Below are 58,832 nucleotides of genomic sequence, written 5' to 3'. Positions count from 1 at the left end.
AACATTAAATGAATATATTTAGAAATAAAAATATTTTATTATTAAAATAATTAATGATGTTATTAATACCCAAGGACCTTGATCAAAAATTGAAAAGGAATATGATTTTAATCAATAGAGTAGCAAAAAGAAGGATGAGAACCTAATTGAGAATGTGAGAGATTTTAATGGATTTATAAATCCATGAATTTTTATGTAGTTTAATTGATTTGTAGAGATGTTATATAAAATTTTGATTAAATTCCCTTAAAATCTCATGGGAAGAAATGAGATTTGTGGTTGCTTAAAATACACTACAAAATCTCTCCAATTCCCTCTAGTTTCTCAACTTTCTTAAATTCTTTAAAATCAATTTCTAATTGAATACACCTGAAATGTTATAAATTTCTTTAAAATCCTATTTGAATACACCCAGATTTCAAAGGATTTTAATAAATTATCTTAAAATTCTAATTGAATACATTTAGAATTTCAGAGAATCACTTAAAATCCTAATTGAATATCCCTAGATTCATTAAAAAAATTAAAATCCCAATTGAATACACCCCCTTAGTTTTACAGGTGGATATGCATTAGGCTATTAATGTTTATTAAATGAACTGGATGCTGGACAAACTTTAGAGGTGGAATTGCTCTTACATATTTAAAAACAAAAAACGTGGACTATAGAGACTGATAGAAGTCAGTACAGGGCCCCTTTCTCCTTAAACCTCGTCTAAAAGTCCTCCCCCTCCGTCCTTCCTCCCTTCCGCTCTTCAACGCTCCGCCGCTTCCTCCGCCGTCCCTCCTTCTCTCATTCTCTCTTTCTCCTCCGCGTCTAAAACCACTTATCAGGGTTTAGGGTTTTGCCCAAAACCACTGAGGTTTTTTCCATCTGAGGTTGCCTTGGCTGATTAGGCTTTTCATATTTCATATTATGCGAATTGAAATTCACCATAACGAAAGCAATGGTTGAGAAGACCAAGGAACCTAAGAAGGGCTCTATCACCGAAGAAGATACCGCCACTCTCCTGCAAAGGTACCTGTTTCCCCTCCCTCATCGATTTCAATATTTTGTATATTTGTGTGTGTATGTGTGTATTTGAGTATGTGGGTTTTTCGTATTTGGAATTTCTGCGTAATGGGTTTAGTATGAGTTGGTTCTATTGGGAATTTCTGAGTATTGGGTTGATGTGTTTTTTCTTTTGGATGTTGGGATTTTTGTGTTATTTGTTGATTTGGGTTCATTAATGTGGGGGTTTTTTTTTTTGTATTGCTGATGGGCAGGTACGCGCCGACGACTGTACTGGCCCTGCTGCAAGAAGTGGCGAACTCGCCAAAGGGGAAGATTGATTGGAATCGGTTGGTGGCCAAGACTTCAACTGGAATTTCCAATGCCAGAGAGTATCAGATGCTTTGGCGCCATTTAGCGTATCGTGAAGCACTGCTTGACAAATTAGACAATGGGGCTCAACCTTTGGTCTGTTTCCCACCCTTTTCTCTTCATCCATAGAATATGGTGTTTGTTCTACTCTTTTACACAAATGTTGTAGGTTGATAACAATGTAATGTATTAGGTTTTCATTTTTTGGTGAATGATGGGGTTTCTGGGATGGTGAGTATAATGGTATTCTAATGGTTGGGTGTGTGTGAGGAGAGAAAGTTAAAATTTGACCCCATCTCCATAGTTACCATAACCAAATTGTTGTTAGCTTAGATGTACATTACCATAACCAAATTGCTGTTAGCTTAGATGTACATTGTGCTTTCCAGAGCTATTATTTGTGGACATGGTACGAAATGGAGAGGTAAGTTAGTCTCTAGCTCGCTCAATCTAGAGGTGGTTACAAGTAAATGGACTGATAATTTATTAAGAACATTTATTGTGACATCACTACTTTTTCCAGCCTGTTTGTTTGAATATGAATTATGTATGTTGATGCACAAAACCGGATGGTCTTGGTACAACGTAAATCCGACCGTGAATATGCATAAACTGTAAATGACACAAGAGTTATCGTGGTTCACCCCAAGGTTTGGGCTACGTCCACACTGATTGTATTATATTTCTCTGTTGAAGAGGGAGAGAGAGCTTAGGGGATGTGAGGAGCTTTGAGAGGGGGTGAGAGGCTTAGGGTTTGTGAGGGTGAGGAGGCCCTTTTATAGAATAAGGGCTCCTCCCTTAATTACATATTTGCCCCTTCCTTTATTACATAATTACATTTAAGTCCCTCAAGTATTTATACGAGGTCTAAATACGAGGCCCTAAATATGGTATAAACAGTAGTCCCCCAAGTCTTCAGTCAAGAGAGTCTTTTGGCTGGAGACTTGAAATTCAGTCCATGTGTGGGCCGAAGTAACCAGATGCTGTTCTTGAACTGATGTTCGATATAAGGCAGTGCTCAAAGTGAAATGATGCTCAACTATAAGTAGCACATGTTGCGAGGCTGCTCGGCTTGTGGCTTATGTTGCCTTGGTTGGCTCGGCTTGTGGCGCTTGAAGGTGAGGGGGTCCCTTTTATAGAATAAGGGTTCGCTCCTCAATACATAAATGATGGGTTAGGAGTGATGCTTGTGGCAAGGCGGTTGCTCAGTTGGTGGCGTTGCTCTCTAATGATGGTGAGGGAGTCCCTTTTATAAAATAAGGGCTCGCTCCTCAGTACATAAATGATGGGTTAGGAGTGATGCTCGCGGCGAGACGGTTGCTCAGCTGGCGGCGTTGCTCTCTAATGATGGTGAGGGAGTCTCTTTTATAAAATAAGGGCTCGCTCCTCAGTACATAAATGATGGGTTAGGAGTGATGCTCGCGGCGAGACGGTTGCTCAGCTGGCGGCGTTGCTCTCTAATGATGGTGAGGGAGTCCCTTTTATAAAATAAGGGTTCGCTCCTCAGTACATAAATGATGGGCTAGGAGTGATGCTCGCGGCGAGACGGTTGCTCAGCTGGCGGCGTTGCTCTTTAATGATGGTGAGGGAGTCCCTTTTATAGAATAAAGGCTCGCTCCTCAGTACATAAGTAATGGGTTAAGTCCCCCAAGTATTTTTTATGAGGCCCAGTTGAGGCCCAATATATGGTACATAATGTAGTCCCCCAAGTCTTCGGTCAATAGAGTCTGTTGGCTGGAGACTTCAAATTGAATCTATGTATGGGCTGAAGTGGCGGTTGTTCGGATGTGGTATTTGTATACCCTGCACTGAAACTTTGTAAGTGAAGCTTTGCAAGTGAAGCTTTGAAGCTGGAGCTCTATAAATGAAGCTTTTGAAGCTATAGCTTTTGTAAATGACGCTTTTGAAGCTAAGGCTCTGTAAATGAAGTTTTTTGAAGCTAGAGCTTTTGTAAATGACGCTTTTGAAGCGAAGACTCTATAAATGAAACTTTTGAAGCTGATTGTCATGAGTGATGCTCATGAATGTTTAATTGACATGAGTGATGCTCATGAATGTTTAATTGACATGAGTGATGTTTATGGATGTTAACATGAGTGATGCTCATGAATGTTAACATAAGTGATGCTCATGAATGTTTATGTATGATTGATATGAGTGATGCTCATGAATGTCTATGTACGAATGACATGAGTAGTGCTCATGTATAATTTTGAAGTACTGGGTGTACTTTTGATTACCTGGTTGGTGGCATAAATGGCTAGTTGCCAAATTATTTTAGAGTACGGTTTGTACATTTCATCACCTGGTTGGTGGTATGAATGGCTGGTTGCCAAATGATATTGGAGTACGGGTTGTACATTTCATCACCTGGTTGGTGGTAATAGCAGCAGGTTGCCGAATAATTTTGGAGTACTGGGCGTACTTTTGGTCACCTGGTTGGTGATAATAGAGGCAAGTTGCCGAATAATTTTTGGAGTACTGGGCATACTTTTGGTCACCTGATTGGTGCTATTTTGGGCTTATGGGCCTTCGCCCTCCACGACATGCTAGCCCATTTATTTTGGATTTTGCCTTTTTTTTTTTTTTTACCTACCCTCTGATGGGGGTTTATACATATTACCCTCTAATGGAGTTTATACAGATATTTCTGAAAGATAAAATAAACTACATCATTCTGGTGGGGTGTTTATTCCTTGCTTTTGCAATGTCTCCATGTTCCTCTCTTCTTCTTTTCTCTTTTCCTTTTCTGCTTTACTTTTTCTTTTGTTTCTGTCTTCTTTTCTCTTTTGCAGATGGCAGACAAGGAATGATAAGTACATTAATCTTATCTCCCCTTTTGCACGATCCCTCATGATCACAGCCTCCACCACCTCTCCATACTTCCGTTGGTCCAGCCAATAGGGAGGTGCCTGAGTCAGCAATTGCTGAATAGCCATTAGCACAAAATCCAGATGATTCACCATCAATTAAGACATCACCCATATCAAACTGCCAGTAGCCTTTCTGAGTCACGGGAACATATGTATGCTCACCCTTGAAATGACTAGAATCAACCCCACCAAAGACAATCTCACCCCCTTCTTCCCCTTCTGTATTGCGATTTAACCAAAATGAGAAAACTGGTTCTTTAACAAGACCTTGATTGACCATATTATACCAGACAGGAAAAGCATCTCCAACTGAGATATCTTGAAATCCAAGTCCAAGAATACCATCAAACTTAGCTGCCACAAACGTGACTCCAGGCTCTTTGGTTGCCTCAATAAAGTCCTGATCCTTAACAACAAGATCACCGACTTGGACAGGGTCCTGGTGGAAGAAACCTGAAATTGCACCAGTTCCATACTGGATCGCCGCACATTGAATCTCCTTTTTCATGCTGTTTAACTTTGTTCAGTGAAATAAGCCTCTTATTTGACCGTCCCTTTTAAGCCTGCAAGGTATGCATGTGTTACAGCCCAACCTTTTGAAGGCGCGGTGGAGGCTGATTGCGTCGTCTAGTGATTCCATTTGCACGAGCCTGTGCAACTGACTGGCGAAGATTATTAACATCAAGACCCTTGTAGAAGGGAACAATTCCCCTTTGCTGAATAGCCGAGGGTTTTTCAAAACCGTAAGCATAGATTCCCCTCAGACAATTCTCTTGAGAACCCATAGCATCAAAACTATCATAAACTTCATCATACGATGTAAAGAATTCCTGCCCATCAGTTGCAAGTATTTCGCTCATTTTGGTATCATACTAACAAGTGTCAAATTGCGATCCTTCAGGTGCTGCTGCCATGACTACGAGTGATGAGTGAGAGAGTTGAAGGCGAGGAGAGAGCTTGCTCTGATCGTCTAGGGTTCGAGACGAGGCCTCGGCAATGGACTTGGCTTCGACGGTGCCGCATACAACGACGAGCCTGAGAACCGGTAGAGGTGGTCCCATACATTTGTTGCAAAAAGGGGCATGCTTAGTACTGGTAAGCACGACCTCCTTGGGAACAAGTGCAGCCGGAGACGACTCTGCCGCATAAACCTCCGGAGCGAGCGACGTGGTGACAGCGACCGAGGCCAGAGTTCCGGCGAGGTCAATTGCCAGCTTCGGATCCGAACCTCCGGAAAACGAATCGAGCCATCGCAGCGAGCCTGAGAACCGATGGAGGTGGTCCCGTACAGATCAACCTGAAGAATACCGTAGGTGGAGAGGGCTAACGTGGCAGCCGTGCCGCCGTGGGCGGTGGAGAGGGATCGGGAGAGGAAGGGGAGTGAGGCGAGAGTGGAAGCCCTTCTCATGGTGGAACGACTTAAAAGCAGAAAGCCGATAGATTTGCTGTCTGAGAATACTCAGAGAAGAGGAGAAAGAAAGGGTTTAAGCAGGTTCGTGAACTTTGATTGTGATGCTGCCACCCGTTCCTGAGACCCATCCGAGATTGCAGAATTGGCGGCAGAGATCAGATATCAGAACCTTGGTGTCGCTCACTGCTTTGCCTTCTAAGTAGGACTGCGACGTCGTATCGAGTTTCAGTCTGTTCCCTGCCATTGCTGGTCTAGCTAGAGAGAGAAACTGTGATTGGTGATGTTCCGTTTTTCTGGGTGTCTGATCTCATAGAGGCGGCGGGAGCTAGGAGCTGCGAAAAGGATCTCGTCCTCTTCGTTGGGGACGTCGACAGCGATCGGACGATGGAAAGATTGGGGTGCGGCGGAGGATTGGTGGGGCTGCAGAGCAGATGATGATGATGGTTGAGACGATGGAATCTCTTTCTTTTTCTTCTGGATTTTTTTTTTTGTTTTTGCTGAGGGATTAGATTAGAGAGAGAGACAAACAAAGTGTGTCTGTGTATCGAGAAGTGGGGTTTTTTGTTTAGCTTCAATGTGTTTTCCAGAGAGAGAGATGAGTGATTTTGAGATCTGGATCTTTTCTGGGTTTTTGCAAATTTTTGCAGATTCACGATGGAGATGAAAAAATGAAAGAGAACCGACACAACTTTTCGTATCGATTCCCACAGACGGCGCCAAATGTTGATGCACAAAATCAGCGAGGACTTTGGTACAACAGAAAGTGTCAGGTTTTGTGACCTTCGCTTCGTTGCTTCGGTCACTAGTGAGGATAAGTACGTAAATGAATAGAGACAGAGAAGCAAACACAGGATGTACGTGGTTCACCCAGATTGGCTACGTCCACGGAGTAGAGGAGTTCTCATTAATTGTGAAGGGTTTACACAAATACATAGGTTCAAGCTCTGGTTTAGTGAGTTCTAGCGAATAGTTTAGTACAAAATGACATTAGAAATTATTGTGGGAGAATGATCCCTATTTATAGAGGAGATTTTCTAGTTTTGTTCTAACATCGACACGTGTCGTGTTGTGATTGGCTTCTGATGTTGACACGTGTCGAGCTGTGATTGGCTTCTGATGTCGACACGTGTCGCATTGTGATTGGCCTCCTGATTGAAGGGAAGCTCTTCTAGGTCATTGACGGTATAACGTTGACCGGTGCTCAGTAGTTTCGAGATTGGTCAAGTATGGTACAAACAATGTATATTGTAAAAATCTTGTCATTAGTGTACTGGAATGAATTATAAAGAGTTCATTCGACCAAATAAAATAGAAAAAAAGGGAACAAAGAAATCTAAAGTGCTCTTTTAAGTCACCCGTTTCCTGCATGGTAATTGTTTATATTTCCAAAGTGAATTTGAAAATTTGTAATGTGCGTAGATGGGTAACTTTCATGGAAATGTATTCAAATTGTATGAGCTAATTAACAAATTTCTTGCTGAGGTTAGATTGTGCTGCATTTTCTAGCAAGCTACTTGAGTTACGGTGAAGAATATTATCAGTTCCCCACTCATTATAACTGGCAGGAAACAAGTACATTTTCTTTTTCCATATTCTGAGTGATGTTAAATTTCTTTGGCAGGATGATGATAGTGATTTAGAATATGAAGTGGAAGCTTATCCTGCTGTTAGTGCTGAAGCTTCAACAGAAGCTGTGGCATGTGTGAAGGTATATAAATAATTGCGTACTTAATCAATGATTTGCTTCAAGGTTTATTACTTCTGACCTTCCAGGTCAATCCTTGAATGGAGTGTAACTATTTCAAATACATGCAACCTCTTCCTTTTTAGTTTTCATAGCAAATTAGCCATGTTTTCAAATCCAAATTCTTTCTTTCACATTGTCCATCCAAATAGAGCCTTCTAGTTCCCTCTGAAGCCACTTTTCTGATTGTATAGGTATATCTCACCTGAGCTCTTAATATATAGATGAGAAAGCATGTTATCAACATCTAAAGGTTGTCCTGGAACATGGATACTAGGTTAAGGTGGTTTTACACTTGTTTACCGTTTCCTTTTCCTAGTAGGAGTAGGAATGTGTCTTAGATTCCTAAGTTCCAAACAAATTAAATCAATGGTCCACTTAAAATGCCCAGCACTGCAACAAATATTAGGAACTTCAAAACAAGCTTGTTGTTATGGCTCATGTCAAGCAATGGACTTGTTTAAAATATATAATACTGATATTACGACCATTTACTATGGAATTATTTTTGGACCGAGAAGGCTTTTTTTTTTTTTTTTGTGAGATTGTATAACTTTCTTTCCTGTCTGGCTATATTGATAAATTTTGTCCGACCAAGCAACTTCTTTTGCATCATTGGATCAAGGTATGTGTACTCTGCCAATGGGCAAGTAGAATGGTAGAATGAGCACATAGGAACTCCAATGGTAGTTGACCATGCTGTGACCTGGGTATGTCCAGTTTCACACAAGTATATTGCTTTTGCAGTTTCTATGTGAAGCTGGCCTTATATCAGCTGTAAGTAGTTTAGAGTCTGCATAGATTTCAACAGAAATCCGGTGTGTCCCAACTTCTGGTCCATGCCAAGGAGCCAAGGAGGGGGAACATGAAATATTATGTGGACTTTTCAATTGTCTAGGTACCTTATCATGGTTTACAAACTGTTCTTGGTGTGCCTTTATAAGTGTTGGCTTTATTTTGTGAGAGGCATAAGTGTGAAGACGTGTGTGGCGAATCTGGTGATTGCTATTTTTTGTAGAATTTTGGTAGAGATGAAGGTTCATTTTTGGGCATCTCTAGGGGCTTTTATTGCTTCAGAGTTTAGGGTTAATTCTTCGTTTGCAATTTTCTGGCATAATAAATTCTGGCATCTGTTTATTAGGGGTTTTGTTTCTTTGCGAGAACTCTGATGTTTTGAAGGTTGTTGGTGCTGTCTTAATCTCCACAGTTTTTGTACTACTTTGTTTCCCCTCTTTAATGAATTTGTCTCCTATAAAAATTATCACAGTTTACATGTTGTGGGGGCACGTGTTTATAAATTTGAACAATTTCTCGATTATTTTCAACCTTACTGATTTTAAGATCCAGCCAGCTTATCTTGTTGAATTGGTTTATTTTCTTGGACAGGTTCTAATTTCATCTGGCTTATCAAGTGACTCAAGTCATCAAAATGGTTTAACTGTTGAGGGTCTGTTGTCCATGAATTTACCCAATCAGTCATCTAGATCTCAACAAAATTTACAACCAACATGTTCAATGCAAGGGAAGAACATTACAGTTCCGGTTTCTGTTCTGAAAAATTCCCTCCCTGCAGTGACAACAACTACAGTGGAAACTGCTGAAGGAGATGATGCATTAGGAAATGGCATGGCTCCTCGAAAGAGAAGAAAGAACTGGTCTGAGGCTGAGGATTTGGAGCTGATTGCTGCTGTGAAGAAATATGGTGAAGGAAATTGGGCAAATATGTTACGAGGAGATTTCAAAGGGGACAGAACACCTAGTCAGCTAGCTCAGGTTTTTTTTTTTCCTGTCACCACCACTAGTTCTCAAGACTTACGTTTTGTTTTTTACTTTATTGTTATGTCTTTTCATGTTTTGGTTTGTTAGTCTTTCCAATGTCTATTTGTAATTTGATGCATTTAAGGAGGCATCAAGAATTCCTCTCCAAAAAAATACAAATGCACCATGTCATGCAGGATAACATGAGCATGATGCTTATGATTATGGTTTGTTGATGGTAGAAATCACATAAATTTTTAGTAAACCTCCCAAAGTTTAGAGCAATGAACAACATAAACATGGTGCTTATGTTATGGTTTACTGGGCACCAAATGACTTCCAAAAGTACTTGAAACTAACTGAGAAACGACTTTTAAAAATAGACTAAAGCATAAATGACATCTAAGAAAGAAATGAGCTAACATAAAGAGATGTAGAGTTTAATGCCAATTACTCTAATTGACTTAAATTTATATAAAAGAAAAAAAAAATTAGAGTCCCTAAAACTGTTGGCTTTTACCCGTTTATATTATTTTCCCAACTTGTCTTGTAGTCAAAGTGGGAGTGTTATCTGGTTTATGAGCAATTAATCACTCTGTCAATGCCCTTCGTATCAGAGGGGAATTAAGTAATTGGCATTCTTATTTATTTGAGGTTCCTTTTCCTTACTTTTTTTTATGGAAAAAAAAAAAATTCTCCAAAAGATGACCTAGAGTTTGAATTATCCCTTGGCTCTGGTCCTTTTATTTTTTTTTTACTTTGGAAAAGAAAATCCCTTTGCTTTTGTCATTTAAAGTGATGTAAATGGACTTGAGTATATGTAATTGGAAGGTTTTGTTAATATTGTGGAATTCATAGTCTAGTTGTCATATTGTAGTGGAGTTGGAGACTGAAATAAGAACACATATCATCCTTTACTTGCACTTAATAATCTGATTACATTTTCTACATAAATGCATCATCCTTCAATGTGACCATTAAAGGTTTGACATTATGCCACTTCTTTGCTATACTTTGTACTTCATTTGTAGCTCGTGTCGATGTGCTATTGAAAACTCAGGTTGAAGCCATACATTATTTGACAATTTTATGAATTAATTGAGTTAATTCATAAATTACTATCAGTAATTGATTTATGTATATTTTCAAAGTTAAGCTGAAGTGATCAAAACATAAACTAAAGATTCTTCTAAGGTGGAGTTATGTAGGTGCCATATGGATGTAATTGCACATCTAGCAACTCTGTAAATAATACTGATCAGGTTTCTCACTGTTTCAAATTTCTGGTGCATTCAAAGTCGAGACCATATTAGTAAAGCAATCCGTTGTCATCTAGTTCGGTTAGATGTCTGGGTTTTAGCCAGGTTTCCCGGGTTCAAATCCCGGCAACGGATTTTTCGTTTTCCATATATGAATATATTATGTTAAATCTTGTGAATTATGTTTAGGTTGTGGGCAGTTCATTTCAAGTTACGCACGTGGTCCAACTATTTATCTTTTTGGTTTTGATTGGAAGCATGAATGTGCACCAATGTTTTGTGGAGTTTTTCGTAGTTTCTAAGTTTCAGGGCTATGTTGCTATATATCCTGTTTTTGCTTGTGATTTTGCGGACTTCTTGTCTGCTCTTGTATATGTATTGTTTCTTTGCAATAAAATTTGTTTCTTCTTTAAATCTTAAAAAAAAAAAAAAAAAAAAAAAACATGTGCACTAATGCTTTTTTTTCCTACTAATTATTTGGGTTTATATTACAGAGGTGGAAAAAGATTAGGGGGAACAATGACTTGAATGTTGGAGGCAGAAGTAAACTTTCAGAAGCACAGTTGGCAGCTCGTCATTCATTGTCCATAGCCCTGAATATGCCTAACATAACAGCTAATACAATTGGCACGGGTGATTTTCTCTCCCATCTATACTGTTCTTAGATTACAGGAAAGTACATATAAATCTTATGTTGCTTCCAGAAATCCTGCAGACTTTCAATGGACCCTCGAGTTCCATCTGAACTTCTTTTGTTCCCAATAGCAAGTCCTGTTAGAGTCAAGGGAAAAATGTAAACATTTTATTATTACCTCATGGTATACTACAGGCCTTTAGAAAGTCATATAATATTATAGTACTTCCTTGTCTTTCTTAATGCCAACGAAGACTATCTTTTTACTTTTGGATTATGGATGTGCATAATCTGTTGAGCAGTTTCAATATTTTAGCTGCTGCATTATCTATTGATCACTGTCCTATTGTTGGGATTGTCGTCAACCCCCTTTTTCGAAGTCTTGGCTTTTCCGTGGATGCATCATGCATCGCCTCTTTCATTAAGGGGTGACTTTTGGCATCTTATTTACTGAAACAATTGTGAACGTTTTGATTGGTTTCTTATCTCTATGATTTTAATTGACATTTCTGTGTAATTTATTTAGTAGGATGTCAATCTATAACTAACAGTATTCATGTAAACAGCTGGGACAAGTACACACAGCATGCTTGCTGGAACAAATGCAACTAGTAACTCTCTGCATTTTACTACTGCTGAAGCTAAACCGCTGTCCCAAAAAGGCCTTGACCCAGTGAAAGCTGAAGCAAAACCGCAGTCCCAGGAAGGCCTTAACCCAGCAAAAACATATCAAATGGGATTGTCAGGTTCCACGACAAAAGCTCCAGTGATCGCCAAAAAAACTATATCGAAGCTTACTGATAGTAAGGTAAGAGCTACTGCGGTTGCTGCTGGGGCACGCATTGCTTTTCCTTCGGATGCTGCATCACTTCTCAAGGCTGCTCAGGCAAAGAATGCTGTCCATATCATGCCTACAGTTTGTTCTTCTACCCAATCGGTTAAACCTGGTGGCATGTCTACCCACTCAGAACTTCCTCCTAATGTACATATACTGCGTAGCAGCTTGGTTGCTACGCCACTTTCGACCCCTTCATCCACTGCTGCCACACCTAGCACCACACACCCTCGGTCTTCAAAAGTTCTTCCTCAGGCAAGTCAGCACACTCCAACAAAAGACGCAATGTTATCCAGACAGACCAATGGCGTTAGCTGTAACCTGGATGCTGAGCAGGTCCAAGATGGAGCAGTTATCTTTAGGGATGGACCGAATGACCAAGTTCAAAAGGATAAAAGGGATTCACCTGACCGGAAAGCTCAGTCAAAAAATTTATCAACTAATGCTGAAAAACCCGTTGATACTCCGAAGATTGAAAGTGATGAGACCGGTAGTAAAGCTGTCATGGGTGTACAAGCCAAAGAGGGAAAAAGTGCAAAAGATAATGAGATTCCGCGTTCATCTGTTAATGTAGGAGCCAGTGACCCATCTGCAGTTGACGGTTGTGAAAACCGAAGCGCAAGTGAGAAGCAGACAGATCTTGCCATTGAAACAGATGGATGCAAGGGAAAACAGGTCGTACGCAAAGGGGAGGGTGACATTAAGATCTAGGGGGAGAAGAAGATTAGAGTATCTTGTAAAGATTGTGATGTAAATTTCGACCTAATGAATGCTTTGGAACTTAGACTATGGTTGGATGAATGGTTTTTGTCAATGATGTAAATTCGTGTCAATTTTGGATGGTGATGGTGTGTTCCTGCATTGCATTACACTATTCAAGTTGAGCTCCATGTTGAATTTGAGCAGTCACTCATCGTCGTTTTGGTTTTCGGGTAGTTTTAATGCAATCTGTTTTTCTATTAACAGGTTTACATGAAACGACCTGTTAAGCTAGCATTTGGGAAAATCGAAACTGGAACACAACCGCCCAATACCATGATATTGACACGAATCGCCAAGATGCCTCCCGGTCAAATTTTGGGTATTGTTTCCTTTCGCCAGTACAACACTCCGATGGAACCCATTCCTGGCGTGAAGGTATTTTTCAAGAAGCCTAGGAGGCAAAAACAAAAGAGGAATCCTTGAAGAGAGAGGAATGTTGTCCACGAAGAGAAAAATTATACACAAATTTGTAATAATTTAAAACTAATTTAATCGGGAAACCTACATATTACAGGCAACAAGAACCAAGAAAGATTAGGGAAGATTAAGATATATATATATATATATATATATATATATATATTTATGAATTTAGAGAATTGAAAGCGCTACTTTGATCAATTGTAGTGAGACAGCTGAGAGTAATATCTGTTGAAAGAAGATATTAGCTTTGTTCTTCAAGTGATCCAACATGTTTGCTTGTCTACTGTTTACATGTCAAGTAAATCACTTGGATGGTAATTTAGTTGAAGAAATTGAGTCATCCCCTAGACACAAACTTCCCAAGTCCAACGAGTTCGTCGCTACTCCTAATTCCGAAAAGCAAAGAAATCTCTTGAGCGTCATGATGAAGACGACGAAAAAGATGAAGAATGTTGGGTTACTCTCCATATTTCTGCTTGATTTTAAGGTGGAACCTCAAATTTCTCTAAGGAAGACGAAGAAGTTGAGCTTCCGACAATCTTCAAGCCCTCGTCCTGCCCATCCTCCCAAAAACGATGTAAGAACTGACGATGATATTGTTCAAGTTTCAAACGAATTATTCGATCACGACGACAATCTCGCTGCCGAGTCTTTTGCTTTCAACCGTGACATAGACGTTAATCAAGGTCCCAGGCTAGACGTTGATGTTGATGTTGATGAAGATGAATATTTTGAGTTTCCTATACTGATTAACAATCCCACGTCCAATCCAACGGACGAGCCCTTTCAAAAAGACTACTCTTCAGGAGGTGATCAACACTCCACTGATAATCATTCTTTTATACAAACAAAATTGGGACAACATTTGTTGAAGTCGTTGAGTTTCCGACATCGATCAATCCCCCAACGACACACCTTCCCGGAAACAGAGAAGAACTTTGCTCAAAGACGAAAATCATCAAGATGAAGGAGAAGAAATTGATGGATAAACCAGATTGCTTTTTAATTCTTCGTTACTTGTTAGGCACCATCCCCATTGTGGTTTAACTTTGGGTTCTGTATTTCTCTGTGTTTTATGGCATTCAATTACTCAACACGTAAACAATAAAGGATTGCAAAGTATAGTTAGCCCTAAACCAATTCCAAATTCTCTGTTTCAAATCAGCGGTAGCCAGAAATTAATTCCGAATCCAGACTCAACTGCGAGAATAACATCGATCGAAATTTAAATCTATGCATTCACAATGGAAGAGATGAAACAAGTAAACAATAAAGGATAGCGGAATATGAGAGTATAGACAGAAGCAAAAGTGATAAATAACTTCCCAATACAATGTCACAGCAGATTTGAGAGTATAGACAGAACCTGTGTTATTTGAATTTGGTAACAAAACTTTCAACTTCCAAGGTGCAAAACATTGTTACAACCAACCATGTGACAACAAAACGGGTGGAAAAAAGAGAGGAAAATATAGACTAACCAAAATCTTTAGGAGGAACGATCAAAGAAGTAGATCGCTGGAATGTGAATTCAAGGAACTATGAGGAAGCTCCCAAATTACTCCACATGCTAAATATCTAATCCGGCTTAGTACAACTTCGACTAAGCACCGTCACTCCTGTTGTTCCTAAATGCAGAGCACCCGTCACAGGAACCAACGTGGAAATTAACAAGTTCAATGGGCATCTCCTTCTAGTTCCTGCATGACTTGCTTATGGAGACATGCCAAATCACGACGCAAGAACAGCTTCTTTGTTTCCTTTTTTGCTCTGACCACTTTTATCCCCTCCCTTTATCATTCTGGAGAGGATATCTGCTTGTTTCGTGTTACCCTCTTGATTTAGGCTCTTAATCAAATCCTTGGTGCTACTCCAGTCGGAGACCCCTCCTTTCTCCATTATTTTACACAACATTGAGTATGCATTAAGAGTCTTCCCTGCTTCTAAGAGAGCATCCAACACCTTGTCATAGCTTGAGAAATCCACATTGCAATCTCTCTCGAGGCAAAAATCTAACAGCTTGAGGGCTGCAATTGTTTTCCCTTTCTCAGCAAGAACAGATAAAAGGCTATCAAACTGTGGCATACACCCGCTTTGCATAAGTAGATCGATTCGTCCCAGTGCTTCCTCAACATGACCTCTCATAAAGAGGGTTTCCAAAATCTTGGCAACCAAATCCATGTTCTCCTTCACCCCCTTCTCTACCATACTTTTCATTACTCGGCTTGCAGTTTGAACCCTCCCGTCTTCAAATAGACTCTCCATCACTGACCCGAACAGTGATGCCTCTGGAATATGCCCGCCTTCAAGCATACTGTCCAAAGCTGTTTTAGCATCAGCCGGTTCACCTTTACTCAAGTAGCTGTTAATGAGTAACCTGTAAGAATCTGCTTCTCCAGGGACCCCTCTCCTACCCATGATCCTTAAAATCTCAAAAGCAGAATCAGAATTTCCTTCTTTCGCATGTCCGCACATCAAATTATTGAAGGCAACTGAATCTTGAACACCCTTTTTCATCAACTGCCGGAAAAAAACTTCAGCTTTCTCAGTCTGCCCATGGTTACACAAATACTCAATCATTGGGTTATAAGCACTAGCCTCCAACTCGATAGAACTCTGGGGCCTCAAAATAATTTCTTTCTCAATAAGCTTATCCAGCAGCTTGATTGCTCGATCATAAACCCCGGCCTTGCAAAAGTTCTCAATCAGGATACCATAATGACCAGGCTCAGTGGGAATGCTCAGCCGAATCATTGCCTTGAGGACATCAGCAGCTGCATCCAAATCCCCAGACTTGCACATCAAATATAGCAATTTCTCAAAGATTGAATTATCCTTGGGAGCAATATACCTCTGAACCATCTCCTTCAACATGTTCACAGCTTCATTCTTTTTCTCTGCCTCACAAAGCCCCGGCAATAGAGTCGAAAATGTGACAGCATTCGGTTTAATACCAAAAGACTTCATCTCTTGAAACAACCTCAATGCATCATCAACTCTCCCAACATCAACATACCCTTTAATCATGGTAGTATAGCATATCACATTAGGTTCTAAATTCCTCCCCTTCAACTCCACAAACAACTGCTCTGCCTCATCCATCATCTTAAACCGATTGTACCCATGAATCATAGTGTTATAAGTAACGAGATCAGGCAAAATTCCTCTACTTTTCATATCCTCGTAAAACCGCTTGGCGGTCTCTAATCTCTTGCTCATGAAGAAACCCCAAATCATAACATTATAAGTATGCCTATTTGGCTCTATTCCCTCACTCAGCATTGCATTAAAGTACCTCTTGGCCATCATATACCGGCCACGGCGCATAATGGCCTTAAAGAGAGCCTCATATGATTTGAGACTTCTCTGCACACCCAATTCCTTCATACTATCAAACAATTTAACAGACTCTTGAATAATGCCAGCCTTACCGTATCCGGCCTTGCCGTAGCCATCAATGAGCGCAAGGAAGAGGTCCTCATCGAGCTGCTCGCCTTTTTTCGGCATGTCCAGAAGGATACACCGGGCATGGTTGAGCTTCAAATTCCGGCCCAGAATCTCAATAATCTTCAAATGGGTCTCCCGGTCGTGCTTGAACAACCCGGACCGCTCGACCCACCTGAAGAATTGGAGGGCGTGCTCCCAGTTCCGAGCGCCGTGCAAGACGTTCCACACTAGGTTGTGGTCGAATTCGGGTACCAAGTTCCGGATCGAGTTCTGTAACCGGGTCGTCCAGGCCCGATTCGCCATCATTCTGCAGATTATGTCCTCTGTCTTCTCTGGGTTTCGAGGACGGTACTGCTTAGGTTTTGGGACATGGGTTTGAGTTGGGGATGCGGCTTCGGTTGGTGCTGCAGCTTCGGTGGCGGCTACGGCTTCGGTTGCGGCAGCAGAGGTATCGGTGGCGGATTCGGTTGAGCTGAAGAGGCGGAGGTGCGTGAGGGCCTGAAGATTGGAGGGTCGAGGCCGCCATCGATAGGGTTTAGAGAGAGAAATATACGCCATGGATGGCATAGCAGAGGTAGGTGTGTGTGAAATGAGAGCTGGGGGGGTTTGTAAGGGAGTGAGAGTGAGAGGCAATCACCGAGAAAGCGAGCACTGCGCAGTGCGTTCTGGCTTGTTAGGGTTTAAGCATCAGTCAAAGAAATGTGGGCTTTACGTTTGGGATCTTAGTCCAATTAGTCATGATTTTTTTTTTTTTTCATATTTTTATTTGGGTAAACTAATTTTGTCTCCTCAAGTTTTTGTCCACTTTCAAATCATACGTCTTTTAATTTTGCCTTCGGGTGAGGGCTCTCTGTTGGGTTTCCGGTGATTCAATATTATATTACTTTTCTGTATATGTCACTTTGGTGGCGGGTTGCTGCTTGGAGTGGTGCGATCTCCGTTGGGTGTGCGTTATTTCGGTTTTTTCATAAAATGGATGATGTTGTTCACTCCTTCGCCTCCCGTTTTGGCTTGACCGAGGAGGAGGAATGTGAGGTGGTTGTTGGGGACGATTCCCATGTTCTAGCCCACAAGAGTTATAACTGGGAGGCTTTCATGTCATTTTCCAGAAATCTTTGGCGTCTTAGAACCTGTGTTTCTATACGATTGTTTGGGAGAGTTTTTGCGTGTAAGAGTTGCTATAGATGTATTCCATCCATTGCGCAGACTTCTTAAAGTTGGTCTTCCGAATAGGTCGCGTGTGGATGTGGATTTATTATATGAAAAGCTCCCTGCTTATTGCTTCCTCTGTGGGTGTTTTGATCATGTTGGTCTCGGATGCCATTTGTATTCTGGGGGTGTTATTGAAGCGGGATAAGGCACCGTATGGATCCTGGCTGCAAGCGGAGATCAAGCGTGCTAACAGACCCAACCTCCGCGGTTGGTGGTTTGGTTTGGTTAAGGATGATGCCCTTGTGGATTTGGATGCTGAGCAACCGCACCAGAGTGGGAAGGACTTCCGCTATGGGGAATCTTGATATGGAATGTTCTGGTATCCCAATATCATCCCCAGATTTTCGGGATTTGTAATCAAATTAGGAGACTTTAGTGGGGCGTGATCCCTGCGTTGACCCGCCCCTAATTACTTCGGAGCCAATTATTGCTTTAAATTCCCACGTAGGTGACGTTACTGAGACTATCACCCCTGGGGTCCCCCTCCCCTCTGAGCACATGGTGAATGTAAACGGAAATGAGACTCAATCTGGCGGATTTACATGGCCCAATTAATTGTAACCCATCTGAGTATGGGTCTGACTTCCCAAATGGGCCTCCTAGCCCCAATAGTTTGGACCTGTTCAATCTGAGTCCCATCATCCGACAAATATGCAGTCCTCCCGAAGGTGCTCCGTCTTGATCATTGAGTCGCATTAGACAGCAAGGCAACAACCCGGTAGTTCAAGCGCTAGAAATTTTGGTTTCTCAGCATGTTCCCCAGGTTCTCTTTCTTTCAAAAACCAAGTGTGATTGGAAGAGAGTTGATTACATTCAACGTCGTCTTCGTTTCAGTTGTTGTTTTTCTGTTCCTAGTAATGGTCGTTCAGGCGATTTGGCTCTTTTTTGGTTTGATGGTGTGCAGATCAATGTTAATAGTTCGTCTGAGCATCATATTCATGCTATTGTGGAGGCGGTGGGGGATTTCCCTCCCTGGAAACTCACTGGTTTTTATGGATATGCTGCCACTTCTGAGCGTTCGAATTCTTGAGACCTAATTCGTCAGCTTTATGATACTAGCACTCTCCCTTAGATGATATTTGGAGACTTCAATGAGGTCTTTTTGGCCTCGAAAAAAACTAGTGGGAGGGTTTGTAGTCTTTCTCAGATGCAAGGCTTTCGAGATGTGGTGGGTTCGTGTAATTTGGGTAACTTGGGTTTTCATGGGGACATTTTCACTTGGGCTAATTCGGTGATGAAATGCCGACTGGATAGGTGTTTAGCCAATCTAGGATGGCGTGCATTATTTAGACGCTCCCAAGTCATTCATTTCCCTCCCCTTTCCTCGGATCACGTTTCGATTCTGCTGCAAGTTCAGAGCTCCTCAGTGCAAAGCCTTCAGCGGCATAGACAATTTCGATTTAAGGAATCTTGGCTTCAGAGAGAGGACTATGCACAAGTGGTTGCAGCTGGTTGGGCTAAGGATGTCTTTGGAACACCCTCGTATCGGGTTTATGAGAAAATTAAGGCAACCCGTGTTAAGCTACTGAAATGGAAGCGTTCTCTGAGTTCTGTTCAGCAGGAGATCAAGGTGGTTCATTTGATGAAGAAGCGCATTGGAAGCAGCTGTCGAAGGCTACTCGGCAAAACGGCATAAGGGGTTTATTTGATGAATTAATAACTGGTGTACCTCATCTGGAGATATCGAGCAGATTGTGGTTAGGTATTTCTCCTCTATGTTTAATTCAAATAAGGAATCTCAATACGATGTGATTCTAAACTCAGTCCCCAAGCGGGTCACTCCAGAGATGAATAGTTTGTTATGTGCTGAGTATTCAGATGAAGAGATTAAGGAGGCATTGTTTCAAATGGACCCGCACACAGCCTCAGGGCCTGACGGGTTATCGCCTCTCTTTTATCAGAAGTTTTGGGATATTGTAGGTCCGGATGTCATTGCTGCTGTTAAATCTTTTCTTACCTCAGGTTGCATCCTCAAACAGCTTAATTACACCATGGTTTCTCTAATTCTTAAGGTCCCTGAGCCAACGAATATGTCCCAGCTTCAGCATATAGCTTTGTGTAATGTTCTTTACAAGATTGGGGCTAAAGTCATTGTTAATCGGTTAAAGGGGATGATGGATGAAATTATTTCGATGCAGCAATGTGCTTTTGTCCCAGGGGGCTTAATTTCTGATGATTCCCTTGTTGCATCTGAGGTGGGCCATTATCTTCATTATCTTCGAAGGGGCAAATGGGGCTTTCTAGCTTTGAAGCTTGATATGAGTAAGGCATATGACCGTGTGGAGTGGTATTTTCTTAAACAAATTATGCTGCAACTCGGTTTTCATCCTCGCTGGACAGATTTGGTGATGAGTTGCGTTAGCTCTGTTACGTACTCTTTCGTGGTTAATGGCGAGGTTACAGGGTACATTGCTCCCACCCATGGCCTCAAGCAAGGGGATCCCCTTTCCCTTTATTTATTTCTTATTTGTGTTGAGGGTCTTACCAGTTTGATTGCTCGTTATGAACAACTTGGTCTCATTCATGGAGTTTCTATATGTCGTGGAGCGCCTAGTATAACACATCTACTATTCGCAGATGACAGTTTCTTGTTTATGAAAGCTTCTTTTAAGGAATGTTGGTATCTTAAGCAAATATTGCATTATTATGAGGTGGCGTTCGGATAGTGTATAAACTTTAAGAAGTGTGCGGTCTAGTTTTCGCCTAATATTAGGCGGGACATCCAGGATCAATTGGCTGCTTACTTAGGTGTTACACGGGTGGATGTACAGGACCAGTATCTCGTTCTGCCTATCATTTTTAGGAGGAACCGCTCTGAAAAGTTTGCTTTTATCAAGGACCGTCTATGGAAAAAATTGAAAGGTTGGAAAGAAAAGTTGCTTAATGCAGCCGAGAAGGAGATTCTTATCAAGGTTGTTGGTCAGTCTTTTCCTATATACACAATGAACTGCTTTCTTCTATCGAAGTCCTTCTGTGAGGATTTACAGCGTATACTTTGTTAGTTCTGGTGGGGTGATAATGAAGACTCCCGTCGTATCCATTGGATGTCATGGGAAAATATGTGCCGTCCCAAAGAGGTGGGTGGTCTTGGCTTTTAGTTGTTGTATGACTTCAATCTTGTGCTTTTTGCAAAACAAGGGTGGCGATTGGTTCAAAATCCTGATTCTTTGGTGTCTTGGCTATTAAAGGCCCAAATATTTTCCTTATAACACTTTCTGGCAGGCATCACTATCCTCTCCGTCAGTGTGTTGGAAGGGCATTTTGGAAGCGAGATCAATCCTGGAAAATGGGTCCTGCTAGCGGGTGGGGAATAGAAGCTCAATTAGGATATGGCATGATCTGTGGCTTGATCGTTCGCATCTCTTTCGACCTCTTATGCCTCCTTCTCCGATTGTTGGGGTGGAGTATGTGGCTGAATTGATTGTTCCGGAGACGACGTCTTGGAACATCAACTTGGTCAAGGATTTATTTCCTCCTGATGAGGCTGCACTAATTCTTGTTACTCCGTCAAGCTGCAGGCTTCCGCCTGGTAAGTTAATATGGCATTATGATGCGAAAGGTTTGTTCTATGTAAAGAGTGCTTATAAAATTGTTTTCAATTGTTGCTTTGAGGCTTCTTCTTCGCAATTGTATTCGAGGGGAGCTTCGATGTGGAAAGCTATATGGAGGGTGGCTATACCGGGTAGAGTAAAGATGTGTATTTAGAGAGCTTATCGTGATATTTTGCCTACTTGTGCTAACCTGGAATCCAAGGGAGTGGTTGTGGACAACATATGTTTGTTTTGTAGTTCCTCTTCGGAGTTGGCGCTACATGTGTTTAAAGATTGTTCATTCACTCGTGAAGTATATGCTTCCTCTCATTTGAGTTTGGGGTTAAGGTCCTCGGGTTAAATTTCAATGTGTGATTGGTTGTCACTATGTGTGGAACGTTTATCCAAGCCAAGTGGATTTATTGTTCATCACTCTCCAAGGAATTTGGCGTGCTAGGAACTTGTTGTTGTGGGATGACAAAGTGAGCAATCCGGCTTTGGTTTCTCATCTTGGTAAGTTGCAACTGGCAAAGTTTGCGAAAACCAAACCCAGTTCCACTTCATGCCATCTTCAGGCGTCATCGCGTTGGATTCCCCCCTAGCTGGGTGGATGAAAGTTAATGTTGATGGCTCTTTTCTTGTTGGATCCAATATAGGAGGTGTAGGTGCGGTATTTCGCAACAAAGTCGACAGCTATGCTGGAGGTTTTGTTTGTAAAATATCCCCTCTGTGGATCGGAATTTGCCTCGAATTGTTGTGGAGTGTGATTCTTTGCAGGTGGTGCAAGCTATTGGTAAGCGAGGTCAGGGGTCTTCACTTATAGAGCTTCTGGTGGAAGATATTCATGCCCTTTTGCGGGTCTTTGTGGACTCGAGTGTTTGTTATATGCGTCGCACTGCTAATGTTACAGCATATAGTATGGCCAAGTTGGGTATTTCTTCTTCTATTGATTTTTGTTGGTATGAGGAGCCTCTGAACTCGATTGTGGAGGCCCTCTCTGATGTTGCTTAAACTTCACTTAATAAAATGCTATCGTTTCTATTCCAAAAAAAAATATATCATACGTCTTTTAATTTTATTAATTTCATACAATGGCTCACGATTCCTTACCAATATCGTACAATTGGTAGAAAATATGTTAATTTAACTGTTAAATGATGATGTGACAAATGTAAACATATTTGATATTTTTGTTAAAGTGGCAATCCGTTGTACCATGTACATAAAAAATAAATATTTATTTATTTTAAAATGCCTGATTGTTTCCTTCGTCTACCATCGCGTAAATTCTGACTGGGTCGGTAAGCTGGGCCAACCAATCTTAGTCATGATCACCAAAGTGTCCTCGTATCGTACAATGACCATGGCGCCGATGACAGCGTCAACCATCATGTCGAAGAGGTTTCAGTATCGGATGCAGGGATTTATGAGAAACAGTGAGGCCAAGAAAGCGGCCCATTTCCCCGTCTTATATGTCAATATGTTGAAGGAATGAAGTGTGTCCCGATAGGTTTAGGGTTAGCTTATAGGGTCAACTACCATGGGCAGTATCTATAGGGTAAGCTTAAGGCCATATTGTTGTAAATTAGTTTTTCCTTAATTTAAGGGAAGTGACTGATTAGTGTAAAGTAGATAAAGTTTTTCTTTGATCTAAGGAAGCTGACTAATTAGGTTAAGTAGGTGAGCCCTAGTTGGTTGTGATAGACAACCTTCTTTTCTTCCTTTTAGTTAGCTGCTTGCAGCAGCTAACTACCCAGACATCTCTTTCCTCTTCTCTCTTATATATACGTTGTCACTTTTACATTTGAATATATGGAAATACATTGAATCTCAAAGCTAAAAAATCTACATGGTATCAGAGCAGGTTCTTCTATAAATGTCTCTACCATTCTTGTTGTTGCGTTATCTTTTTCAAACTTTGAGCCATGGCTGAAGAAAGCTCAGTAAATCGCGATGAGGAAACTCAGCATAGCCTCTTCCCAAATTTCTCAGACGTTGAGGTTAACACCAATCAACGTCTGTGTTCAGTTCTCTTGAATGAGTTCAATTATCTCCCTTGGTCCCAAGCTGTTTCACTTGCTCTCGGAGGCAGAGGGAAATTAGGGTTTGTCAATGGAAGCGTGGAAACTCTAAACAGCTCATCGTCTACATATTGTAACATCCCACATCGACCAACAGAAAGGGGGTGATGTGCCTTATATGTACATACTCATCTCCTTATAACATGAGGCCTTTTAGGGATTCACTGGCTTCGGGTTCAATCGAAACTTCGAAGTTAAGCGAGTTCAGGCGAGAGCATTCCCAGGATGGGTGACCCACTGGGAAGTTTTCGTGTGAGTTCCCAAAAACAAAACCATGAGGGCATGGTCGGGGCCCAAAGCGGACAATATCGTGCTACAATGAAGTCGGTCCGAGATGCGACAGAATTGTATCAAAGCTACTCTGCCATGTGGTGCGAATGTGTCGACGAGGATGTCGAGCCCCTAAAGGGGTGGATTGTAACATCCCACATCGACCAATGGAGAGGGGGTGATGTGCCTTATATGTACATAATCCCCTCCTTATAGCACGAGGCCTTTTGAGAACTCACTGGCTTCAGGTTCCATCGGAACTCCGAAGTTAAGCGAGTTCGAGCGAGAGCATTCCCATGATGGGTAACCCACTGGGAAGTTCTCGTGTGAGTTCCCAGAAACAAAATCGTGAGGGCGTGGTCGAGGCCCAAAGCAGACAATATCATGCTACGGCAGAGCCAGTCCGGGATGCAACACATACAGTGCATGGCTTTACAAAGATTAACTTGTCATGTCCTTACTCCTCAACACCATGGAGAAATATGTTGCTGAGATTTTCAGCTATTACAATTCATCACTTAACCTTTGGAAAGCCTTGCAAGATATGTATGGAAATCAAAACAATTATGCACGAGTGTTTCAACTTAAGAATGACATTGTCATTGCCCAACAAGACAGGAAAACATGTGTTCAACACCTTGGGAGCCTCAAGGTCATGTGGAATAAGTTAGATGTACATCTTGCTCATACCACATACCCTACCAGTCTCCTGAAACGAGGTGAGGAAGACAGAATCTATCAGCTGTTAGGGAGTTTAAACTCCAAATACGAAAGCCTAAGGAGTCACATCTTGATGAGTCAACAACTGACCACCTTCAACAATGTTTGGGCAACTATTCAGTGAGAAGAAGCAAGGAAGAAAGTGATGAATGCTGAGCACAGCTCAAGATTGACTGAGACTCGTGCATATGCCTCAAATTACAAGAACTCATAAGCAAAAGGGTACAAGAGTAGAAATACACACCTAAAATGCAAATACTACAATGGTGTTGGTCATATGGAAGACAAATGTTGGGAACTTCATCCTGAACTCAAGCCTAAGTTTAGCAAAGATGGAAAGATAATACCAAGGTCCTCACAGCAATTTCACCCTCACCCCAAGGCTCAACTTGCTAATACTCACTCTTCTAATGTATCACAAGGGTCCATGGAGTTCACTATCAATCCATTGTCACTCATCAATGAATTTACAGCCTATCTTCGAAGTAAAGGACACAAAGGAGGTTCACAAGCTCAAGGCAAGGATAAGGGCAGTCATACAGCTATATTAGGACAATTTGGTGGCTCTCTTGCTGGAAATAAGAAAGTACCACATAAGGATGCACCAGGTATACTTAAAGTCTTCACTACTGCTCTATTAACTAGTACTGAAAATGATTGTTGGATAATAGATTCAAGCGCCACATATCATATGACAAACAAAGTCACAAATTTGCATCATTTTAAACGTTTTTCAAGTCCTTCACATGTTTTAGTTGCAAATGGAAAAAAAATGTCTTAGTTTTGGGCAAAGGAGAAATAAACTTACTCTCACACAAAACACCTTCCACTGCCTTATATGTACCAACCTTTCCTTTCCAACATCTGTCAATTGGAAAAATCACAAATACCCTAAACTGTCGTGCTAGTTTCTCACCAGATAAAGTGATTTTTCAGGATGTTCTCACCATGAAGATTATTGGTGAAGGGGTCTTCATAAATGGACTTTACTACCTGTGCAAGGATGCCTATTTTCCTAGGTTTTTCAAGCTCAACTGAAGTCCATAAATGAAAACCAACTTTGGCATAAGAGATTAGCTCACCCCTCAAACATTGTTTTGTCTAAATTGTTTCCCTTTTTTTGTAAATCTCATCTTACTTGTGATACATGTCAATTTTCTAAGTTGACTAGACTACCTTTTGGCAATTCAATGTCTAGGACAAGTAAACCTTTTGAAATGGTACACACTGATGTATGGGGACCAACAACTGAATCAATGAAAGGATTTAAGTATTTTGTTATATTTGTTGATGACTTCTCTCGAATGAGTTTTTTATACCTTATGAAATCAAATAGTGAAGTCCTAAACATTTTCAAAGATTTTCACATGCATGTTAAAACTCAATTTCAATCAAACATTAAAGTTTTAAGATCAGAAAATGGCACTGAATTTCTATCCAACAACATGCTTCAATACATAAATTCTCAGGGTATCATACATCAAACCAGCTGTGTAGGAACTCCCCAACAAAATGGAGTAGCCAAGAGAAAGAATAAGGACCTCTTGGAGAAAACTCGTGCTCTCATGCTTCACATGCATGTTCCCAAGAAGTTTTGGTCATTTGCTATTCTCACTGCCACTTATCTCATCAATCGACTCCCAAGTCGTGTGCTAGAGTACAAATCTCCCTATGAAACACTCAAAGGTAGAAAAATTGATTTAACACACCTCAAGGTATTTGGATGTGTTTGCTTTGTTCACATTCAAGCCTTGAATCGTGACAAATTAGATGTCAGGGCTACCAAGTGTGTGTTTATAGGGTACTCTTCCACTCAAAAGGGATATAAGTGTTTCAATCTAGTCACTAAGAAGTGCATTGTGTCAAGAGATATGAAGTTCAAAGAGGACTGTCCTTATTTCACTTCCAAACGCACTACCACAAATCAGGAGGATGAATTGTTAGAATTATTTCCACTCCCTTAAAACTTTGATCTTCTAGTGTTGGAAGAAAACCCAGTCTTTGTGAGTTCAAATAGAGAAGAAGTGCAAACTAACCTAATCACTGCTAGTCCAATTATTGCCAGTGAAAAGGACGATGAGTCCCATTCTGATCACTCACAACTTCTTACAAAGTCTCAAGTGATTAAAATAAACCATCCTCGAACTAGGAAACCTCCAACTAGGTTGCAGGATTATGTTACTTATGCCTCACAACATCCTATCACTGAAAGCATCAATTTTCTTTATTTCTTTGCATCTCATGCTGCATTTCTCAGTAAAATTGATAAACAATGTGAACCTAGTAGTTTCCAAGAAGCATCACTCCTCCCACAATGGAATCAAGCCATTACAGATGAACTTCATGCACTAAAAGAAAACAACAGCTGGAGCTTAGTTCAACTACCACCAGGAAAAAGGGTTGTTGGAAGTCATTGGATTTGCAAGATAAAATTTAAGTCTGATGGTTCTATCGAAAGACACAAGGCTAGACTTGTAGCTCAAGGTTTCACCTAAACCTTTGGGGTAGATTATAAAGAAACATTTGCTCATATGGCTAAGATGAATTCAGTGAGAGTTTTACTCTCAGTGGCTGTTAATTGTGGGTGGTCCCTCTATCAAATGGATGTGAAGAATGTCTTTCTTCACGAAGAGTCACAAGAAGAAGTGTATATGCATCCTCCTCCAGGCTATACTGGTCTTAAAGGTAACGTGGTGTGTAAATTGCACAAGGCAATATATGGATTGAAACAATCCTCGAGAGCTTGGTATGCCAAGCTCAGTTCAGTACTAGAGAAAGCTAGATTTGTTCGAAGTAATGTTGATTCCTCACTGATTGTAAAAACTGGTACCAGTGGGAAGTTGGTGGTTCTCATCTACGTGGATGATATCATCATCACAGGGGATAGTGCAGTTGAAATTGAGGCACTAAAACATTCTCTACATCAAACATTTGCTATCAAAGATCTAGGGCAGCTTAAGTATTTTTTGGGCATTGAAATGGCAACTTCTTCAAAGAGGCTATGTAACATCCCACATCGCCCAGGGGAGTGGATCCTCTAAGCCTTATATGTATATTCTCATCTCCCTTGGATCCTCTAAGCCTTATATGTATATTCCTATCTCTACCTAGCACGAGGCCTTTTGGGAGCTCACTAGCTTCGGGTTCCATCAGAACTCCGAAGTTAAGTGAGTTTGAGCGAGAGCATTCCCAAAATGGGTGACCCACTGGGAAGTTCTCATGTGAGTTCCCAGAAACAAAACCGTGTGGGCTTGGTCGGGGCCCAAAGCGGACAATATCGTGCTACAGCAGAGTCGAGTCTGGGATGTGGTGGGGCCTGGGCTAAGATGTGACAATTTGGTATCAGAGCCAATATATGGCCGGAAATGTGCCGACGAGGATGTCGGGCCCCTAAAGGGGATGGATTATAACATCCCACATCGCCCAGGGGAGTGGATCATGTAAGCTTTATATGTATATTCTCATCTCTACCTAGCACGAGGCCTTTTGGGAGCTCACTGGCTTCAGGTTCCATCGGAACTCCGAAGTTAAGCGAGTTCGAGCGAGAGCATCCCCAAGATGGGTGACCCACTAGGAAGTTCTCGTGTGAGTTCCCATAAACAAAACCGTGAAGGCATGGTCGGTGCCCAAAACGGACAATATCATGCTACGGTAGAGTCAAGCCCGGGATGTGGTGGGGGCCCGGGCCGGGATGTGACAAGCTATTTCCACATCAACGCAAATATGTAATGGATCTTCTTTAGGAAGCAAACATGCTTGATTGCAAACCTGTCATCACTTACGTGGATTGTAAACTGAGACTCAACATAGAGGGAAAAGCCATGCATGATGTGAGTTATTATCAACGGTTGGTAGGGAAACTTATTTATCTCACTATCACACACTCAGATATCACATATGCAGTGAGCTTGGCAAGTTAATTTATGCATTCTCCCATTGTTGATCACATTCACATTGTTAAGAGAATCCTATGCTATCTCAAGGGTTCAATAGGGCAAGGAATCATCATGCACAACAATAAGTATGTTACCATTAATGGCTACATGGATGCAAATTGGGTAGAGAATGCACTTGATAGAAAATCTACCACAGGGTATTATACATTTGCGGGTGAAAACCTTGTCACTTGGAAGAGCAAGAAGCAACAGGTCATTGCTCGCTCCAGCGCAGAGGTTGAATATCAAGCCATGGCAACCACTGCCTGTGAACTTATTTTGCTTAAAGGGCTCATTTCAAAGTTAGGGTTTCCTACTCTGTCCCCGATGTCCCTTATGTGCAATAATCAAGCAGCCATGCATATTACTGCCAACCTTGTGTTTCATGAAAGAACCAAACATATCAAAGTAGACTATCATTTTATTTGAGCTCAAGTTCAAACTCAAGTCATATAGACCATCATCACACGAAGCCATGATCAACTGGCAGATCTCTTTACCAAGGCTGGCATCGACTCCGTTTCATCGTTTTTTGGGCAAGCTTTGCTTAATTAACCTCATTGATCCAACTTGAGGGGGAATGTTGAAGGAATGAAGTGTGTCCCTATGGGTTTAAGGTTAACTTCTAGGGTCAGCTACCATGGGTAGTATCTCTAGGGTAAGCTTAAGGCCATATTGTTGTAAATCAGCTTTTCCATAATTTAAGGGAAGTGACTAATTAGTGTAAAGTAGATAAAGCTTTTCCTTGATCTAAGGAAGATGACTGATTGGGTTAAGTAGGTGAGCCCTAGTTGGCTGTAATAGACAACCTTCTTTTCTTCCTTTTAGTTAGCTGCTTGCAGTAGCTAACTACGCGGACATCTCCCTCTCCTCTCTCATATATACCTTGTCACTTGTACATGTGAATATATGGAAATACATTGAATCTCAAAGCTAGAAAATCTACACAATCTGATTCATAAAATTTTGAGAGTGAAATGTAGAACAATGTAAGGAATTAAGTTCACCAATACGTTCATTAAGTTTAGAGTAATGTTGCACTTACCATATTTTTCGTACCACATTAACAGCAACCACCACAACCCTCTTTTTCCAATTAATAACTCAAAAAAATATTATTTAGGAAGATTGTTTGAGGCTTGTATAAGATCTTCTGGGGAGGTTTAAGAGATGCCTGTCACACATGCATGGCATGAACGAATAGGAAGCCAATCAGCTTGCGAAGTTGGCAGTGTTCGGCAGTGAGGAGCTGACTATTCGCAGGAGTGAGCTAGTTGTTTGGCCGCTAGGTTGTCCGGACAGCCTTCATAGCTGTTAAAAGTCCCACATCGGTGGGGATAAAGAAAACTAAGGGGTTTAAATATGATTACCCCACTTTAGCTAACATCGAGGCTTTTTATGGTAAAACCTCACACCTAATGGATTAGGTAGGTGATAAAGTTGGGGACAGTATCGATATCGTTAGAGTGGTTAGAGTGGGCCCCCCAGGCCCATTGATCCAAAAATCCAACATTAGCATCATCAGGAAATATGACCTAGGCAAAATATATGTTAGAGGTTGACACTGAGAGTAGCACAAGCAGCCACATCAGTTGGAAAGATGGCCTACGCAAATGGAATAGCTAGTGTTTGTATTTTACTATTCATAAATTGTAAGTATAATTTAATTATAAAAAAAAATTGCAAGTATAATTTAATTATTAAAAAAAAAATTGTATGCACACTATCACGTTGTCAATCATTTTGTTTTTTCCTTTTGGATGTCGACGTTTGTTATTCATTTTTTGTATCATTCAATGTATGTAGTATTTTCACAGAACCATGTAACACAGACAATTTCTAGAGGACCTCAATGTGGGATACTAGGCAGCCGCCTCATCTGGCACTCCTCGGGGCCGGCCTTGTATTATGTTGAAAAACGAACTGTCAACCCACTTTTACCATTTTTGTTAAAGTTTGGGGCTTTATAGTCTGAATTATCACGTGTACGTCTGCATACAAACTGTTTGAGTAAATAATTCAATTTCTATGGAAGATTAAGCAAATAAGAGAAGATTCTGAATAAGTATCATACAACAATATAAAAAATACAAATAAAAAACTAACACAACGAACTTAAACTCTCTTGGGTTCCTGTGTGCAACAATGTTTGAAGACATTAAAACTACAAAACATAAAAGTAGATCATAAAACAGATCATCTACATAGGTTGTTCTGGAGGTGGCGCAGCAGCTCCTAAATCACTGTGCTGTTTCTGTAATGACGGGCTGGCGCAGGAAAAGATTGATGGCCTTTGCCTTCTCAACTTAACCCCAAACAAGAAAGACCGCAAGGGAATTCGAGACTTACTCGTTGAGCGTTTGGGGTTGTTAATGCTCTTTGATACCGAAATCCCAAGTTCCCCATCGAGTCTTGCTAGTGTCTTCTCGACCTCAACCTTGAGTCCATCAACACGGTTAAGGCCTGCCTGCAGTTCATCTGCAACCTTATTATTCTCCTGCTTCATGTTGAGAACCTCGCCTTGAAACTTTGCCGCCTGATATTTGCTTATAAGCTCCATATTTTCTCCTTCGGAACTTAAACTGGAGAGTCTCGATATCTCATCTTGAATATGGCACAAGGATGATAATCTACCCTGCAAGTCATCTTTTAGTACTGCATTGTGTTCCAACCATAATGACAGTTCCGTTTGTATCTCTCTTAGGTGTCGGTATATTGGCCTGGCATCCGATTGTAAAGCATGTCCATCATGCTTCTTTTTGTTCTTTAGTTTCAACAACTCAGACTGTAAATCCTGTATCGAAGTGTGGAATTTTTGTATCTGATGAACCGAGGTACTAAACCTCAGCCAAAATTCTAAATTTTCCTCCAACAGCTCATCAATGTCTGAACGGAACCTTCCTTCTATTGCTGAAACAGAATGGGGTCTAACAGTATGTCTTCTCCTCATTATTCTCTCTTCCTCCTTTCTCGGTAAGACCTTTAAGTTTCCTGATGAGTCCTCAAATTTCTCTATTCCTTGTTCACCAAGGTAGCTGGAAATCATCTCTTTATCCAAATTTGGTGATGCAACAGTTGAGTATGGGGATGCAACGACTTGAGTTGGACTCTCAAGGGGGCCTTCCTGAGTTGGAAATTTATATACTGTTGCAGGACTGTCCTCCGGATTTGTTTCTGGGGAACCGAGTTTTTGCTTCAAATGTTTAATCTCTTTGTCTTTGGAGACAACAGCACCCCTTAATTCCCTAATCTCCATTGCTAAATCGAAGATGTTATCCCGGTTTTTCTTTTCCACTTCGCCGAGCTTCCTCCTTGCGTCCTTGTAATCGCGGAGAATTGAAGTATACTCCTCCAGCAAAACCTTTTCTCTATCCTCCAACCCTTTTAGGAACAGCTGTCTCCAGTTTGGTTGTTCTTCCTTCTCCAGTTCCAATTCCTGTGGATCAACATCCTCAGACAAATCTTGCGCCTCTCCCTGTTCATGCTGCATTGGTTGGTCTGATTGCTTTTCTTCTTCGTCTTCCTCCTTGATAGAAGTTTCGAGAATTGTAACATTCTTCTTTTTAATTTCACCTTCTGACATTTTGTCTTCCAAGACCGCCAAATCATCATCAAGAACTGCCTTATTTGAATCCTCTTTAATCTCTTTTTCACGTTTGGCATCAACTGCTTTCACATCTTGGAACAATCCGGCATTCTCATCCTCCTCTTCATGCTTCACACTATTCAGTTTTCCTGACAGATGGTAAAGATTACAGCTAGCTTCTGTAAAATGTGTTTGGATGTTGTTATTTTGGTCTTCCACTTTTCTGTTTAAATTTCTAATTCGGCGCAGCTCTTCCTCCAACTCCTTTAGCCGTTTGCTCATCTTGTCCGCATTTTCCATTAGAGTCTCTTTTTCCTCTTCCAAGCTCCGAGTGTGCGCCTGAAGCTCGTCGTTTTCTGATTTTAATCTATTTACCAAAGCATTCTGAGAAGTGACTGCGGTTTCCAGATTCACTATCTTGTTCACAAGTCTATCAATTTTCTCTGCTAGTTCTGTCATAGAAATTGAGGTGTTTGAATTCGTATCGAGCTGTTCCAAAACCCTAGAACGCAACGAGTCCTGATCATCATGTATTTCTTGATCTAGACTTATTGATTCTACATCAATATTCTCGTAATCATACTCATCAGTGTCGCACCAGTCTGTGTGTTTCGAACGAAATTCATTTCTGAGGCTCTCAAACTTGCTGCAGGCTTCTCTAACCCGTTGGCGCTCAACTCTCGCGTCTTCTTCTGATCTCTCTTTCTTATCCTGCAGATTTGTTAAGCTGTCTTTGCATGCCTTCAAAGCCGTGGCAGCCATCAAAGTTCGAGCTTCGTTGTCTTCGATAACAGTGCCAATGCCATACTCATCTTGCAACTTGCAGACTCTTTTTTGCATATCAGTGATCTGATTTTCAAACTCCCAATACCTGTCATATCCGCGTTCGAAAAAAACCTTCACAAACTCCTTTTCCGTCTGCAGCGCCAAAATATCCTTTTGAAGCTTATCGATTTCTCCCAATGCCTCCTCTTTGGTCAGCCCCGACCTCAGAGTAGCCGCTAGGGCAGCTTTAGCGGAACTTGCATTTCTCTTAAGCGTGCCCTTCCTCGACAATAACGTGGATTTGCTCCTCAAATATTTGGGGGCCTTGGGGACTTGTGGAATGTTTTTGGATGCATCCGGTGACACTTTGTTAGGACCGTCAGAAGAAGTTGATGTTTGAGAAGCAATCTCATCATCCTCGTCCTCCATAGCATACTGAACTCGCTCAGGAAAAACTGTGGCAATGGTGCGGTTGGCACTCTGAAGGTCTCTTGACAAGTGATCATATCGCTCTGCTAAAGCTCGATATGCGCGAAAAGATTCTTCGACATAGGCAACTAGCTCCGGCCTCTTCCTGTAATACATTTCTGCCCTCTTTGCAAAGGAGTCCCCATCTTCATCAATGATTTTCAATGTATCATGAACCTTCTCCTCCATATCTGTAATTCAAGTCACAGATTCTTATAGCAGGCATTTGAGCTTATCAGATTATAAACCTCTTAAACAAAAATCATCATCTGTAATCCAATGTACTAAAATCGAAATATCATTGTGACAATTCATCCAACATTTTCCAGCTACAACCTATATAACCTACATAGAGCATTAGGCCATTTTCTTAGGGCAGTGAGCTCTTGCCGTCTTTTACCTAAGTTCGATTCTTCTTCCGCATATGTTATAGTAATTTAAGATATCGTCTTGTAAATCGTAACATATGTATAAGATATATTAATCCCAATAAAAGAAAAATTAATGGGAAAAAGGCACCATTTGGACCAAATCAATTGAAAAAGTGGGGAAGAAATATCAAAACTATAAGGAAGAACAAATGGATCAAAATCTCATATATATACACACATATTTACACACAAACACACACGCAGATACATACCTTGGAGGCTCTGTTCAAGCCATTTGGACTGCTTTGTCCTGATGTGGCTGGCCCACCACCATGAATATGCATTGCTTGCTGCTCTATGCAACATTCCTCCTCTCTCCCTCTACCTCTCTCTCTCTCTCTCCAAACAAAACCAAAGATTACATGAAGAAACCCATTAAACACAAAATCTAAACGCATCGAATGACAGAAAATAATTAATCAATCATGATCCCATGATTAGTGAAGGAATTAATCAAAGATTAAGAGACCTGATCACACACAGCTCTAACAAATGGTGGCTTGGTCAGGACCAGACATTGGAGGAGATGATACTTCGCCTGAGTTATAGGTGTTGGAAAAGCTCAAAAAATGCAAGAGCCCTCTGTGAGGCTGTCCACGTGGCATTCCCTGAGTGTGCCAGGTTGGCTGTATCATCGGGAAAAAGAGTGAGAGCCCATGAATTAATATTTAGTTTTGGTCACCTCTCTTGTTTTGTTGGAAAATACAAGCTGGAATCCGTGTCTTTGTTCTTGTTCCCTTTTTTATGGTAATAACTTGGGTTTTACCTATTTTTGGAAGAGCTCCATCTTCTTCTAGGTTCAATGTTTATCAGTTTATAGTGACTGATTAATTAATATATGATTATGTTCTGTGGAATGTTCTAGGACAAATATTTCACATTTTAATTACTGAAATTAACGACAATGAACAAGGTAATGTGACGCTAAAAGGCACATTCCCGACACATCTGGATGCTAGCCAACAACCAGTTGGCTAACGCAATGTGCTCCTATTATGCACTCAAGTTTAAATTTTCATTGCGGAAATTTAGATTAGATTAAGACTTGTGTTTTACAACCAACTAAACTCTAGATGATATGGTGGTAATTTTCTTCGTAGTATCGGCTACAATCATTTACTATTCACCCCACAAATTGATGATTACCATTTTAACACAAAAACAAAGGTGCCATACCCTACAAGCTTAAGTCATTACATCTTAGTTTACTCCATAGCTAAACTAAGTCATTGTAGTTTCATTCTTTTACTTTTATCAACAGGATGGAGAATTCGAACTTGAAATTGTCTTCCCATGTTGAAACGGAGCAGTACCGCTAAACCAAAAGCTAGTGTTTCATATTGAGTATTGAACTTTGATACCAGTTGGTGTCAATTTGATACCCCTTCTTTTGGATGAGATTATGTCACTCATCACTTAACACATAGAACTTATCCAATACATCGGAAAGTGATCTTAGATCCTTCAAGGATCTAGGATTTGGAGTGGAGGGAGGGAGAGAGAGAGAGAGAGCTATCAAATTATTTACAATTTTTTTTCTTTTAATTATTCACAAATTGTTTACAACATGATTATTTACACATTACAAATATGTACAATAACATTAGGAAGAACCTCTTCTATTTCACATAAGATTTACAATTTCTAAATTATTTACAAACAAATATTAGGGTGAAGTATTAAGCCGCCTAGCTCTCATGCTTTCACATATTTACATCCAACAATCACAATTAAGGCAAATAATTCACATATCACCATCTCTTTTCTTTCCCTTTTCTCAATTTTCTTCATTTTCCTCAGAGTTTCTCAAGCCAAAACTCTTTTTCTTTTTTTTTTGTTTTCGAGATTTTAGCTATACACAGCAGTACCGTACTTAATTTTGAACTGCGAGAAAGACGGCAGCAGCAGCCTCCTTCCCAGCCAATCCCAAGGCAAAGGCAGCAGGAACGCAAACCACCTTCCAGCAATACTGGGACTAGAATCCTCCATAACAAGCCATGTCCGCTACTCAAAGTTATATTGGCCAGTCCCCTACTACTAAGTAATTACATCAAACCAGGCCGGTATCCATTTCATCCGGCATCAGCTGTTTCTCAGAGAAGAGAGCCACTCTTCCATATATTTCGTGCTCTCTGCACAACCAAGCAAAATGCAGAGAACAAGTCAGCACTGGATGTTCGTTTTACTCGTGAAAAGCATTTTTCTAGAGAGAGAATTTTTCTTTTGCATATGACTAGAACACAATTGCATCTCAACAAGAAAGCTGAATAACAATTACCACAAACCACTTCACGACACACTACCGCAAACACCCAGGAAATAGAGAGACATGATAAGATAAACAAAGTATGCGATTCTGGTGGAATTTATGAAGAAAATAGACAGCAAACAAAGCCCATAAGTTCCTGGTAAAGACCACAAATAGGAGCAACGATAATACCAATTAATTCATCAAGCCCCCATCCTATCTACCAAGTACATTTGTCTCTGAGATCTGAACATGTCAACGCAAGGAATAAGGACTACTCAAACAAACTTATAATAAAAGCAAAGTATCGTCTTCATTAGCTTAGCGGAGATGACAACCAATTGAACTTAACCTCCCTTCCCAACAACTCCAATCCAAAAAAGCCTCCATTGAAATATAGAGCTTCATTACTACTATAATAAGTGCCAAATGTTGAGATATTTAAATTCAACAGCAAAAAAACCTACTAAGCCTATAAGAGGTGCCAAATCACATAAAACTGAATCTGGACAATCTCTTACTTAAAAAATTCAAGAAATATATGAGACCGTGCATCCATTTCTTTTAAAGTCAGTTCCTGAGTGCTTACTTCCACTTTTATTACCATTTAAGTTTCACTTAATGTCATAGTTTTAGTTGAACTGCAGCATCAATATAATGACTGGTGAAATTTAGTGAACATAAAATATGCATGAAAATCTGGACAAAATGACAGGACAGAAATAGAGGAAGCCAATATTCACCAAATTAAGCTAAATTTCAACCATTAACTTTTATCACATATAGACACAAGATCTAATTGTGTGTGATATGTGTCTACCGCCCGGCACTCAAGCTGTGCCAATATCTATTGATTATCAAGTCAAGAAAAACGCCATTTCCTAAAACTTGTATTTCTTCAGTGGATTCTACTATTACATAGAATATTCCTAAACTTAGCCAGTTCAAAAACTAACTTGTAAATGCTCTTTTATATTCCTTAAACAAAAAAGTTGCAACATTAACTCGACGTTGTTTATAACAAAAATGTGATCCTCACTTAAAATTCATATATCCGATGCCATAACACTAACATTAAACCAGCCTATAGTAATTGAGAATCACTTCCTTTTTCCCCAAAATAACAACAGAAGCAAGAGCCCCATTTCTAAAGAGGGCCTATAATGAACAGGTACTAAACATTTAAAATTAAGGTTTTCAAAATTTTCGTATCAACTATGATATGGTATTTCATCAAGCAGGATACATGAAAGCATTGCTAAAAAACGTTTGTTTTTGTTTTTGTAATAAGAGATAAATAGTCATATAAGGCATAAGCTGTTACCATCTGAATGGCCATCTGGGATGTTCCCAACAGTGCTCAAGAAATTGTTCTTTGAATCCTTCACCATATCATGAATAACATGGCCATAGCATGGAACCAGCACGGCAAAACTATCGTCTGCATCGTCATCACTCGGGAACCCAGATCCAAGAGGCTCCAACCATCCAACCGACCAATCGGAGTCCTCAGACTCAGAACCAGAAACACATACACCCTCAGATGGCACAAGAACAACATCATATTCCCTATCAATTTTCCGTTCTTCCCGACTACGCCATTTGCGCCTCACCCTTCTCGACTCAGGGGAAGAATTTAAGGAGGACCCCTTTGGGATTATAGGCTCTTTTTTCTTTCCACTCCACAACCACCATGAGAGCTGGGTAAAAGCCACAGCCATTTCCACTCAAAGATCTCTTTCCAGTTGCGCAGAGTATCCCGGGCTTAACGAGTGGAAGTGGAAACGTTTCAGCCTGTCCATGAAATGTTCATAACAACAGAATCAATCACTGTATCAATACAATCAATTCTATACAGCAGAAAAGGAAATTGCTCACATTCATAACATATATTGAGAAAAAGCTTAAACAGGAAATGGCATCAGCAAAGTATGATTCTTTTGGCTGAGTCGGTAAAAGTTTCCGAATGTTCCCTCTAATGAATTTTCTCGGCAACCAAACAAAAGATAAGGTAAAACAACTGCTGTAAATTCAATGAATATAGACGCGCAATACCAACAAACCGAATCCGACCCAGAAAATCTTCCTTGTCAAAAAACCAACTTTCCCAAAGAAGAAAACACGATTTTGCCAAATTTAGCTACGAATGCAATTACGGAATGGGCAGATTTTGGAAATTACAGAACCAGAAATAAAAACAACTCAATCCCCTTTGCAAGTTCAAACGCACAACTCAATCCCACAAACAAATCCTACAGAAATTCACGGAAAAAAAACACTATCAAATCGAAAAATTGACCAAAACCCATGTTCTAATTTTCGATTTCGTAAACGAAAAACCAGAGAACTGGGCAAAAAATCGACACAAAAGTTAGAGCATTTCGATCTGTCTTGCTTCCAGAAACAACTTCTCCGCAAGGAAAATTTATCTGAACCGTCGTAAACCAAGTAGCCCAGAAAATTGGGGAAATCAAATTAAAATGCTTGCCTTGTGGTTCAAAATTGGAATATCAAATGGAGATTCAAAGCCCGAAACAAAAGTATCTGAAATGTCTTTTTGTTCGAGACGAAAAGATAGAATCAGGAACTTTTAATTTATATATATACACACTTCGGAGCGTGAACTAGATTTAATTAATTTTTCAGGGGTTCTGCAAGAAAGTAACCCTAATTTTTCAGCTGTGAGTCTTCAGTCAGAACTGAGAAAGGGGTCAGGGAGATTGGGTATTCTGCTTTCAAGACAAGGGCTATTATGTTTGGGGACGTCTCACACGTTCCTTTTACTTCTCACACATTCTTTGTTAATTTCTGTCTATTGATCTTTTTTAATTCATCCGATCCGATGATCGAAAATTAAAAGAGTGTGTGAGAAGTGAAAAGAGATGTGTGGATATCATACCGCTTCTATTTGTGCAAGCGAGTGCTTATATTAAGGGAATGATGATCATACACGCAAGTAACTCTGGAAATGTTGCATTTTTTCTTACCACTTTATTTATTACTGTTGAATTATATTTTAAAATTGTGTTTATCCACTAAAAAAATATTTAATTTAAATTCATTCAACAATAATAAAAAAATTCGACAAACAGCATCGTCATTCGAAGGTGGTGAGCAAAAATTCATTCTTTCAAGTCAATTTCTCTATTCTGGTTAAAAAAAGCCAGGTCAGATTTGTGATGCAGGAAAATAAAAGAAATAATTGATGGTAGATTAATCTTTTTTTCTTATTGAGTAAAGGTGATTCCACCCATGAATGCAGTCCGTTGAAGTCAAAGGTGATTCCACCCATGACAATCTACTACTTCCAATTGAAAAATTATTGATTAAAGGGTCACTTGCTATAATAACAATATACTCGTTTCATGAAAGTTGTATTGTGTAAACGATATAATGAATTAAGTTTTAAGTAGAACCTCAACTTTTTTAATAAATAAAACATATTCTTAAGGGTGGAGAATTAGCTAGACCAATTAATTCGAGCATATTTTTATCTGACGTTAAAAGTTGATATTATAAGCTTGTTTTGAAGTACTTTTAAAATAGTTAAAAGCGCTTTGGTGAAAGTATTTTTTGGCTTTCTAAAACACTTTTTTTTTATGATTTACTTACATTTTTATTAAAGATTGGTTCCAAAATCATTATCATAAAAAACGCTTTCAGTCATTATAAAAGTATTTCCAAACGAGCTCTAGAATATCAAAGCAATGTTAATTTATTATTTAAGTTTGACATCAAATTCGCAAATGACTGAACATGTATTATTAGTCATCTCATAATCAACCGGTCGTTTTTTATGATTGATATTCACCTGATTCACGTTTTTTATGGATTCCAAGGACACGAGGTGTGTGGTTATTTGAGAGACGGCTGGTAAATTTTGGTGGCTTGGACTTTGGATTTGACCTGAATTTTAAAGGCCATTTGCCGTGTGCTTGTGTTTCAAGGAACCTTAGAACCCACTTGTTGGGAAATTCCGCCCTTTTGTTTAAGGTTTTTGAGGCCTACGGCCTACCCCAAGAGAAGAATGTACCAAACCAATAAATAAATAAATAAATAAATAAAAATAAAAATAACAGAAATTGCCATGTTATGGGAATTGATATACGTGTTTCACGAATCTATCATTTTTTATACATGCTATGTTAGGTGAGGAAGAATTGAACACAAAATCACAAGTGGAATAATAAACAATTTTCTTGCGTATTTATCTTTTAAAGACATGTGAATTATCATCGTTAGAGAAATAGATGTATCTTATACAATATTACATTTATATTTTTATCACAAATGTCGAAACTTAGTCACCAAATTAGCTCATCATACTACAATGTGTTAAATCCACGTCTCAATACCTAAGCTGATTGAAATGTATGAGATTAGAAAAGGATCATATTTGAATAAGTAAAACAAAGAATGTCATTTGATGAAGAATTAAAATATGCTAAAAGGATTTGGTATTTATAGACTTGTAGTAGTATTATTTGTTTCTTGGAGTGCAAGAAACTTTGGCAATTCCCATCCCTTTGAATGAGTACAGATAACGCGGCCACAATGTTATTTGCACTCCTCTCCTTCCCCTATTCGCATAAATATATAGTGATGCTAATCTTTTGTTTACTGTTTAACCTCGAGGTCCACGACGTGTTAGACAACATTTTAAAAAGCCGATTCCCCACGAAAGAACTTTCGTTTTTTGTTATTATTATAGATATATAATGTTTTAGATTTTTTATTACAGTTTGAAGTGCGAGAATGAGATTCGAATTTTGACCTCAAATGCAAGGCACAAACTATAAACCCTTATAATTTAGTTAGAAAAATTAAAAATATGATATGATTGAACACCCTAAATTTGTTTTATTCCAACACCCTGTATGCGAAATTATGATATTGCGAAATCATGTTTGATTCTAACTAGTATTAAGGTCTAATGTTACTCACATGAATCGCGAGTACATATTATATTTAAGTTGAGTTCGATACTTTATTATCGGCTGGGTTATTATGTGGCTCAGCTCAATCTCACTTACCATTAGAGTAGAATATTTTCCTTGCACATCAATGGTAATGACGTATTATGTTTGCATTATTAGTTGGCTCATTGTGTGGCCCAACTCAATCCCTCGTACTCTTAGTAGAATATCTCATTTTCTTTAGTTTAAAATATCATTATATCAAATAAAAATATCGCTTATATGATCTTACAAAGGATATTAGTTGATCTAACAAAGGATATTGGGTGACTAGTTTATCAACTTAAACAGTAAAATTACATATAAGTCTTCAAATAGTTTGGACTCTGCCTTTATATCATTAGCTTGACAATTAAACAAAATAGTTCTTTTTTTATTCAACTATGACAATTCATTTCTCATACTATTGAGCAGGCGGGTCTATTGAAGAAAAATTGATAAAAGTACCCTTCCAACCAAAATAGCAAAAGACTGCTGCTACCATACGATAATTGTATGGCCTGTGCATGCATGCATATATCTGCATGTGCATGCTGTCCATAACTACGTCAGGAGTACATTCTACATTGTTCGTACTCGTGCATGCATATACAATTATATATACCTTATAATAATCTCAATACTGGAGGAGTTGTCCATTTCATTGGTTTTAAATAACAAGGGACAAAAATTAAAATATTAAAAAGCCCATAATTTATATAATATATTAATATATTCCCGACAATATATAACGTATATAGCTTTTCTATATAACGTATATAGCTTTTTTAAGAACAAGAAAAGCTATTATTGCCCATTTCATTGGTTTTTAATAACAGGGGACAAAAATTTGATCTTTCGTATGCTAACTTATCTCGTGCATGTATATTGTATGTGTCCATACAAAAATTAGTGAGGGTATAATTTTGCTTTCATCGTCCACTTGCAAAGAAGAAAGATAAGGACAAATGGATGAGTTTGTACTTTGGCCACAAAGCCTCGAAGGCCAAGAACCTTCTCTCTTCCAAATCAATCTGAAACTACGTGTCACCAAGAACAGAAGGAAAAGGATCGATCTATAGCTTAGGATATGACGCGGGCCTCTTGTCAGATTCTTTTCATTCAATCATCCAATGATCCATTGAGATTGATGGTTTGTTGGTGCCCTTCTGCCTAATTAATTAATTAAATTAGCCAACACCAACGATGCACTTGGCATGCCGATGATTCTCTTCCATATATGCCATGACGATCGGAGTACATATTATGAAAAGAATTCTAAAATAAATACAACTGTAAATTACATCCTTTTAGTTACAAAGAGAATTTCGGTTTAATTAATTCTACTCTAACACCCCACCACACCCTCGCAAATTGGACTAGCCTGATCGGACAAGTTTTGAGCGGAGAACACCATTCCGTAGTTGATGAAGAGTCTTGGTAAGCAGGTCAGTGGGCTGATCAGTTGATATATAACAAACTAAATGATTACCAAGAGCTACGTTTTCACGAACTAAGTGATAATCAAGTTCAATATGCCGTGTGCAAAACTAAATCAGAAGCAAGGTAAGTGGCACTAAGATTGTCACAATGCAAAAAGACAAATGATAAGCGAACACCAAGCTCATGAAGTAGAAGCAAATCTAAGTGGTTGCGACACATGCATGAGAGAGAGTGTGGTATTCCGATTTAGGACTCAAATGCGACACAATCGGCTGTTTTTTAGAGCACCAAGAGATGGTATTAGAGCCAAGGTAACCAATAATGAAATGACGAGTGTTTGGACAACCAACCTAATCAGCACCAAAATATGTAGACAAAGTGACGGAAGCAAGTTGAGGAATCAACGTAACACTAAAATCCAAAGTACCTTTGACATAACGGAAAATCTGTTTGAAGGCAATCATATGAGCAGTGCAAGGTGAACTCAAGAAATGGGCAACAATATTAACTGCAAAGGAAATATCAGGGTGAGTGGTAGTGAAATACTAGAGGGAGCCAACTAACTCACGATATGGAGTGGAAGAAGCCAAGATGGACCCATCAGAAGCGGTGAGAGAAATCCTGGTCGCCAAACGACCAAATCATACCCTCGAACAGCCAGCTTCTCACTATCAGACACTGCCATCTTTTTTGGGTTAAATAATATTTTTTGGGTTATAAATGGGGAAAAAATGGTTGTGGCGGGGATTTCTAAAAATCCCCGCATGGCCACCGCCCCGATTAATGCATAGGTGTTTGAAATTAAGAAATGACGTCTAGACCTACTGAGGCGCCCGCCTAGGCATCTGTTTAGGTTGCAACTCATTTAAACATAAAATAAATAACTTTCATTTTACATTTTATTTTTTCCAATAAATTGTAAGAGACTTGTTGAATACTTGAATGAACACACATTATATGCTTGTTCCCCATGTTTTCATTATGTTCCAATAGCTCATAATATATATGTTATTCTATTTTGTAGTTTATAATGAAATTATATATATTTTTAAGTATAAATATACACTTATTTATACGAAATATATTAGATTTAGTTAAATCAGCTTACTCTGCCTAGCCCCCGCCTAACCACCTAGGTGTTAGGTCCCATCCCACCGTCCAACTAGCGCTTAACGTCTGTTAGAACCTTGGGAATGAGTACTGCTGCCACTACAAATGAGTAGGTTTCATATAAAAAGTAATTATTACAATGAGCAACTAACTATATAGAGTATATACGAGGAAGGAAGGAAGGAAAGAGCTGCCGACCGGCCCGACCCTAATCCAAATAGGAATAGTCGAATAGGGAAGCAATAGGAAAGCAAAATATTTCTACCGTCGTTACTTGTTTTTATCCACGTGTTTGTGTAGATTGAAAGTAATTTTAATTTTACTCTATTAGTCGTTTGACACAAAAAAAAATCTGGATTAGTTGGTCATGGTAACTAGATTTCAATTCGAAACCGAAATGGCATTCAAAGCGAAAGAAGAAAAAACTGAATGGTATTTCATCCAAATCAAAGACATCTCTATCGTAAATCCGACTTTCTATCAATTATATCTGAGAGTTAAACACAGTGATGGCTCTCTTTCTCCATCACTGTCTCGCTACAGCAGTTCTCTTTCATGACGAAAATTTTATCTTAACCTTCTGCTTGCATTGCATCCTCTGCTCCTTTTTTGCCTTCAGCATTTACATTAACAAGTCGAATTGCTGGCTTTCGTCCCTTTTTATTTGGGGCGGGTTTAAAATTTTCAGTCCGAGAGCAAGGAAAAGCGTAATGAAATGCTGCTCCAAGGGGGGAACCCCAGCAAGCAATAGAGTATTTTTGAATGCCAAATGGCAATTAGGAGTCAGAGGTACCGTAAAAACACAATTCTGAAACGCAGACAGTCCCACATATGGGTAAGAAAATTATTAGAGAGGAGAACAATGTACTCACGATAAAACATTTTACTTCTTTAAGAAAAATAAAGCGGGATTCAAAAAGGATAATGCAGCATACCAGTAGGTTCCCAATATCAGATAATGGTTTCTTTCTTGGCCCAAGATTGTCATTCGACTCTGCAGGCTTCTGAACTAAAGCATTCTGAAGTAGCATTGCACCTTGAGAAGCCACTGAGCTATCCTTCTCCACTTCAGTTGTATCTGAACAGTTCAAAATGCCATCAACCGTCTCTGACTGTGACGACTCATTCAACTTAATTTGAACTGTTAATCCTCTATTGCTGCACTTCGAGGCAACACAGCCACATGATGCCCCACAGCTGCCACCCGTGGATCGACATCTGCATTTCATCGTCTTGCACAAGGAACTCTTACTGCATGAGCAGCACACTGTTGATGCAGTTTTAACTTTTGCAACGTTCGAGATTTCTGAGGCAGATGGGGTGATGTCCTCCACTAACTTGTAACTATTACTCCCAACAGAAATAGAATGTTGGCTCATAGTTCCCTGACCATCAGATATCATAATTGAAGGTGTGTGAATCAAGGAAATCACATTTTGTATTTCTAATCGGGGAATGTAGTTGTATTTGATTAAGAACCCTGCAACTCATTCATTCCCTCAAACCACTATATGATTCAAGCTCCAGAAAGAAGATGAATTGAAGTTCAAAAAAATTAAGACACGAAGCATGGATTCGCATTTAAGTGCACTAACCTGTGACTTATTCCCACCATCAAGCGCAGCCTTGTTCAGCCCTAGTTGTCCAACCATACTACTTAGACTAACGAATTGTTCCTTCAGATCTTTTATACCTAAATCCTTCTCCAAGCAGTCATCCTCTTGTTCCTGGCATGTGCACCTTAAGATGGCAGGGGAAAAAGGGCAAGGTTCAGAAGCAAAATACATGTGGATAGTTTACGACAACCTTGCAGGAACAAGGTTCAGAAGCAAAACTTCTCACCTCGACATTTCTTGCTGCTGCGCCTCAGCTTCATCCTTCAGGTTTGCAGCTTCCTCAGCCATCCTACAAATCCAAAATGAGAAAATGACTTTCTAATCTGATTCTGCCTTGTACGTAAAAACTGGGGATTTGGAAATTTTATCCCACAATAACTCTTAAGCAGAATCATTCAAAAAAATTCCAACATGTATGAGAACAAAACACAACAAATAGATAAGTCAGTCATGCATATCATATCATGTAACACAAGTACCCTTAAGAGGCTTTAAAAAAAAAATTAACAAGGAAATGCACAGTTTAGTTTTCAAAAACTTTGTTTGAGTGACATTATTGAACTACAAAATCAAAACTTGCAAACCTTAGTGTCAATGCAATATCTCATACTAGTTATTCTCAACTCTCAATTGAGAAAGTAAGTTTGCTCCCCTATATTAACTTGGGATTACTTTCATTGAAGATGTATCACGGATATCTGTACGTCTCATCCAATTTATTATAATTTATGAACTTCTCAACTATTCATTTCTTTTTGAATAATGAAATTAGCATTGACCATTGATAAGGTATCAGTCATTCAAGAATGTAGGAGCACGCAGTAAGTTTTATCTTTCATTGCAGCGGAAAAATTCAATCATGTAGTATGCCAGATGGATTTACGATTGGTGTTTGACACTTGATTAGATGTAGCAGAGTCTAAAAGGATCCGCCAATCTAATCCACCTACACCTGATAAGAGAAAATTTGGATAAACAATTTCAGTGGAAAGATTTATTGCCCTATGCGCCTGGAATGAAATGCCAATCGATTTCTTTTAGTTAGATACCTGAAAACCATAGAAATTCATCTGCTAGTGGATGTAGAAAGATCCAGTAGGACCAGTAGCCAAAGCGGAAGTAGCTCTGCTAGCTAATGATTTTTTCCTAACTACTACAAATATTGTTAAATATTTTGCGCATAAGCTCCCTAAGCACAAAGTTTTAACTTGAAAGTATAAGTGACGAAAATCCTGTATGCATACATAAGTACATAGTTTCTAGCAGCAGTGTTGACAATGCATTGGTTTTTCTTCATATTTAAAAAGATCATAGAATAATGGACGAATCATTGCAGTCTCTTAGACATAGAGGTTTCAAGAAATCTTTGGGACTCACTCTTCTATATGACGTTCATATTGAGCACATAGTTCGTGTAATTCTGCTGTTTCATTAAACTCATATTCAATACCCTGCACCAATTATTTAAAATGTGTCAAAAGTACTTGTATGATTGTATTAGAACGAAGTCCTAAGATGCTACTAAAAAGACCCATTTCCAATTGCATCTTTGAAGATGAAATGAAGGGAATGTCATTTCCAGTTCAACTAGAAACACAATCAGAGTACATGTGATACAAGTATACTACAAATAAACTAATGAATCAGTTTACAAGTATACATGTATGAGCAAACGCACCAAAAACACACACATGCATACATTACATACACAGACAAACACACATTCAACAGTTCCTCACTTCATTGTTTGGTTCTGAAATACCTGAATTGCTTCAATCTTCCCATTTTTAGCACCTACATGAGTTTAAGAAAAAATGAGGGGATACATTTAGTTATTATACAAATTCAAAAGAAATTTAAGACAACTCTACAGGTTTCTGTTCTGACCACCTTTTTTGTGCAACAAAGCCTTGCGAGATTCTAACATCTTCCTGAGCCGTTTAGTGGCCATGAAAGCTTCCATATTCTTTCGATGCAAAACCTGAAGCAGAAAGACAAACACTAAGAGAACTGATTCTCTACAAGTTGCAACTACTGGAAATAAAAGTTCCATCAAGTGGTTCATCCATAGCATCTTATTATAAAAGAAAATACAAAATTACCATCTTCAGTCTTTGATTGGAGTCCAATAGCTTATGCATCTCATGTTCATTCTTCCTACTCTCTTTTTTGAGCTGTTGATGCATAAAGATATCCAAAAAGATTTCATATACCCCGACATAAAATAAGTTCCGCATAAACTATTCAACACTTTTCCAGACATACTAAACAGATTAAGCTAGTAGCTGATATATATAGTTCCATAAAGGTTATCGAAAATGTGCTAACTTAATACTTTAGGGAGACTCATATACCTGAAGAACTTCTTTTTCCAGGGAAGCCTTTTGCAATCTGAACTGCACAGACTCAAGCTTCATCTTACATTGCACTTGAACCTAAACAGCACACAATTTGTCAATAGTGGAAGAACAAAATTTAACAAAATTTCATACAGGAAAGCCTCATAACTAACAAAATGTCACCTTCTGAGCCTTCAACCTCTGAATCTCGAAATGTAACTGCTTTGTGGGCTCATCGCCCCTTCTTCTTAGAACCGAGAGCTGAGATTGAGCATCTAGCTTCTTCGTCAACACTGCAACCTGCACAAATGAATTATAGATATAGAACACGCAAAACCATTTTTGAACACCTCGTCACAACTTCGAGCATAAAAATCCACCTGATCGTCAAGGAAAGTCAACTTTTGAATGTAATCCTCTCTCAGCTTTTGAGCACTGCTATCACAGGAAGTGGATGAACCATTTGCTACCTTGAATCTCAGCTCCTCAACCTCCTTCTGCCAATCGTTACCAAAAGCAAAATTTAAGAGCTTTTCGCACGTAAGAAACTCGCAAATCGGAACCTAAAAGAACAATGGCTGCCAGAACAATTCAATTAGATTCAAATCAGCCAATCAGACTCAACTCAAATTAAATTTCCCGATTTCACTCTGTTACTACATTTCTCGCCACCCAAATATAATTCGAACGCAAATTACAACTCCACAGAAAACTCAATCAAATCAAGGGTTGCCAATTTTCGTTTCTTTTCTCCAACATTTTCTCGGCAACCAAACAGACTCCCAAATTTAAGGAAAAAAATGAAACCGAAACAAAAATAGAGTGAAAGAGCGACCTGATATGCTTTATTTTCAAGCTCCAATTGGTGAAATTTCTTCCCGTAATCATCGCCGGTGGATGCGTCGGCGGTTCGCTGTACGCGGCGGTTGCCTTTCTTCATCGTCTGACATCCAAATCGGCGAGTTCTCGAGTGGGTACGGATCGGACCCGAAGGCTGCAGTGGAGTGAGTGAAGCGAAGCGTTAATGTGCGCTGAAGAAGACGAGGGAGGGAGGAAGGAGGACCCAACAATATACCCTGTAATAAAATAAAATATAAAAAAATAAAAGGAGGGAAATTTATGATTCAATTTTGCCAACGTTGACTCATCTACATTTAGATTTTTTTTTTTTTAAAGAAAATGTTATTGATATTCTAAAATTTTTATTACAAACTTTAAATACTTTATTTAAAAGAACAAATACAATTACGAAGAATGCACTCAGTAACAATCTCTTTCTCTAAAACTCAAAAAATTCAAATTCAAACAAAAGAGAAAAAAAAATAAATAAGGTACATACAAATAAATACCCAAAATTAAGGTGGAAGTTCGTGTGAGCCGGTCACAATGTTTTTATTTCAAGAGATGTCTTTTTTTGTGTTTTGTGTACAGACTTAACTTAGGGAATATTTTTGCTTACCACCCTAAAATGAGTATTACTCACCGTTCTATTTTCACTACCAGATGAATTTTAATTCGAAATCCATGTAATAAATTGACACTCATCTCAAAATTTAAACTCGTTTAATAATGAGCTAAAGAACAAAAGCAACCAAAAAACAAAGAGGCTGGAAGCTAGGCATTGGGTGTTAATGATGTGGGTCATTAACACATCCTTTCCGAAGAAAATCACATGGGACAAAACTTCGGAATAGAAAAGAAAAGAAAAAAAAGGGAAAACCATGTCTAATTTCATTGATGTGGTTGGTAGATTAGATGTTCTCTGAATGGAACAGTGTATCTACAAAATGCCAGTAAAAAATGGTCCCGAGTCCTGAGCACCATGGTCTAAGCAACAAAGCCAACAAAGGCCTAATCACCTACATCTCTATCTTCATCAATCAAACACAAATCAAGGCTCCGGATCGATAAATCCTCATAGCCACAGTAATTTTGCAATCACTAGCAACCTCAAATCCTACGTGGCTACGACCACCTGCTTCACGCTGCTGGTATAAGATAATGCCAATGAGAGAGGCAGTGGAATTCAAAGGTGGTTTTCCTTCTCATCTTTTGTTCTCTTCTGCCGGAGAGGACTTCTTGGTGCGGGAATTCCAGCTTCCTTGTTGGCATCCGATTGCTGTGGTTTATCGGCATTCCTGTCTCTAAATGGGTTGCCGCTGTTTGATGCAGCAGCTGATCGCATGGCCCTTGGTAGCTTCATAGGGATGCTTGCCTCTTGTCCTTTGTTATCTGGCCTTCGAGGTGCTTCAGCAACTTCTGGCTGCGAGGGAGGCGGAGCATTTGTAACAAGTTGAATTGTGGATTTTCGCCACTTCTTTCTCTGGTTAGGCTTTGGTGCGTTGGATTTGACCTTCAGTTGATAAAACCATCAAAATGTAAGCCAAAGTAAGTGTAAGACTTGTGAAATAATTAAGTTCTAAAGCATCAACCAAGAACAAATTGACTGCACAGATGATAAGGGACGAGTGAAAAGCAATTCGATTCTATCAGGCGAGACTAAAGTATACCAACGTATTTCCAATTTCGGAAAGAGCCTTCCTTCTTGGTTCACCATCATCAGTTGTCTCACTAGAGTTATCAGCTAATGCATTCTGAAGCAACCTTGCACCATGAGTAACAAGAAGCTGATTCTTCTCTGCTTCATCAGTCCCGATCTCATCTCTAATCCCTTCAGACACCTCCGCTTGTGCAGATTCTTGCACCACAAGTGAAGCTGATTCTCTATTTGAACACTTTGTAGCCGCACAGCCACATGATAACCCACAAGTGCCTGCGGAAGACCGGCATTCACATTTGCTAGTTTTGCATGATGAGCTTTTGCTGCAAGAGCAGCATACGCCTGATTCACTTTTCTTCACAGACACAATCCCATCACCTGAAGCGTCTAATTTGAAGCCTCCAAAATTCTTAACTTCTGACTCATTATATCCTCCCCCACTTGAACTTCCACTTTTGGATTTTCGCTTTTTAGATGGTCGTTTTCTTGACATTACCCAGTCGCCATCCTCCTCCGCATCAGATTTTTCTGAATCAGACGTATCCATATCCTCCCAGATAAATGAAGCCCGGTTTTCCTAGATTCACAAAACACGTCATATAAAGATTAGCAATTATGTCAGTTGTAATCAGGAAATGGCAACAAGTATTTTAAAACTAAAACAATAAAGAAAACGTAGTATTAAGCAGCATGAGGAACTTGCAAAAGATAATGTCACCCGCACGTACCAACTTGCGCAAATCATACTTGTGTCCACCATTGTTTAGGTCCGCATCCTTAGAACAGTTCATGGCAAATTTCTTCAACGCCTGATTCTGCTAGAAATCGGAAACAATTCAGAAAATTAAAGAAAAATGGAAGGAATTAGTCAAATAACTACGGGAAGATAGAATAATCATGGTTTCACACTGGCAACCACATAAGCTAATCTAAGACTTTACCTGATGAACAAGTTCAGCCCTCTGCATCTCTGATTTTCTAAGCAAACTACTCAGGCTTACAACTTTTTCCTTCAAATCTCTTATTTCCAAATCCCTCTCTCTGTATGCAACTTCTTTATCTCGTAACAAACACCTTGAAAATCGAGGAAACATTTATTTTCAGTGGCATTTCAAAGTAAATACTCAAGGTAAAAACAATTGCGCCGACATGCACACTGAAGTTTTTTCTCTCAGACAAAATTAGGAGGAATATTTCTATTCTGGTAAAATCTTTGACCTAAATATAATGTATTACCTGGAGGAAGAAGCTAAATTGAACAAATGATTCATCAAATTTTTTGCATCAGCAAGAGACCGAACATGGTTCCAGCGTCCCCTCCCAGTAAAACCCCGCTCGCGCTCTTCTGCTTCTGACAATTGTGATGCCATAGAAACCAGGGTGCTAGATGAAGTAGCAAGCATGTTTTCAAGTGCATAAATCCTTGAATTTCTCGCACCAGGAGACATTGATTCGGGGTAATCACTACAATAGGCACCATTCAAAAGAGAGAGATGTATGTCAAGTTAGCACCAAATAATAAAGACAATTTGTTGAAATAGAATATTCATCTACAAAACAGTCACCTGAAATTAGTTCCTTTTGACATTTCTGCTTCTTCTTTTAGCTTTGCGACCTCCTTGGCCATCCTAGCCCGCCTGAAATACCAAGAGTTAATTAAACTGATTCTCCAAAATTGTGACTGAGATAGAATCTCTTACTCTAACAAACAGATATAACAGAATTTAAGGATAAAAACAGCCAGCATTCAATATGATTCTTGGCACAACTAAATACAACATTTCAACATAGTATTACAGATGGCATCCTTTTCAAAGTAGTCAACTCTAAGAATCTCATAGACAATTTAAGTAAATATATAAAGTAGTCTACTAGAATGGAAAGGCTTACTCTTCCATTTGACGGTCATACTCAGATCGTACTTCATGCACCCGAACTGTGACTTCAAGCTCATGTTCAATTGCCTGCATCAAGGCCTGTGTACAGATCTACAACATTAATCCATCTCCATATCATTCAAACAAAAAAATCCTTCTGATAAATGACTTTTTTATTCCTCATTAGATACTTTAGAGAGTGACAAGTACCTGAACTGCAGGACCATGTCCACTGCCAGCTCCTGCATAGAGTAGTAACAAATTGTTAATACCTTATAATGACAAGAAAATAGAAACAAATGAGGTATATCGCATAACCAGAAATTTCACGTGAAGAAGTCTTTCGCGATTCTAAAAGCTCTTTTAGCCTTTTTGTGGCCATAGAAGCTTCTTCTGTCTTCCGTTGCAAAACCTGACATAACATGGAGAAAAATGTGAATATCTTTCAATAGATGAAGTACAACCTAGCAAGTTATTTCTTACCATTTTTTGCCTCTGATTCAAAGCTAATAGTTTATGCATTTCATACTCATTCCTCCTCCCCTCTTTCTTAAGCTGATAATTGACAAAAACGAAAAGGAAGATTTCCTTAACTCTCAAATTTCAAGAATAGATAATGTAGATAAAAGAGAAGGCATTGCAGTCATGCGGTAAACTACAATATGCATAGCATCATATAATTGTTAACACAAAAGAACAAATGTTTTATTTCGGGGGTGGCGGTGGGGGCGGAAAAGGTAGATTTCTGCCAACCCAACAGATATAAAAAGAATAAATAACAATTCAAAAGTTAGAATTAACTTTAAAATGATTTTCCAAAATGATGTAAAATGCATTTTCTAGATCATGGTTGCTAATTGCTGTTGACAATTTAACAGTAATAAAATGTGTTTGTATATCATGATTTGTAAACAGTATGCTATGGAGCACCATCACTGATCCACTTGCACTTTCCAAGATCATTTACATGGTAAGCATATGACCGGTATGATGTGGCTATACTCCATCAGAAATCAGTAATTAAAGATGCAAGCAATTCAAAATTTTCATATACCTGAAGAACTTCTTTTTCTCGTGATGCTTTCCATAATCTGAACTGCTCAGACTCTTGTTTAATCTTGTGTTGTAGTTGAACCTAAGAAAAAAAAGATTGCATTTAATAATGATGACAAAACGTGACTAATATCTTTTTGCATTATTCTTTGCATATTGCACCTTCTGAGTCTTTATTCTCTGTATCTCATCCTGAAGTCGCTTTGCAGCCTCATCACTTTTTTGTTTTTGTCTCAATAGTTGAGCTTGAGCATCTTGCTTCTTTTTTAGCTCAGAAACCTGCAAAGAAAAATTCAGCCCAATTGCCCAATATATGCAATTTCCATCAAAAGGTTAGGGTATTTGCACTCACCTGCCCTTCAAGGACATTCAACTTGTGTAGATAATCTTCCTTCAACTTTTGAGCACCATCATCAGAAGTAGATGATATATTGGAAAGATTGTGTTTCAACGCCTCAATCTCTTTCTGCAGAACCAGAATAGGCAGATTTATAAGCCAGAACTTTGCGCCACAGCACAAGTATTGCAGGAAGAAAACAAACCTGCAATGTTTTCTTTTCAATTTCTAACTCCTGAACTTTCTTCTCATAATGTAGTTTAAGAACCGAGGTATCAGAAGTAGTAAACCGCTTCATCTCAGCCTTGAACAAGTCAAAGTAACCAATTTAGAATAAAATAAAAAGAAATGATAAAACCCCACACCAACAGCAAAAACAAACAAGCATACTTAGACAAATAGCAGGATGTAAAGAAATATAGTCTTGAAAGTTAAACAGACATCTTTAAGAAAGAACAAGTCACCAACAGTTAAGCATGCCATTCAAAATAATATTTAGTGAAAGGTTTCTTCTAATTTATGGATCCCCAAAACTCCATTTCACAGAAGTAATCCAATAAGGAAAGGTTGGAGCTCAACAAGAAATCGCTTTAACAAATCCAATGATTTGAAGTTGTCCAATTGAAACTGCGCAACCAAGATAATTCAACCACTTTAATCAAAACTTAAGAAACCTTACCTCCTTCTGTTCAAGAGCTTTGTCCAATTCTTTGAGCTCCCTATCAAATTTTTCTTGAAGAGAAGAAAATTCTTGCTCCTTTTGCTCCTTTTCATGATCTTCAATCTCATCTACTAGTAAATCATACGGAAACATAAAGATTTTATTAGGATAATAACAATGGTACAGGTATAGAGAACACTTAAACAACCTCTAACCTACCAGCTGCTAAAACATAATAAAAGGCCAAACGTAATAAAAATATAACAATACAACACAGCTATACAACATAAGAGTTAAACGAAGCTAACAATAGGCATGAATGAGAAACAAAGGTATATCAAGAAAATCGAAGCACACAGTAATGCCATGTAAGAAACTCTATCCCACAAGCCCTTTGCTTCCTCTCCCATAGAATCCTCAATAATCCTCTTATTTTATATAGTCTCATATTTACATGGACATTACAAGTTGTAATTACAGGAAACATGCCCAAAATTATTTATCAATCCAACCAACTAGCAATCCACAGCTTGAAATACATGCCAGCAAAGAACACAGATTTGTTCTTTCTGCACTAAGAACAAAATAAAAACATACAAATAAAAATGAAAAACTGACAAATAGTTCTTCATTATAATGTACAACCAAATCAAACAAGTATAGAAGCAAATAATAAAAAATAAAACAAGTACACATGAAAGAAGTTTGGTGTTATCTAAAAATGGAAACAGTACACATGAAAGAAGCTTGGTGTTAGATGAAATTATGATGTACAACCAAATCAAACAAGTATAGAAGCAAATAATCAAAAATGAAAAACATAAGATAAAGAATTTTTTTCTACCTGAAATATCCTCAGCTTTAGTATCATAATCAGATGAATAGTCATTGATAGAGGGGAATAAAATATTCTTAGAACGAAAGCCGCCATCATCAGCACAGTCAACAAATCTATTGTGTTTTGAGTTGTTTGAGTTTTTCAAGCACAATAACTCCCCTTCTAACTCCTGAATTTTTGACACGTAACCTTTTAGCAAGTCATAATCCTGCAAAGAGTTTGAAGGCCATGTTCGAGTTCAGATTCTTGATCATCAGAGAGAGAAAAAATTGTGCAACATGGAGAAGAAAACGAATGTCCTATACAAAAAGAAAAAAAACAAATGCATACTACCAAATAATAAAATATAAACAACAGGAAAACAAAAAATCACTATACACCAACCTGAACTGAATTTGAGTCAATCTCATCCCAAGATTTACCACTTCGTGCTGATTCAATTATCATGGCCAGTTTATCTTTTTCAACCTAAAATATTGAATGTTAGTGAAACCCCATACGAGATTGATCAATGACATAAGTTTATAATTATGTATAGAAACCTGAGCATCAAGAGCACGTTGCTTTAGGTGTTCGCATGAAACTCGACGTTCTTGAAGCTCGTGCCTCAACTCCACGTTGCTTGCTTCGAGTAATGATACTTTGTGCTTCAGGATCTAAAAAAGTTGATGAACAGTCTCAAAGCATTAAACACATAACCTTACTGGTAAAGAGCGTTTGTTATTACCACTTGTCATTGATATACCTGAAGTTCCTCATATGGTGCACTGGCATCGCCACGATAAAATAAAAGTTCAGTCTGTAACTGTTCAATCTGGCTTCTCATTGTTTGCAACTGAGCTGCCATGGGATCACGATTGACCTATTAATCAATAACAAAAGAAAAAATCAGTAGAAGTAAAAACAAACAAAACTTTAACAATATTGCACCAAAACTTACAACTGCCTTATTGTGGATGTTGCGAGCACGGTTAGCATATTTCAAAGTATTTAACGTCTCTTCAGCATTTGTGTCAGCTGGACTAACACAAGCTAGGAAAAAAGACAATGAATTTTGAAAAAATAAGTATTGGATCATTAGAAATGCATATCTTAAAGAGCCAATGAAGCTTTACTCTAACAAACAAAATCAGCATACCAATCATCACAGTCTTACTGTTTCCTCCGAGCGAATCCTATAAATTCACATTGCAAAGATTAGTCAGAAACAGTACCAAGGCATCTTTCATTTTATTTATTTACAGTGAGTGAAGGACTTCGATTTGGAAAATAACCAATTATATTTTTTTAAAGTCAAGTCAAATTTTATTATTATCTACCTTAACACTTCAAGACATCGTGAGTCAAATGCTAAATAAATTATGATATGCATATCATTCCACCTAAGACGAACCAAAACCTCAGTTTAAGTTGTCTAAGGAAACTAAAATTCTGCACATTCTTCATTGCGTTGCTACTTTTTTCTCCTTATCTAAAGTAACCACAATGATAAATGCAACTGAACATAAATGTATTGAAGACGCTGAAAATATGTCTGTAACTTAAAAGCTGTCATAACATGTATCACAAGAATTCAAAAGAAATTGATTTGCATGCCTGTAATAAACGTGTTAATTTGCTATCACGATACGGAACATGGCCGCCTTCTTTCCGCTTCTTTTCATCTCCCAAGGCACTTATCACATTACCAAGAGCAAGTAAACCCTTGTTAATATGAATGCCTAATACAAGATAAAATAAATGAATAAGTAGTAGCCAATTCAAACCAAACAGAAAAAAAAACAATCAAAGGATAACTTATCTCATTTATTGAAGAACAGTGAAGTAAGGCTACTGCAGTTAAATTAATAAATACAGATTTTATTTTCATACAACCCTATAAGAAAGATTCAATATAAAGTACATAGTAATTACCTTCTTTCAACCTCATTCCGTCAGCACCTGTCCGTTTTGCCCGCTCAGACCCTGCTAAATCCACTAAATGGAGCTTGGCGCAAAGGATATCATCACCAATATCGTCACTATTTGCTCCATTCACAGAGTGAGAAATCCTCTTTTGCTCCATTGTTATTGTAAATATTGCATGTGAACGGCTGCAATGTGAGGAGAGGAAAACATAAAGGATAATATGTTAGTTCAATTGTGACACGTTCATAAGAAAAAAATAGATTTACAGAAAACAATACGATGCACATAATAAATGTTGGTACTACAAAATCTAATCATAACTTAAACAGATATAGAGTTCAACACACCCTGAAAAGAAAATACCGTTATTCAGAAAACAAATTACACATATTACTATAATTCTACCTAATTATCTACTTTTATACTATAAAACCATCTAATAGAAAACGCAGGCATTGCACCTTGACTGACTATTCATATTGGTGCTCCCAGTAGCACGAGATAATGATCCACGAGTGAGATATGACGCCATCTCTTCTTTTGTTCTAACCTCTGCCTCAGTGACACCAGCAAGAGTTATCCCTCCATTCACCGTTTCTCTAATTTGGATAGGCACTCTTGCCGGCGCAGGCTTTGCAGGTGCTGCCCCTTCATTTTTGGGCAGTGATGATGAATTTGGGTCAAGCAAATCAAACACTTCCTCCTTAAATATCTGCCGTAATACACATTGAATATCAACATTTAACATAATAATTTAAAGAGAAATACTATTAATGAACAAATGGAAATCTTCATACCTCAATAAATGATACCCTGATCAAAAACTCTGTGTTATCTTTCGTTGTCTCAACTTTCTTGAATATACTTTCCATCACTTTGGGTATTATTCCACCATTACTTCCTTCTCCAGTATAGTTAGTCCCCATTGTATAAGTCTTCCCGGAACCCGTCTGCAATATTAAATGAATTCAATTTTGTTACTTAGTATTAGATCAAACATAAAGTTAAAAGAAACCCAACAACAAGAGTTTTCATAAACATTATACCTGTCCATAAGCAAGTACAGTAGCATTGTATCCATGGAAAAGGGCATCAACGAGCGGAGCAACACAATCATCATACACCGCATTAGAAGGAAGTCCGGTGCTACCATACACATAATCGTATGTGAACGAATGTGTCCCAATTTGCACCTGTTCACATATCCCAATCATAAATCATTAGTTACCAACACACTCATATTTTGATTATCACAAAAAATTGAACGTGCATTACACATTATGAATTCAAAAATCAAATAAAAATAACAATAAGCAGCTGAATCAGGCACATCTGACATTCGAAAAACCAAGAACCAAAAGTTTAACCTAAAAACTTGAGAAAAAAATTACCTGGGGTTCACCGGGAACGACGGAAATGCAATCTGTGCAGCCTACCAGAAGCTCGGAGGTAATCAAGGGCCTTACATTGACAGCCACTCGAACACATTCCGAACTATCCATCTCGACCTAATGCGAAAAACCCTCGATCCCAAATCGAAAAATCCTAAATCCTCCGCCACGCCTCCAGATTGAAAAACGAATCCCTAATCAGAATCAAACACCACCGCATCAAAAATCACCAACCAAACATCAACGGAACATTAAAAACCCGATACGAATCGGGATTGATAGCAATCGACAAGAGGACGAGAAGATGAAAAACGGATCTGGGAGGGAGCTGCACCTGAAGGAGGCGGACGAAAAATGGGATTTGCTTCCTTCCTTCCTTCCAATTTCGTTCGTTTGGTTTTGAAATGTGCGTTTGCGTTGTGCGGTGGGAGCAGAGAGAGAGAGGGGAATTTTTGAAAGCGGGCGTTTGGGGTTGAATTAAAGCGGAATTTAGAGAAGGCGGACAAGTCCGGATTCAAAATTTAGGATGTCACGTGACCTGCGCGTGATTGGGCGAACGGTACTCTTATAATTAGCGGGGTTTAATTTTGGAAATGGTAGGGATACGGGACAGACTGGCCCACTGAAATGGCTGGTGGCGATTCGGGGGAGGGTGTGTGTGGGGGGGGGGGGTTTGAGTTGGGCCAAGGGCAAGAATGGTGTTATACCGTTTGGTGCACATAGGGTGCGTTTGGTACGCAGACGGAACGGAACGGAACAGGACGGGACGGGACGGAACGGGATGGAACGAAGGTGTAATTTTTGAAAAAGACATGGGGTATATTTGTCTTAAAATGGTAAAACATTGCGTTCCACAAACGTGGAACAAACCCGTTCCAGGGGGGGAGGTGGAACGCAAAAACACTCAAAATCTGTCCCGTGGAACAGCCCGTTCCACCCATTTTTGGCGCACCAAACGCGGGACGGAACGCCTCATCCCGTTCCGTCCCGTCCCGTCCCACGTACCAAACGCACCCATACGGAACGGAACAGAAAGAGACGGAGTGGGA

The 58,832-nt window shown here is 39.2% G+C and overlaps 5 protein-coding genes and 1 pseudogene across 9 annotated transcripts; 1 reads left to right on the top strand and 5 right to left on the bottom strand.

Annotated features, from left to right (window-relative positions):
• The first annotated feature begins 897 nt into the window (after positions 1-897).
• On the top strand, positions 898-12,782 carry LOC126631808 (uncharacterized). 2 transcript variants are annotated; one of them, XM_050301959.1, is made up of 7 exons: positions 898-1,022; positions 1,271-1,459; positions 7,269-7,355; positions 8,778-8,838; positions 8,965-9,164; positions 10,903-11,041; positions 11,609-12,782. In XM_050301959.1, the coding sequence occupies exons 1-7, from the start codon at positions 948-950 to the stop codon at positions 12,586-12,588; spliced, it is 1,731 nt and encodes a 576-aa protein (XP_050157916.1). In that variant the 5' UTR covers positions 898-947; the 3' UTR covers positions 12,589-12,782. The 2 variants fall into 2 exon arrangements, with proteins under 2 accessions (XP_050157916.1, XP_050157915.1); XM_050301958.1 differs by having other exon boundaries at positions 8,778-9,164.
• Positions 12,783-14,357: 1,575 nt separating this feature from the next.
• Positions 14,358-17,250, bottom strand: LOC126631807 (pentatricopeptide repeat-containing protein At2g37230-like). Its single transcript, XM_050301957.1, has one exon. It carries the CDS (start codon positions 17,074-17,076, stop codon positions 14,794-14,796), a length of 2,283 nt encoding a protein of 760 aa, XP_050157914.1. The 5' UTR covers positions 17,077-17,250; the 3' UTR covers positions 14,358-14,793.
• A 13,043-nt stretch (positions 17,251-30,293) lies between these two features.
• On the bottom strand, positions 30,294-34,169 carry LOC126631111 (protein NETWORKED 2A-like). The gene is made up of 2 exons (XM_050301264.1): positions 33,720-34,169; positions 30,294-33,267 (listed from the first exon to the last, which is right to left on the bottom strand). The coding sequence occupies exons 1-2, from the start codon at positions 33,811-33,813 to the stop codon at positions 30,458-30,460; spliced, it is 2,904 nt and encodes a 967-aa protein (XP_050157221.1). The 5' UTR covers positions 33,814-34,169; the 3' UTR covers positions 30,294-30,457.
• An 858-nt stretch (positions 34,170-35,027) lies between these two features.
• LOC126633548 (uncharacterized) lies at positions 35,028-38,237 on the bottom strand (annotated as a pseudogene).
• A 5,441-nt stretch (positions 38,238-43,678) lies between these two features.
• On the bottom strand, positions 43,679-48,294 carry LOC126632838 (kinesin-like protein KIN-4C). The gene is made up of 12 exons (XM_050303336.1): positions 48,054-48,294; positions 47,599-47,715; positions 47,402-47,518; positions 47,234-47,314; positions 46,982-47,053; positions 46,770-46,860; positions 46,642-46,673; positions 46,257-46,330; positions 45,106-45,168; positions 44,859-45,003; positions 44,199-44,648; positions 43,679-44,071 (listed from the first exon to the last, which is right to left on the bottom strand). The coding sequence occupies exons 1-12, from the start codon at positions 48,156-48,158 to the stop codon at positions 43,886-43,888; spliced, it is 1,533 nt and encodes a 510-aa protein (XP_050159293.1). The 5' UTR covers positions 48,159-48,294; the 3' UTR covers positions 43,679-43,885.
• A 632-nt stretch (positions 48,295-48,926) lies between these two features.
• Positions 48,927-58,270, bottom strand: LOC126632837 (kinesin-like protein KIN-4C). 4 transcript variants are annotated; one of them, XM_050303331.1, is made up of 28 exons: positions 58,118-58,270; positions 57,784-57,977; positions 57,439-57,585; positions 57,190-57,342; positions 56,854-57,104; positions 56,399-56,577; positions 56,081-56,205; positions 55,623-55,659; positions 55,425-55,516; positions 55,230-55,346; positions 55,027-55,140; positions 54,869-54,952; positions 54,491-54,692; positions 53,665-53,777; positions 53,191-53,289; positions 53,001-53,114; positions 52,811-52,927; positions 52,650-52,730; positions 52,079-52,150; positions 51,914-52,007; positions 51,806-51,837; positions 51,609-51,694; positions 51,284-51,355; positions 50,955-51,182; positions 50,660-50,792; positions 50,447-50,536; positions 49,729-50,295; positions 48,927-49,571 (listed from the first exon to the last, which is right to left on the bottom strand). In XM_050303331.1, the coding sequence occupies exons 2-28, from the start codon at positions 57,892-57,894 to the stop codon at positions 49,245-49,247; spliced, it is 3,837 nt and encodes a 1,278-aa protein (XP_050159288.1). In that variant the 5' UTR covers positions 57,895-57,977; positions 58,118-58,270; the 3' UTR covers positions 48,927-49,244. The 4 variants fall into 4 exon arrangements, with proteins under 4 accessions (XP_050159288.1, XP_050159290.1, XP_050159292.1 ...); XM_050303333.1 differs by having other exon boundaries at positions 50,447-50,533; XM_050303335.1 differs by having other exon boundaries at positions 51,926-52,007.
• Positions 58,271-58,832: the final 562 nt, after the last annotated feature.

The sequence above is a fragment of the Malus sylvestris genome, chromosome 8 (genome assembly GCF_916048215.2).
Source record: "Malus sylvestris chromosome 8, drMalSylv7.2, whole genome shotgun sequence".
In the NCBI taxonomy this organism is placed as follows: Eukaryota; Viridiplantae; Streptophyta; class Magnoliopsida; order Rosales; family Rosaceae; genus Malus; species Malus sylvestris.
Note: the sequence above shows the minus strand (reverse complement) of the source record. Positions and strands in the feature narration are given on the sequence as shown.

Coding starts and splice junctions, on each gene's coding strand:
- LOC126631807 (XM_050301957.1), bottom strand. CDS start 17,076: ATGCCATCCATGGCGTATATTTCTCTCTCTAAACCCTATCGATGGCGG.
- LOC126631111 (XM_050301264.1), bottom strand. CDS start 33,813: ATGTTGCATAGAGCAGCAAGCAATGCATATTCATGGTGGTGGGCCAGC. Junction 33,268..33,719: donor GCTTGAACAGAGCCTCCAAG/GTATGTATCTGC, acceptor CTTGAATTACAG/ATATGGAGGAGAAGGTTCAT.
- LOC126631808 (XM_050301958.1), top strand. CDS start 948: ATGGTTGAGAAGACCAAGGAACCTAAGAAGGGCTCTATCACCGAAGAA. Junction 1,460..7,268: donor ACAATGGGGCTCAACCTTTG/GTCTGTTTCCCA, acceptor TTTCTTTGGCAG/GATGATGATAGTGATTTAGA. Junction 9,165..10,902: donor CACCTAGTCAGCTAGCTCAG/GTTTTTTTTTTT, acceptor TTTATATTACAG/AGGTGGAAAAAGATTAGGGG.
- LOC126632837 (XM_050303331.1), bottom strand. CDS start 57,894: ATGGATAGTTCGGAATGTGTTCGAGTGGCTGTCAATGTAAGGCCCTTG. Junction 55,141..55,229: donor CACCATATGAGGAACTTCAG/GTATATCAATGA, acceptor CAACTTTTTTAG/ATCCTGAAGCACAAAGTATC. Junction 50,296..50,446: donor AGTATGATTTGCGCAAGTTG/GTACGTGCGGGT, acceptor TTGTGAATCTAG/GAAAACCGGGCTTCATTTAT.
- LOC126632838 (XM_050303336.1), bottom strand. CDS start 48,158: ATGAAGAAAGGCAACCGCCGCGTACAGCGAACCGCCGACGCATCCACC. Junction 47,716..48,053: donor TTGAAAATAAAGCATATCAG/GTCGCTCTTTCA, acceptor AACGATTGGCAG/AAGGAGGTTGAGGAGCTGAG. Junction 46,861..46,981: donor CCAATCAAAGACTGAAGATG/GTAATTTTGTAT, acceptor TTTCTGCTTCAG/GTTTTGCATCGAAAGAATAT.